At 41.5% G+C, this 72,089-nt stretch overlaps 1 protein-coding gene across 2 annotated transcripts; it reads right to left on the bottom strand.

The window, feature by feature from the left end:
- Positions 1 to 16,825: 16,825 nt before the first annotated feature.
- On the bottom strand, positions 16,826 to 70,866 carry slc38a4 (solute carrier family 38 member 4). Of its 2 annotated transcripts, XM_067999405.1 has the most exons (18): positions 70,784 to 70,866; positions 61,986 to 62,074; positions 50,359 to 50,472; positions 41,291 to 41,428; positions 39,226 to 39,319; positions 38,932 to 39,047; positions 35,919 to 35,992; positions 35,511 to 35,603; positions 35,000 to 35,081; positions 33,191 to 33,273; positions 32,416 to 32,474; positions 31,435 to 31,719; positions 31,269 to 31,348; positions 30,831 to 30,931; positions 30,451 to 30,575; positions 21,976 to 22,120; positions 21,775 to 21,872; positions 16,826 to 19,995 (listed from the first exon to the last, which is right to left on the bottom strand). In XM_067999405.1, exons 4-18 carry the CDS (start codon positions 41,407 to 41,409, stop codon positions 19,894 to 19,896), a joined length of 1,656 nt encoding a protein of 551 aa, XP_067855506.1. In that variant the 5' UTR covers positions 41,410 to 41,428; positions 50,359 to 50,472; positions 61,986 to 62,074; positions 70,784 to 70,866; the 3' UTR covers positions 16,826 to 19,893. The 2 variants fall into 2 exon arrangements, with proteins under 2 accessions (XP_067855506.1, XP_067855507.1); XM_067999406.1 differs by lacking the exon at positions 61,986 to 62,074 and having other exon boundaries at positions 70,784 to 70,833.
- Positions 70,867 to 72,089: the final 1,223 nt, after the last annotated feature.

The following is a 72,089-nucleotide window of genomic DNA, read 5'->3' as shown; positions in this document are numbered from 1 at the left end:
CCAGCACCACTAAAAATGGATTAACTGGTCCTTTACCTCATTGATGTTTATGGGATTTTGCTGTACGAAAAATTGGCTGCCACATTTCCCTATATTACAACAGTGACTACACTTCAAAGATACTTCATTGACTGTGAAGCACTTAGGGATGTCCTGAGGTCATGAAATGTGCTATATTAATGAAAGTTCTTTCATTAACTGCAGCCCTCAAAGGATTAAACATTGTAATCAGTTACAGCTATATATTCAGCTGTGGGATCACTATTTGTAGTTCACTGTTAAAGGTTATCTATCTAAATCTACCTGCATAGAAGTTATAACACGGAAACAAACCATTTGGCCCAACCAGTCCAAGTCTGCGCTTACCCTCCATGCGAGCAAATATTTCATATCGCATTTACCCACCCTATTCCCATATCCCTTTAACCCCTTTTCCATCACCCACCTATCTTGCATGTTGATATAGTTTCTACCTTAACCACTAACCCTAGAAGTGAATTCCACAGCCTCACAACTCCTTATGTGAAGAAGTTTCTCTTGCTCTCTGTTCTAAATGTCTTACATTTAATCTTGTATCTATGGCCCCTCGTTCTTATCCCCTCAAATACTGGAAACAGTTTGCTTCTGTCTAACCTGTCCCATCCATTCATAATTTCAAACATTCTGCATCATTGTTTTATTTTTAGTCAAGCTAGCACTCACTGACAGATGGTTCGTTTTCATGTCTATGATCTGACACAGCCAGTATTTGACTGTACAATGTACACCCTATACCAAACTTAATGCTTAGGCATCTGCAGAAATAAGATCACTGAATGCACCTCATTTAACCAATATTCTAAGACAAAAGGAAAGCAAAGGACATTGAATAATTTATTGAACTTATAATTCATGGTCACTTTTTAATAATAATCATGAAAATATGTATGTAAGCAACTGTGATTTTTTTTTTACAAAACTCTTTTCGAGAACTCCTTTCTCACAAAGCCATTGCTCCCTTTCTTGGCGTGACTTATCTCCCCTTAGTGTACAGACGCAATTGTAATTGGTACACAATGCAATTTTCAAACAAGATTATGTTTGTGCTGTGCCAGATTTTCCATTTGATAATTTTGTAATGTTAGTACACAAATTTTGAGCCAGTGATCCACATGACTACTAATACCAGACTTGCTGGAATTTCTCATCTCTGTGAAAGCTGAATCTGATCTGGATGTGGTTTAAGCAAGTACTTATTAGTTGATCTTTGTGCTGACTTTGCAGGAAAATTAGGATCTCTGCCCAGTATTCCCTTCTTGGTAGCCCTCAGCTTCTACAGGGAATTTTCTGGGTAATTCCTTCAGGATCATATTGCATAGGAAACTACTGAATTCAAAGTTGTTGGACTAGATGGCATTTTTGCAGCTAACTGAATTATTATCTTCAGTATTTTCCGATTTCTTTTTCTCATCCTCCTTCTCTTTCTGATAAGGGGGATAATTTTAACCCCCAAGAATGGGTGGGTTGGGGGCGGGTGGGAGGTTAAAGTAGCAGCGTTTTGGAGCGGGACCGCATCCTAACTCCAACGTGCCCACTTCTGGGCTTAACCCAGGCGCGTTTGGATGCATGCGCACAAGAGACACGAGGAAGTCCCTCCGCCTCTTAAAGCTGGTGGACCAATAGTTCAGGTAGTTGAAAAACTTTAGGTACTTAACTTTTTGTGGATTCTGCAACAGAAACGGATTTAACTACTCCTGAAGGTGTCTCCCGTGGCTTCTAAAACACGCCTTTGAAATGGAGGCGAGTTGCAGCCAAAGCTCATTTGGCCCTTTAAACCACTGATTGACACATTTCAATAAGAGGTGAGGTATTGCAGCTGGGCACTGAGTTCTCTCAGACAAACTTTTGGCTGGGAGTTCCTTGTGTTTAGACTGAGATTTCATTGTTGAGGCTGAGAATTCTTGCTTTCAGACAAATTTACCTACATTTTGGAGCCCCTCAAACTGACAAGATCAGGATTGGGGGGGTGGGGTGCGCAATGGATTTATTCCACAGTACATCTGAGGAGGAGGAGGAGGAGGAGAATGAAGACGGGGAACCCGTCGCCAGAGCAGCCTTGCACATTGCTGCCCGAGATGTCAGAGATTCCTTCATCTCTAACAGGTTCACATAATGAGATGTGCAAATTGAAGACTTTGAAATACTCAGGCCTCCTGGAACAAACTCCACCACCAACCTCCCCTCCCCTCCATTTGCAAAAAACAGCCCTTCAACCATGAATAGACCCATTGCACACGTGCTCAATGGATGGCATCATGTCTTGGCATTCATGATGAAGCACATGAAAGGGCGAATTCACAAAAGGGACTCAATAATGGCCAAGATTTGGCAGTGGTGGTGATAACGATTAAATTTAATGTGCCTTAACAAAAAAATATATAAATTAACAACATGAGAGACGCGGTCAGAGGCGAGTTAGCACACGGCCAGAGAGAGTGTGAGGATAACAGGCGCAGTCGGAGGCAAGTCAGCACACAGGCCGAGAGAGAGGGAGGATGAAAGGCCCAGTCGGAGGCGAGTCAGCATACGGCCCGAGAGAGCGGGAGGGTGAGAGGCGCAGCTGGAGGCAAGTCAGCACACAGGCTGAGAGAGTGGGAGGATAAGAGGCGCGGGTCGGAGGCGCGGGTCGGAGGCGCGGGTCGGAGGCGCGGTCCGAGGCGCGGTCCGGAGGCGCGGGTCGGAGGCGCGGGTCGGAGGCGCGGGTCGGAGGCGCGGGTCGGTGGCGCGGGTCGGTGGCGCGGGTCGGTGACGCGGGTCGGAGGCGCGGTCGGAGGCGCGGGTCGGTGGCGCGGGTCGGAGGCGCGGGTCGGAGGCGAGTCAACTTACCACAGGCAGAAATTGAAAAAGTGTCGTCGCACGTCAGCAGGTAGGTGATTGGTTGGTGAGTATCACTTTTTTTCTCTCTCCAGCTTAGAGCAGGGGTTTAACTAAGAGCTTAAAACAATAATTCAAACTAGATAAATTAATTAGTCAATAAAACTAAGAATAGCGCCTGATTTAAAAACTCAAATAAAGTAAACAAATAAATCCTTGGTAGACGAGGAATGGCAGGGCAGGTGTGGTGTGTTGTAACTGCAGCATGTGGGAGTTTGTGGAGAGCAGCGTGATCCCAGGCAACCACATCTGCAGTAAGTGTCTGCAGCTCAAGGAACTTTGGCTCAGAGTTGTTGAGCTGGTGTCCGAGCTGAAGACATTGCGATGCATTCAGGAGGAGGAGAGTTACCTGGACACTTTGATCCAGGAGGCAGTCACGCCCCTTAGATTAGGTAGTAGTTTAGATTCATTCAGTGGTCAGGGATAGGAGGGTATGACTGCAAGTCAGGCAGGTATGGGGACCCAGGATGAAGTGATGGAGGAGCCTCGGTCCTGGATCTTGTCCAACAGGTACGAGGTACTTGCTACCTGCATGGATGAGAACAAGGACTGCTGGTAGGATGGGTAAATTGACTGTGGCACTGTGGTACAGGAGGCCATTCAAGTGGAGGGAGTGAAAAGGAATGGGGTAGTGGTAGGAGACAGTATAGTCGGGGGATAGATACTGTTCTCTGCAGCCGTGACCGAGAGTCCCGAAGACTGTGTTGCCTGCCCAGTACCAGGGTTAAGGACATCTCCTTGTGGCTGGAAAAGAACTTGGAACATGAAGGGGAGGATCCAGTTGTCGTGGTCCATGTAGGGACCAATGACATAGGTAGCACTAAGAATGTGGTTCTGCTAAGACAGTTTGAGGAGCCAGGGTCTAAATTAATAAGCAGAACCTCAAAGGTAATAATCTCTGGATTGCTACCTGAGCCACGTGCAAACCGGCATAAGGACAAACAGATCAGAGAGTTAAATACGTGGCTCAAAGAATGGTGTGGGAGGAAGGGGTTCTGATTCATGGAACACTGCCACCAGTATTGGGGAAAGAGAGAGCTGTTCCGATGGGACAGGCTCCACTTAAACCGGGCTGGGATCAGCGTCCTGGCGAATCGAATAACGGGGACTGTCGATAGGGCTTTAAACTAAAAAGTGGGGGGGAGGGGTAAGGGGTCAGGTGAGGGGAAATTTAGAAATCTAATGCGAAAAGGTAAGACAATTGAACAGTGTAGTGACTTGGGCAATGATAAGCAGACTGTGGCAGGAAGGGACAGAGAGTTTTCCAATAATAGCGCAACAATAAGTATGGTGAAAGCAGGAAAAATGGTAAATAGTCAAAATGAAAGGCCCTTTATCTGAATGCACGGAGCATTCGTAACAAGATAGATGAATTAATTGCACAAATAGAGATAAATGGGTTTGATCTAATTTTTTTTTATTCGTTCATGGGATGTGGGCATCGCTGGCGAGGCCAGCATTTATTGCCTATCCCTAATTGCCCTCGAGAAGGTGGTGGTGAGCCGCCTTCTTAAACCGTTGCAGTCCGTGTGGTGAAGGTTCTCCCACAGTGCTGTTAGGTAGGGAGTTCCAGGATTTTGACCCAGCAACGATGAAGGAACAGCAATATATTTCCAAGTTGGGATGGTGTGTGACTTGGAGGGGAACGTGCAGGTGGTGTTGTTCCCATGTGCCTGCTGCTCTTGTCCTTCTAGGTGGTAGAGGTCGTGGGTTTGGGAGGTGCTGTCGAAGAAGCCTTGGCGAGTTGCTGCAGTGCATCCTGTGGATGGTGCACACTGCAGTCACAGTGCGCCGGTGGTGAAGGGAGTGAATGTTTAGGATGGTGGATGGGGTGCTAATCAAGCGGGCAGCTTTGTCCTGGATCGTGAGGAGCTTCTTGAGTGTTGTTGCAGCTGCACTCATCCAGGCAAGTGGAGAGTATTCCATCACACTCCTGACTTGTGCCTTGTAGATGGTGGAAAGGCTTTGGGGAGTCAGGAGGTGAGTCACTCGCCACAGAATACCCAGCCTCTGACCTGCTCTTGTAACCACAGTATTTATATGGCTGGTCCAGTTAAGTTGCTGGTCAATGGTGACCCCCAGAATGTTGATGGTGGGGGATTTGGCGATGGTAATGCCGTCGAATGTCAAAGGGGGATGGTTAGGCTCTCTCTTGTTGGAGATGGTCATTGCCTGGCACTTGTCTGGCACAAATGTTACTTGCCACTTATGAGCCCAAGCCTGCATGTTGTCCAGGTCTTGCTGCATGTGGGCTCGGACTGCTTCATTATTTGAGGGGTTGCGAATGGAACTGAATGCTATGCAATCATCAGCGAACATCCCCATTTCTGACCTTATGTTGGAGGGAAAGTCATTGATGAAGCAGCTGAAGATGGTTGGGCCTAGGACACTGCCCTGAGGAACTCCTGCATCAATGTCCTGGGGCTGAGATGATTGGCCTCCAACAACCACTATCATCTTCCTTTGTGCTAAGTATGACTCCAGCCACTGGAGAGTTTTCTCTAATAGCTATTACAGAGACGTGGTTGCAAAATGACCAAGGTTGGGAACTAAATATTCCAGGGTACATGACATTTAGAAAAGACTGACAGAATAGAAAAGGAAGGGGTGTAGCCCTAATGATAAATGATGACATAAGGACAGTAGTGAGAAAGGATCTTGGCTCAGAGGATCAGGAAGTAGAATCAGTATGGGTGGAAATAAGAAATTACAAGGGGCAGAAAACACTGGTGGGAGTAGGTTATAGGTCCCCTAATAGCTATACTGTTGGACAGTGTATTAATCATGAAATAATAGGAGCTTGTAACAAAGGTAATGCAGTAATCATGGGGGACTTTAATCTGCATGTAGACTGGGCAAATCAAATTGGCAAAGGCAGTTTGGAAGACGAGTTCATGGAATGTATTTAAGACAGTTTCCTTGAGCAATATGTCATGGAACCAACCAGGGAACAGGCTATTTTAGATCCTGTGTTGTGTAATGAGATAGGGTTAATTAGTAATCTCACAGTAAAAGAACCTCTGGGGAAGAGCGATCATAATATGATAGAATTTCACGTTGAATTTGAAAGTAACATACTTAAGTCAGTTACATAGGTATGAGGAGCGAGTTGTCAAAGGTAGATTGGGAAATTAAATTAAAGGGTTTGACAGTTGAAAAGCAATGACAACCATTTAAAGAAATATTTCAATATTCTCAACAAATACACATTCCATTGAGAAATAAAAACTCTACGGGAAGAGTGATCCACCCGTGACTAACTAACGAAGTTAAGGACGGTATTAGATTGAAAGAAGAGTAATAAGCCTGGGGATTGGGAGAGTTTTAGAAACCAACAAAGGATGACCAAAAAATTGATTTAAAAGGGAGGAAATAGGATATGAAAGTAAACTAGCAAGAAATATAAAAACAGCTTGTAAGAGCTTCTACAAGTATGTAAGAAGGAAGAGAGTAACAAAAGTAAATATTGGTCCCTTAGAGGCTGAGACAGGAGAAATTATAATAGGGAATCAGGAAATGGCAGCTGCGTTAAACAAATTTTGTGTATCTGTCTTCACAGTAGAAGACACAAAAAGCGTACCAAAAATAGTGGGGAACCGAGGGGTAAATGAGAGTGAGGAACTTAAAACAATTAATATCACCAGAGAAAAAATACTGGACAAACTAATGGGACAAAAGCTGACAAATCCCCTGGACCTGATGGCCTATGTCTGAGGGTTCCAAAAGAGGTGGCTGCAGAGATAGTGGATGCATTGGTTATGATCTTCCAAAATTCTCTCGATTCTGGAACGGTCCCAGTGGATTGGAAGGTAGCAAATATGACCCCGCTATTCAAAAAGGGAGGGAGAGAGAAAACAGGGAACTATGGGCCAGTTAGCCTGACCTCGGTCATTGGGAAAATGCTGGATTCCATTATTAAGGAAGTGGTAGCAGGGCACTTACAAAATCATATGATTAGGCATAGTCAACATGGTTTTATGAAAGGGAAATTGGGTTTGACAAATTTATTAGAGTTTTTTGAGGATGTAACTAGCAGGGTAGATAAAGGAGAACCAGTGGATGTAGTATATTTGGATTTTCAAAAGACATTCGATAAGGTGTCACATAAAAGGTTGTTACACAAAGTAAGGGCTTATGGGGTTGGGGATAATATATTAGCATTGATAGAGGATTGGTTAAATGACAGAAAACAGAAAGTAAGGATAAACGGGTCATTCTCAGGTTGACAGGCTGTAACTAGTGGGGTGCCGCAAGGATCGGTGCTTGGGCCTCAGCCATTTACAATTTATATTAATGACTTAGATGAAGGGACTGAGTGTAATGTATCCAAGTTTGCTGATGATACAAAGCTAGGTGGGAAAGTAAGCTGTGAGGAGAACACAAAGAGTCTGCAAAGGGATATAGACAGGTTAAGTGAGTGAGCAAGAAGGTGGCAGATGGAGTATAATTGGGGAAATGTGAGGTTATTCACTTTGGTAGGAAGAATAGAAAAACAGAATATTTTTTAAATGGTGAGAAACTATTAAATGTTGGTGTTCAGAGAGACTTGGGTGTCCTCGTACAAGAAACACAAAAAGTTAGTATGCAGGTACAGCAAACAATTAGGAAGGCAAATGGCATGTTGGCCTTTATTGCAAGGGGGTTGGAGTACAAGAGTAAGGAAGTCTTACTACAGTTGTACAGGGCATTGGTGAGACCTCACCTGGAGTATTGCGTACAGTTTTGGTCTCCTTATCTAAGGAAGGATATACTGGCCTTAGAGGCAGTGCAATGAAGGTTTACCAGATTAATTCCTGGGATGAGAGGGTTGTCCTATGAAGAAAGGTTGAGTAGAATGGGCCTATACTCTCTGGAGTTTCGAAGAATGAGAGGTGATCTCTTTGAAACATATAAGATTATGAGGGGGCTTGACTGGGTAGATGCTGAGAGATTGTTTCTCCTGGCTAGAGAGTGTAGAACTAGGGGGCATAATTGTAGGATACGTGGACGGCCATTCAAGACTGAGATGAGGAAGAATTTCTTCACGCAGTGGGTTATGAATCTTTAGAATTGTCCACCCCAAAGGCTGTGGATGCTGAGTCATTGAATATATTCAAGGCCGAGATGGTTAGATTTTTGGGCTATAGGAGAATCAAGGGATATGGGGATCGGGCGGGAAAGTGGAGTTGAGGTCAAAGATCAGCCATGATCTGATTGAATGGCGGAGCAGGTTTAAGGGGCTGTATGGCCTACTCCTCCTCCTATTTCTTATGTTCTTATGACAGCTCGTCAAACACCTTTGTGCATACCCTTGGTGAATTACAATTGCTTAGCCTTTCTCTTTCTACTGCTTCTACGTGGTACATCCCCTGTGGCTTCAGCAGATGGTGACTATCAGACATATAGATCACATTGCATCAGGACTGGGGTGAGTGGCAGTGGTGGGTGAATAAATGGACAGTTGAGGAAGTGCATAGAAAGTGAAGGATGGTTGCTGCTGCTGACACTTAAATGGGTGTGAGGAGTTATGTGATGGGGTAGGCGTGCCAACTCCAGAGTGATGGGGGGGAGGGGTGGTGTTGGGAGGGGTGGTGTTGAACAACACAGGATGTAGGTGAATCAGCAATTGTACTCACTTTTCCTGACCTGGTTAGGTAATTAAAACACTTCCTGCACTGAACCCAAGACCTGGGCACCGTGCTCCTGCTGCTCACCTCTTCTGCCACCGCCAGCCAAGCATTTTTGGTTACAGAGCCAGGTTTTTTCCTGCTATCCATTGGAAACATTACCTCCCGCCTGGATCTCACTGCAGCCAGCAGTGCATCCAGGGAAGCATCATTAAATCTAGTGGCAGCCTTTGCTTTCCTGGACTCCAGTTCTTCTTTCTCCTTCAAAATCCATTTTTGGACTGGCCCTTTAAATAATGTGCTTTAAATCGCGTCATTCGGCCCGCTGCGCAGCTTGGAGATGCGAAACCCGAAAGCAAAGACAATTGCCTACCATCACAGATTTAAATGCGCTCACTTTGCCTCCGGGCTCTCCATGCCCAAATCCACCCACTCGCTGACTTCCCACCGCCATGCTCAAATTATGGCCTTGGGTGTCAGCTGGGGCTCAGTGGTAGAACTCTCACCTCTGACCTTCTGAGTTAGAAGGTTGTGAGTTCAAGTCCCACTCCAGAGACTTGAGCACCTAATCCAGGCTGACACTTCAGTGCAGTGCTGAGGGCATGCTGCACTGTTGGAGGTGCCATCTTTTGGATGAAAAGTTAAACCGTCTGTCTTCTCAGGTGGACATAAACGATCCCATGACACTATTCGAAGAAGAGCAGGGCAGTTCTCACTGGTGTCCTGGCCAATATTTATCCCTCAACCAACATCACTAAAAAGAACAGGTTATCTGATCATTATCTCATTGCTGTTTGTGGGACCTTGCTGTGTGCAAACTGGCCGCAGTGTTTCCTACAATCTAAAAGTCCATGAACTTTCATTTTAGCCGTAAGTCTTAAGTGAGGAGTCTTATCAAATACTTTCCATAACATTTACAACACCTTACCCTTATCCATTAATATCTCTTCAGAATGCCAATTTGTTACTCAGTTCCTTCCTCTCATAAATCCACACTAATTTGTGTATATTGCCTTTATTTTCACTCGAAACTTTGGAATAGATTTCAATACTCTTCCCATTGTAAATGTCATGCCAACAGGCTTATCATTCCCAACAAGACACTTTTGATCTTTTTAATGGCTGCAATCATATTAGCTATCTTTCAGTTCTCTTGCGCCATCACTACCTCAGTTACCTTTGCAAAGTTATTGCCACAACAGCTCTTACTTAAACCCACATTTCTTTTAATTCTCTTGGAAGAATTCCACTGGATCTGATATGTTATGAATATTAAAGTGCTCCAGTTTCTTAATGATCATTTCATTGCTAATAACAATTTTTGTCATAAATTTAGACATGGTCCCAACCTAATTGACAATATCATCATTAATTATAGTTAACTTAAAAGCTCCTATATACTATCAGGCTCAGATTGCCTAGCAACTGTGTGATGGTATGCTGGGTGGAGTGTGTGCCGATGACGCTCTTTCTGAATCATTTAACATCTCCAATGGGGTAAAGCCTTATACTGGGCCACTTTGGTTTCTTATTTGCAGCAGTCATTGATGGTATCAATAAAGGATCTGAATGTAAGCAAGTGCATCAGATTTCATCTGTCTGGTAAGCTTTTCAACTTGAGCAGACACTGCATGTTCACCAAGGTCAGTGAGGAGCTAATGTATGAACTCCTGTTTGCTGGTGACTGTGCATTTCAAGCACATTCCCTGAAGGGCCTACATTGGCCAGATTTTCAGCAGTAGTGAAGAATTAATACGTACCATCAATCCTAATGTAAACAGTTGATGTATTAAGCTGCAACCAGTATACAGTACACCAGACCATTCACTGCCATTGAAGATACAATGGATACAATTACAATAGACTTCACCTACCAGGAAGGAAGCTATTGAACACTGCTGCTATTGATCTAGCAGTGATTGCTCACATTGGAAAGGCCAACCGGTCTTTTGGCAGACTGAAAGAGCAGGTCTTAGCTCAGCACAGTATCACGTTGCACGCTAAACTCCAAACTTTATCACGCTGTTCTGATCTTGACTGTCTTCTATGGTCGTGTGTCCATCACTGTCACATCAAAGACCTCAAAATATTTCACCTGCACCATGCCATATGCATTAGCCACAGATAATAATTTACTGTAACCATTTGCGTGGTGCTAAAACATTGTAAATCACACCGCACTGAGACACTGCTAATAAAATCACAGCTCTCTTGGTGGGATATATTGGTTCGGTGGATGATGATAGACTTCCCAAATGTGTGCTATGTACCTCAGATATGGCAATTGTTCACAGGGTGGGAAGAAAAAGTATTTTAAGAATGCAGTGAGATGCTGGCAATGTGGGATGTGTTTGTTAGCATTTGGGAGGGAGCGCGATGGCTTGACGCTTAGGGTGGGGACCCTCCATTGGAACACTATGGTTTTGGGGCAATCTGCACCATTGGTGTTGGCATTTCTTTTCCTTCCCATTGGTTCCTGGGCCATTGGAGCCTGTTCCGCTTTTCCTATTTCCATTTCTTCTTGTCTTACCCCCCCACTGCCACAGCTATTCATATATTCTCTGTGCCTCTAAAATGTTTGCTTTAATTTGTCTTATTACGATTCCTATTCTGTCATATTAATATCACTTCATCCATTTAACCGTCTCCTGTTTTCCATTTAAGCATCTTATAGGTTATTCTACTTCCATGCTCGTGTGTGTGTGTCTTTGTGTCTCTGTTTGTGCATGTGTGTGTGTGTTTGTATGTCTGTGTGTATGTGTATGTGTGTGTCTGTGTGGGTTTGTGTGTTTCTGCATGTATCTGTATGTCTGTATTTGTGTTTTTCCTCTCCCCTTTCCTTTGTTCTGTTCCTTTTTAAATGTTCATCTGTAATTTTAACTCGTCTGTTCTCTCCACATACAGATTGAAATCGCCTGTCCATATTTGGGCAGGCGTATTCACTGGCTGTTGTCATTTCCGGTAGAAAATCTTAAACGTGATGGTGATCAGCAGAGGGCAACCTGAAAGGTCACTTGATCGGCCAAATCTGCCTGGAGTCAAGAAAGAAAGAATTTACCTTTATATAGTACCTTTCACAACCTCAGGACGTCCTAAAGCGCTTTGCAACCAATGAAGTACTTCTGAAATGTAGTCACTGTTGTAATGGAGGGAAACTTGGCAGTCAGTTTGTGCAGAGCAATGTCCCACAAACGGCAATGAGATAATGATTTTTTTAAGTGATTTTGGTTGAGGGATATAGAACGGGGCCTCGGTTTAACATTTTTTTTTGTTTGTTCATGGGATGTGGGCTTCGCTGGCAAGGCCAGCATTTATTGCCCATCCCTAATTGCCCTTGAGAAGGTGGTGGTGAGCCGTCTTCTTGAACCGCTGCAGTCCGTGTGGTGAAGGTTCTCCCACAGTGCTTTTAGGTAGGGAGTTCCAGGATTTTGATCCAGCAACGATGAAGGAATGGCGATATATTTCCAAGTCGGGGTGGTGTGTGACTTGGAGGGGAACGTGCAGGTGGCATTGTTCCCATGTGCCTGCTGCCCTTGTCCTTCTAGATGGTAGGGGTCGTGGGTTTGGGAGGTGCTGTCGAAGAAGCCTTGGCGAATTGCTGCAGTGCATCCATCTCATCCAAAAGACAGTGCCGCACTCTCTCAGCACTGCACTGGAGTAACAGCCTGGTTTATGTGTTCTGGAGTGGGGCTTGAACCCGCCAACCTTCTGACTCAGGGCTACCACTGAGCCAAGGCTGGAACTCAAGTGGAAAGCCAATGGAAAATCAAGGCGAGTTTAGCTTTTGCATTGCACACTGAATAAAATGAACCTCACAACTTGAAAGGAGGATTTATCCTTAAGTACACCTAAAAAGTCCTCTTCTTTTTTGTCTCCCTATGCATTAAAGCAGCAGAGATCAGTGTTAGAATTTCTATGTACTTTCAGCAGGAATGTGAAGAATCCAGTAAGTTATTTAAAGTGAAATAGCATTGCTGCTTTAGACAGAAATAGCCTAGAAAAGCTGCACATGATTTATATCACAACCAAGCCACCTACAGAAACTAGTGGTGAACATTTGTTTATCGGACTGGAGGGAGGTGTACAGTGGTGTTCCCCAGGGGTTAGTGATGGGACCACTGCTTTTCTTGATATATATTCATGACTTGGACTTGGGTGTACAGGGCACAATTTCAAAATTTGCAGATGACAGAAAACTTGGAAGGGTAGTGAGGAGGATAGTGATAGACATCAAGAGGACATAGACAGGCTGGTGGCATGGGCGGACACATGGCAGATGCAATTTAGTGCAGAGAAGTGCAAAGTGATACATTTTGGCAGGAAGAATGAGGAGAGGCAATATAAACTAAATGGTACAATTTTAAAGGGGGTGCAGGAACAGAGAGACCTGGGGGTATATGTGCACAAATCTTTGAAGGTGGCAGGACAGGTTGAGAAAGCGGTTAAAAAAGCATATGGGATCCTGGGCTTTATAAATAGAGGCATAGAGTATAAAAGCAAGGAAGTTATGTTGAACCTTTATAAAACACTGGTTCGGCCACAACTGGAGTATTGTGTCCAATTCTGGGCACCGCACTTTAGGAAAGATGTGAAGGCCTTAGAGAGGGTGCAGAAGAGGTTTACTAGAATGATTCCAGGGATGAGGGACTTTAGTTACGTGGATAGACTGGAGAAGCTGGGGTTGTTCTCCTTGGAACAGAGACGGTTGTGAGGAGATTTGATGGAGGTATTCAAAATCATGAAGGGTCTAGACAGAGTAAATAGAGAGAAACTGTTCCCATTGGCGGAAGGGTCAAAAACCAGAGGACATAGATTTAAGGTGATTCGCAAAAGAACCAAAGGTGACATGAGGAAAAGCTTTTTTACACAGTGAGTGGTTAGGATCTGGAATGCACTGCCCGAGGGGGTGGTGGAAGCAGATTCAATCATGGCGTTCAAAAGGGAACTGGATAAGTACTTGAAAGGAAAATATTTGCAGAGCTACGGGGATAGGGTGGGGGAAGAGGGTCTAGCCTGATTGTTCTTGCATAGATCCGGCGTGAACTCGATGGGCCAAATGGTCTCCTTCCGTGCTGTAACCTTTCTATGATTCTAACAACATTTTTGAGATGCGAATCACATTGCCTCTGTGAACATTCCCCATATTGCTTTATATCGGCAACATTGTCCCTATCATAATTGAAACGTAACTTTTTCCTTATGCAGTCTCTAGAATGTGTAGCTATATCGCAGGGTTTGTATAAAGCCTCAATCCGACAGGAACTTTGACCTTATGATTGTCCTGCCATTGGCTGCACTTAAGTGGTTGGTTGGTTTTGAATTACTCTTCAGCTGTGACTGTGCGGCTTAAGTGTTGAAAATCACTGCAGACGTCACGACTAGCTGCAAAAGGTTACATTGAGTACTGTGTCTGCACTCTGTATAACGGAAACAAAAATAGACCCATTGGTACAAGTCATTGAATGTTGAAGAGGCTGCTCTGTATTATCACAAACAGACTGCACTGCAAGTATATGATTGATTATGTCAGGTGAATTCAGTGGGAACTGTAACTTTTGCTATAAAAACAGACTAGAACATAACATAATAAAGGTACTTTTTCCCTCTCCTATTCTTGACCACATAACTATAGGTTGTCAGAAATCAATGTCATTGACTAGTTTAGTTAGCTCTTGCAACATTTTCACTAATCAGTAACTCTGTTCAACTTTAGTCAGGCAAGGACCAGGGGGGTTATTTTAACTCCCAAGAACAGGTGGGTTGGGGGGCGGTTGGGAGGTTAAAGTAGCAGCTTTTTGGAGTGGGACCGCATCCTGGCTCCAACTTGCCCACTTCCGGGTTTAAGCTAGGCATGTTTATATGCACGCATGCAACAGAAACCTGGAAGACCCTTCCCCACTTAAAGCTGGCGGGCCAATATTTAAAGGGGCAACGTACCTCATTGCGATAGATTTGACTTAATTTTTTGTGTATTACAAATGTCAAATGAATTTTACTGTACCTGTTCAGGTTTCCTATTGCTTCTGATTCATGTCAGGTAAAAGCAGGTGAGAAGGGTCGGATCCATGAGGTGAGTGCCTTTATTGCACTGCTTGTGGGCCCGTGGAGCAGAAGAGCTTCATCCAGGCCCAACAAGCTCACCTGGACCCTTGTGATCGGCCTATTTCACCCCTCCCTCCCATTGGTCGATCCCCCTCCCACCGATGGTGGACCCCCACCCCCGATGGTAGACACCGCCCCCGATATTCTCCAAGGCCCAGCCGGTATTGTCCACGTCCCCCCACCTCTCCCTCACCCCGATTTCTTCGACGGCCCATGATCTCTCTCTCCCTCCCTTCCCCTTCTCCAAGTCGCGGACCCTTTCCCTTCCGACAGGCAGCCAGCCTGTCAATCTGGCTGCCTGGCGCGTGGGAAACCCGGAAGCACAAATACTTATCTTCAATTGAGTGGCAATCGCAGATTGCGAAGCATTCACTTGACTTCAGGGTTCCCCATGCAAACATCTACGCACGTGCTGGGTTCCCGGCTCCGAGCTAAACTCATGCCTCAGATCTCAGTTGAATCTAACTGAACGTAACCAGTTTGTCTAGGCTAGGTTTGAAAAATATTTTCTATTCGGTATTAAGTAAAAGAAACCCAAAGAGTATGCTCTTAATGGAAAGTAGGACTTTCCCAATACAAAAAAAAGGCTTTTATCAAGAATTACTCTCACCAGGAATTCTTGTATCCATTGCAGATATGTCCCGAGAAGGTCCATGTAGCATATGCGTTGAGGGCAATGGTGATCTTTACTGCTTCTGGTAATGCATGCCAGGTGGCTTGCTGTCCCACAGGTGTTTGTGAAGCAGGTGGCACACCTCAGTCACAGCATTCCTGGTAAGCTCGAGCCGTCTCATACATTGCTCTTCTGCCAGCTTCAGATAGCTGACTGCTGCTGTGGAGCGCTGCCTGGGATAGTGCCTGCTGTGAGTCATACACCTCCTATTCCCTCTCTCCTCCTCCTATCTCACCACCTTTTATCACGAGTGGCTGCTGCACTTTTGCTCTTGGGCAGAAAACCTCTCTATTATTCATTTCTGTGGCAGCACTTCGAAAAACCTTCCCCTTCATTTAGCTAACGGCAGGTGTGATACTTTTCAATGTGAATGCTCAGCTGTGGGGATAGGGGAGTGTCTGGATGTTCTTTATATGGACTTCCAGAAGGCATTTGATAGGGTTCCACACAAGAGATTATTAGCAACAATTAAATTGGCAAAAGAACCAGAGGGGAGACGAAGAGAATTTTTTTTTATGCAGTGAGTTGTTATGATCTGGAATGCACTGTCTGACGGGATGGTGGAAACAGATTCAATAGTAACTTTCAAAAGGGAATTGGATATATCATTAAAAAGGAAAAATTTGCAGGGCTATGGGGAAAGAGCAGGGGAGGGGGACTAATTGGATAGTATTTTCAAAGAATCAACACAGGCACGGTGGGCTGAATGGCCTCCTGTGCTGTAAGATTCTTTGCTCTTTAGGCCCATCTGCCAATTAAAGGAAGTTTTGTGCTATAGCCTCACACTCACTCGGAACTGGATTGAGACTACCCAAACTCATTACACATAAAAAGACATACATTTATATCGCGCCTTACACTCTGTCAGGACTTTCCAAAGCGCTTTACAACCAATGAAGTACTTTTTGAAGTGTAGTCACTGTTGTAATGTAGGAAACGCAGCAGCCAATTTGCACGCAGCAAGATCCCACAAACAGCAATGTGATAATGACCAGATAATCTGTTTTTAGTGATGTTGGTTGAGAGATAAATATTGGCCAGGACACCAGGAAGAGTTTCATGGGATCTTTTACATCCACCTGAGAGGGTTTAATGTCTCACCTGAAAGACGACACCTCCGAAGATTGCAGCACTCCCTCAGTACTGCACTGGGAGTGTCAGCCTAGATTATGTGCCCAGGTTTTTGGAGTGGGTTTTGAACCTTCAATTTCTGACTCAGAGGCGAGATGTAGGACCCTTACAGCCAATAGACAGAGGAGACTTTCAATGCATCAGACTCGATTGCATTTGAATCCAGGTCCCAGAATGAAAAGGCCAGTATCAAACTGACAGTATCTACCCACAGAAGCTTAGTCAGGATCTCTTGTTAAATGACTCAGAGCTGTCAAGATGAGCTGAGATATTGCATTTATTTCACCTAATGCCAGGCATACATCATTTTGTCAAGTTGCATTTTAATCCACCTCCAGTTTGTTATCCACAGATCAGAAAGATGGCTTGCACAAATTCAGTGTAACAAAATGAGAAAAAGTGTCTTTACACAGCTTTATTGAGCATTATACGCTTTTCCACAATATTTTCTGATACAAAAAAAGCCCGTCTTTCCAGTAATGGTAAGTCAGAAAGGTTATACCAATTTTATAAGTAAACTGGAACGCAATATGCAATTTGTATCTTGCTACAGCAGCTTCACCTGCCTATACATAAACATGAGTCACTTCATCAATACTGTGCATAATTTATATCACAAAACAAAACAAACAAAACAGAACTGATCACTGCTCCGAAAAAACACTAGTAAGGCATTTGAGAGGTCATGGACATTCAGGCTTAGCTTTATCGAAAAGGATAGGTGCTGAATTCTTTTTATAAAAAAGCACTTGAAAAAACACCACCAACAAAAAAATGGTTAGTTGTCTTTTTGTGGCAAATTTACTAACGCTGAATGGAAGAATATCCTTAAAAAATCTTCAGGGTAAATTGCTCATCAGGCTTTCAAACTCTGCTTGAAATACTACTGGGCCTCTTATGCATGGACATGCCACTGCCTCAAGTATTTACTGTCCAAGCATGCTATGGCATACCATCTGATTTCCCTAGGACCCTCCACAAGGACCCATCAAGAGAAAATCCAAACGGTGGTAGGCCATCCTACAGGACAGGATTCATCATAGGAGTGAGTCTTAGTCAGTGTCAGGTGACTCAGTGCCACCGAGCCCTCGTTTTTCTAAAATACTCGCACTCTAGAGGTCTGATCTCTCATGGGTTTGAAAAAGCACCATTTGGGCTAAGAGCCCCCCCCAACACTGGTGGAGCGAAGCAGTTTGTCTGAGGTGACACTGTCCTGAGGACCATCTCAATGTATCTGGCTCCAAGCATAATAGACCTACTGTGCCCATGGGGACCTCTATGTCTTAATAGGAATATGCTGGCTTCTCCCCTTTACAAGTCCTTCTACCAGTGGAATTTTCTCCCTTGACACCAGCTGAATCAACTCTGAAGTCATCAGAAACCAAATGACTAAAAGTTTGTGCAAAAAAATCTCTCACATTGTAGAGATCAACTGTAGCGTTTCACCAGACAACAAAACTTACACAAGTTTACCATGGGGATCCCTATTTACAATACATAAAATACTCAAGTGAAGACACCATTTGAGTAATCAAAAACATGCACACAAGAATAAGTCACTTCATTTGAAATATTCACTTGTCACGCATACTTAGATCCACAAAAGATCTATAAATAAAGTTCCATTTTGACTAGTTAAATAAAAATACCTCTGCTGGGCACCTCTTGTCCATCATAATGGCCACAGACCTTTGCCATGATACAAACTTGCTAGTAAAGTAATGCAGAAAAATGATTGATATGTAAACTAGGAAGAGAAACAAACTATGGTGGTTTTGAAGTTCCATGGTATCAAAAAGCCTTAAAAATCTGTTGGGACATCAAAACGTCAGAGCACTATCACTAAACTAGGGAAGTAGAATTTACTTTATGTTACGTTTTAAAAATATTATTTTAAAAACACGTTGTTGATCACTAAATGTTAAAAACCTGGTAAACCAGAGTAACCTCCAAGCAGCTAATTCAAATGTGAAAGTATACTGTGCAACTGAATAAAGGTTCATATTGACATGCAGCTCACGGCTAAGCTAGGTTACAAGCCAACAATTAAAACAACAAATGTTGGAAGACCGAGCAAAGACTAGTTTAAAAATAAATCTGAATTATTTATCTAGCTAGAGATTTAAAAAAAATAACTGAACAGAAAAAAAGTACTATACATTTTAATTCCAAAAAATATCAACTCATAAAAAAATGTGAATTATATATACATTGATGAAATCATAGTTGCCTGCAGCAAAACATTCTTGACAGCTTGCACTGGTTTAACTAAACAAAGTGATTTGTTACTAGAACACTTTGCCCTTTAACACCTTTCTGTTTATGTATAGGAGACAAGACTGTTAATTAAACCGACACTTGTTCTGTGACTTTGAAATAAAAGTAGTTGCAAAGCACCATTCAGAAGAGAGATTTTCTCTAGCTGTAAAACAGTAATATATACATATACACTATTGCCAGAGAAAGGAGCTATAACTTATCTACCTGAATGGATCTTGTGAAATGGAAAAAAAAAGTTTCAGACTGAAATGAGCCTCTACCTTTCTAAGAAAGGTAATAAATAATGCAGAGATTACACTAATATTCTAGTGAAGTTAAAGATGCACTGCCAGACACATTTGTATATCTTTGCAGATTAAAGACTAGAATGAAATAAGCTTATTTTTCAAATCAGGTATCAGGAGAAGCATAATTGTGTACCCAATCGTATGATCCTTTCATTTGTGATAAGTGGAGTTGATCACTACTCTAGACTATTAGTTTCAGACTACTAATTGGTACAGAATGGAAAGGAGGGGGAGGGATGTCAAGATAATGATGACTTGTGATACAGGATCTTGATTTTAACTAGACATGGAAAAAGTTCTGCCAAATACATTGTATTCAATTATAATCTTTAACTGAAAAATAAAAAGCTCTAACAGGAGGGGCGTTGTCAATTTACTGACCCAGTAGGCTGCACCAGCTAAATGCACTTTCTATACCTTAAAAGACAAAGGGTAAATTCATTCAGACACATGACATGTCTTTTTAAGTTAGAAAATGCATGCTTGGTTTAATATTTGAAAACTATGTACACTCTGTCTCAACTTCAGAGATAAGATTTCCAGTATTCCAGCAGTAGGCACACATTTCCCTAAGTTAACTACATACAGCAGTTAATTTACACTACATCTGTAGTATTGCTCTATTGTGTGTTTGTTCACAGCACATGCTACCTTATCCTGAATCTGGATTATTTTTTTTGAAGTCCAAAAATTTTTAAGCATAACTAAAACAATCCCTTATAAGAACACATCTTCAGTTATCTACAGACAATGTCTAGTATTAACACTAGGTCTGCTCAAGTCTCTGGAATCTTGCTGTAAAGAAAAAATGAGGAATGGCATCTCACTCCCGCTGTCACTACATCAGGGCTGTTTAGAAGATGCAAACCGATGGTTCCATTCAGTAGCGTTGATCACCAAATTAGTGGCCACCTGAACCTGGAGGGTTGTGAATCCAGTCAATGATAATAAGTGCCATGCTTCCAATCATAAAAATGATTCCAATTACAAGGAAAATCGCAGCCTAGAAAACAAGAGGTACAAAAAAAATTAATGTTTCATAAATTTTACTACTTTTATCTAATAGACTATTCATCTTTTAGATAAAATTGTACATTTCAATACGGAATTAGAAATGATCATGGGACTCCTAACCAACTAAAAGTTTCAGGTACTGGTGCAAGACTTGGAAACAACACAAGGAATGTGCAACCTCCATGATATTAGTGGCTTAATTACTTAGCAGCACACCAGGAACAAAATGGAGGGTCTGTTTTCAGATCATGCTAGACTTAGGGAGCTAGTGGATTTAGTGGTCAGGTTAAAACTGTGGAGAGGGAAAGCTAGGAATTGGAGAAGTTGTTACTGTTAATGACTTACAAGAAAATACAGGCTGAAGAATGGAGAACAAGAGATAAAATTTGAGTTGTTTAGTTGGAAGATCAAAGTAATTATTACAGGAACAGGCTCAGGAACCTGAACAGTGAATGATAAATTGAGTGTAGCAACTGGTCAGGGTTTCGCTTATTACAGATTATGCTCTGATTTTGAGTCCTTTGGCTTCTTTGTTCTATACAATGCTTGATTTTATGATTTGCCTACATAATGACAGTGACTGTGCTTTAAAAGTAATTGAGGCAATTTGACATAAAAGGTGCTATATAAGTGCAAAAGTTTTTCATGTTTATTCTACAGGCGTTAATAGTATCAAAAACTCATTAGTGTTTCTGAATAAACAATGTAAAGTCAATTCATATTTTTTCATGCCCATTTTCATTTACAGTAGTAAAGTTTTTGGATTAATGGAACACAAACTGGCCAATTTGTCATCTTACTGGCCAATTTTGCTTATGATGCCCACTCACTTAGACAGACTAAGTGAGTGGGCAAAACTATGGCAGATGGAGTTCAATGTGGGGAAGTGTGAGGTTATCCACTATGGATCTGAGAAAAATAAATCAGAATATTTCCTTAATGGTGAGAGACTAGGAGGTGTGGAGGAGCACTAATCACTAAAAGCTAGCGCACAGGTACAAAAAGAAATCAAAAAGGCTAATGGAATGTTGGATTTTATCTCAAGAAGATTAGAATTCAAAAGTGAGGAAGTGATGCTTCAGTTGTACAGAGCCTTGGTCAGACTTCATCTGGAGTACTGTGTTCAGTTTTGGGCATTGCACCTCAGCAAGAATAGCTTGGCCCTGGAAGAGGTACAGTGCAAATTCACCAGAATGATAACAGGGCTTAAAGGGCTAAATTATGAGGACTGGTTGCATAAACTTGGCTTGTATTCCCTTGATTTAGAAGGTTGAGGGATAATCTAATTGAGGTATTTTAAATAATTAAGGGATTCGATATGGTAGATACAGAGAAACTACTTCCTCTGGTGGGAGAATCCAGAACAAGAGGGCACTTCTTCGCACATGGGGTAGCGGAAATCTGGAACTCACTCCCCATAAAGGCTGTGGATGATGGGTCAATTGAAAACTTCAAGACTGACATAGGTAGATTTTTGTTTGGTAAGGGTATCAAGGGATATGGAACAAAGACAGTTGAAGCACAGATCAGCCATGATCTAATTGAATAGCGAAACAGGCATGAGGGGCTGAATGGCCTACTGCTGTTACTGTACGTTACATTATATTGGTAATTTCACAAAATTGTGCTCCCAAGCACACAGCCTTCGAAATTCAGGTGCACACAACCCATGATTTTCTGTTCAGAGTGGGAGTTCAGCTTCGTAAAGTTACCCTTACAAGTAGCATGAACTACTTTTGTGCGTTTTGCTACAACATCATTTACTGACCCCGATCTTTTGCATGGATCTCATTGATTCTTTCTTCACGAGTCTGATGTAACATGCTGAGGGAAGTATGAAGATAAGCATTGTAGCAGCAGATGCACCTATATTACAAAAAAAGCACAAAACAAAATGGAATTAACGTTTCACACCTGACTAATAATAATATACATGGTGTCGGTCACACAATGGTACCTGTGAGCTTACCTATAAAGCCGAAAATATCTCTAATGTTTGGAACGAATATCACAAGAAGGTTGTTTAAAATCAGCAGGATCCCTGCAATTCCAATATGTCGTATCCAGTTGAATGACCTTCTTGGAAATATCAGTTCCTGAATCGATGCTCGGATCTGTAGAGATGAAATATTATTGGAAAATGTTTCAAAAATTTTGCAATGTTATTTTTTCCCCCAAAGCTAAAAGTAAAATTTCATTACAAATATTTCCAGGGACTGCCCTGTCAAAGGAACATTAGAAACTCTTACAGCAAACCATTTCTGGCCTATACAGGCTTATTTTCAGTGTCAAAACCACACGATGCAAAATTCCCTGATCTTAATATTTCAAACTGTCAAAAGGGAAGGTTTTGCTAAAGGTTCAGATCTGCTGAAATGAATGGAAAGTTGACCTGATGCTTTTCAGCTGATGTGGGTCATTAGAATATGATATTGCAGCATCAACTGCAATCTGACAAAAGTCACATTCAACACCTATTATAAAAAGAACATCATATTGGTGAAAGTACAAGGAAATATAGTTAATCCATTTAGCATGGCAGACACAGTCTGCAATAAAAATGAATACCTGTAAAACAAGTTCTCTTTCATAGTTTATTCAAGTGCTATTTGAAATTGATACTTGGTTTTGAACTTTTCTTTCTAATAAACGTTTGAATGTTATTGAATATTATGAAATTCTGCGGGGGCACTCCTGCTCTCCCGCCAGAGTTACAGCAGGAGAATGGGAGAACACCAGTGAAATTTCAGGGCCTACATTTGAGAGACAATGGTTTACTTTGAAGGTGCTAAACACCATTGTTCAAAGGGTTCACTGCTCCTAAATGTTTAATGAGCTAGAAAGGGATTCGAAGAGAATTTAACAAAATGTATGCCTGTACGTTTGCAAAAAATAGCGAGTAAAAATTGTGTGCGATATTCTTCTTCAATGGATGTATTTATGTAGATAAAAGGTTAAAGTTGCTTATTGGGTGCAGTAGATAAATCCCACTGCACTTTATTCGAACTGGTTAATAGGAATATCAAGGTGAAGTCTTGAGCAGCGAATCAGTTGTAATGAATACATGGAAATACGTGCCTCAAAAGTTCAAGCACAACAATAGATGAGGTGTAAAGGAAAATATTTCAATGCAGGCAGATGGACTTTTTTGTCTGTTGTAGGCAGTGGTGGTAAAACTAAACCATCTTCTCTTTGAAAATGAAGCCTCTACAAGATTCCTTTTTCTGTACACTTCACAGCTCAAAAAAGTGGTTTAAAAACATTTTGGATTCCTACCAGGAGAGGCTGTGCAGTATACACTATCTCTTGCTTAAAACTAATAGGCTGTGAAATTAAATTATGCAAATATTAATGTGAATGCTTAACACCACTGTAAGATATTCCTCTGACTGCTAACAGATGTGCTAACCTGCTTATTGTAAGCGAATTAACTCCCCTGTTAAAGTAGCACACAATGGAACTTAATTCAAATGCATTGAGCTGTTATATACTAATATGTACTTATTATAATTTCATCACAATTGTATTATAGCTACAAACAAAAAAAATTGTCCATCTTATTTAAATACAATCAAGTTAGAAAAATGGTATAAGGTTGAAAATTATGGAAGAATGTGTGAAAAAAAGAAAAAGCTGCAATAGATTAAAATCCTCCCTTTTTTCTCCAATGTCCTCAAATGCATCACCAACTCCCAGTTACATGCTCATCACTCCCACAATTTCCTGTATGAATCCCTTCAATCCATAGCATCAAGACAGCTGTGGGCAAAGTTACCACAACATCCTTTGTGACTGCAATCACATTTCCATACCACTCCTTGACCTCTCTAAACGTTTAACTACTCCATCCTCCTTCATCGCCTCTCCTCCATAGTCCATCTTTGTAGGTCTTCTTTTAGTTCTGCTCCTCCTATCCCATTGCAGCCAGTGCAGCACCAGCAACTGCTCCCCAACTGACCTCTGGAGTGCCCCAAAGTTCTGTCCTTGGCCCCTTCCATTTCCTCATTTACATATTGCTCTTTGATGGTATTATTCATAGCCATGGGGCCAGTTTCCATATATCTGCTGGTGACATCCAGCTTGTCCTCTCTACCACCTCCCTCAACTCCACCAGCATCTCTGTTCTGTCTGTGCAACATCAATTTGTGGATGGGATAGAATGTCCTTCAAATGACTGCCACTCTGCAGCAGCAGTCACAAAGGATGAGAAGACTGAAGACACTTGATTCAGCCCCTGCCAAAAACTCTGTACCTTTGCCACTGACCCCGACTCCCCTCCATAGCTCCTTACCCAAGCCAAACTAGATGTGCAACTTCAATCCACAGCTGAGTTCCAAATCCCATATCCTATCCATTAGACTGCTTATTTCCACCTCTGCAACATCACCCTTGTCTTTTTTTTTTTTACCTTACTTCCACTTTCATCATCCTTATCCATGCTTTCATCATCTCTAGACTCAACTTCTCCAATGATCTGCTCGTCAGCCTTCTAAGCTCCACCCTTCACAAGCACCAATTTGTCCAAAACTCTGTTACCCACATCCAGTTCAACTCACCCATCACCACCATCCTTCATTAGCTCCCTGTTCCCCACTGCATCATATTTTAAATTTGTGTCCTTTATAAAACTCTCCATGGCTTCACTCCATCCAAACTCTGAAATCTCCTCCAGCCTTACATCCTGTCCTGTGCCCTCCACTCTAACTCTAACTCCTAACTATCCCACTGCTGCTTGGGATCCTTTTGGGCACTTGGTACAAATTACTTTGTTATATAAATAAATTAATTGGAAAAGGTATTAGTTTAACTTGGGTGGGGGGTTGCCTTATGAAGTCTGTATTTGTTCTTGATTAAATTCAAGTGAACAGTCTTTCAAACTTGGTTACTCTGGTAAATCATGTGATACGATTTAGGGACATAGCACTTCAGGCAATGGAGAACTGAAGGAAAACTTCAAGTCAATTTTCCCTGCAATATTATACGCTTATTCTTACTTAAAAGTGTTGCATTAAGTTATTGCAATATTGCAACTTTTAACCTTTTATTTAACAGACAGCAGGCCACAAAATACCACATAAGCAGTTTGTCAAGTCTTATATTTTAAAATCCTTATACAGTGTTTCGATCACTATAGCACATAGTAGGTTACTAGGTCAGTATAATGCTCTCTGAAGAAACATCTCATGAAATTGTAACTTTCAGCATGCAAGGCGTAGTTCTAAACTCTTTCACTTATAGGAGAGAATATTCTAAAGATAATCTTCAAAGTCTTGTATTAAAGTATAGTAAGCAATAATAGTGTGTCACCTTTATTCTTTGCATGCAGCAAACATGCCTTTAGGTATTAGTCACAGTAATGAGGACTGAGCATGACAGATATCCCACTACCTATTCTTGAATGAATGAATAGCAATTTTGCAGATTAAGAGAAAAAATGAGTCACAGGTTATCTGCATGCACATTTTTTCACTAAAGTATCCTTTTTTAATGCAATGAAATGCACTTTTTGTGAAGATTTTGTGTTCAGTAAGGCGAGAAATGGAATATTTTCCATTTCAGGCACCTGATGTCAGCATCGAGCACTCCCAGGTCAGGTGTTCTTGGTTAGATGCAGAATAAAGCTCTTTTAACTCTGCCCAACAACGTGCTTCATCCCTAACTTCAGAAGAGGGCCTCCTGCTGCACCAACAGAACATTTTTCCATATCTGACATTAGCCATCTGTGTCCTGATTGAGATAGCCAATTTAGTGCCAAATTAGGGGTTGTCTTGTGCTGTAGACTCTTGCAAATAAGAAACTCAGTTAAGATCGCCCAAATTTATTTCATATCGGACACAGCAGATGAACTAAACTCTACAGCCACAGGACAAGAACGTTGGTCAAAATCAAAGTTTGCATTTGAAACAGCACCTTACAGATCTCTCGGTTAAAGATCTCCAGATCAGTACTATTGTACAGCTTCAGGTGTGACCTCTTCTACCATCTCCCATTTCATTTATATGGAATAAGCTGAGGTGGCAATCAATCCAGAGAGAACTTGGAAAAATCTAAATCTGCCTTAGCTCAATTTGGATCAATCGGCACTCAAAGGCAACACTTAGTCCTAGGCCTCGGGACTTTCATAAACACAAACAGCGAACAAGCTCTATATGCATCACATTGCAGATAATTTTTGTAATGCAGACAAAGTAACAGGGGGGAATCTCTAAAAGGAACATTTAACTGTGGCCTTAATTACAATTAAAAAGCAATTGCAGGAAGCCATATAATGTGAAACAAGTGCTTCAATGCAGTACCATGCAGCCAGATCAAATGCTTGTTTGTAGCATTTGCTAAATGCTGGAAAGATTGTGTAATCAAAATGAGACAAGCAAAGATCAGACAAAAATTAGTCATTGCAAGATAACCCAAAATATCACTAATGTGTTCCTAGGCTACATTTCAATGATTAGGGCACTCGATACCACCTTAAAAGGTAATTGTTTTTTGTGATAGAACCGTAAAAGTTCTGAGATACATTACACTTAAACTCACCCCAGAGTCTGCCTTATATGCCTCCACTGGAAGTGCCGCCTCTCACTAATAAAATGATCAGATCCTATGGTGAAAAGAACTACAGCATTGTCTTTGCAAATAACGTGACAGTTGATAATGAAGGAGCTTTCTGATATTGTAACAATTAAGCTCTGCATGACAAAACCATTCTGCTATAGTCCAGATTCTTCAAAAGCTTGACCTTGTGGTAGTAGTCATACAAAACTGGTTCACACTGGATTACATTCATTTTTAAATCTTAAACTATGCCCGCGACAAGACGCTAATCAAGTACTCTTGCATATGCTAGTCTTTCCCTATTTCAAATGAACTCAAAGCAGGTTGATTTTGTTCATGCAACATTGATAATTAAAGACACCAATCTCATTTTAATTTGTTTCATTAAAGGTCATTCAAGAATTAAGATTAGAAAGTTTATCCAGATGTCTTTCCCATTAGGCTGAACACATTTATTTCTAGGATTATAAATTAATTCAATAAGTAAATTAAAACAAATTATTAATGAAGGTTAATTAATCAAAAACACTTTTATTTTAATTTTTGTGCTTATCAAGGAAAAGAATGTCAGTAGTGAGAAAATTGAATATTTTTCTCTGTTGGGCACCTCAAGCACTCCCGGGTTATGTACAGCACAGCTGTGTAATCCTTCCGCTAAATTCAAGATCAGAAGAGCACCCACTACTTGTACCAGTATGAAAGTCTCCATTTCCCACAGTAGCCATCCTTATGTCCTCAGAGTGAGATTACAGTTTAGTGCCAATTTGTACAAAACCACAACCTAAGATGGCTCAAACCTATTTCATATGGGAACCTCTTAGCTACCCAGGGTGACTTCCATCCCATCAGTCTAGGCAAGATTTGAATCCAGGATTCAGAACAATGTGCTACTTTTGCCCAGTCTCCAAATAAACACAATTTTAAATATATTGCGTCATTGCCATGCTCATTCCTCCCTCTCCTCACATATATTAATTTAGTTCACTCTGAGGCAAGTAACTAAGAAAGAACATTGCAAATGACTGCACAGTTAGCAGATGTCCTCTGAAAAAGTGCTTTGTTTTATGAAACCAAATAGGGGAAGACTTCCCAAGAACTCTCCAAATAGCATGGCTTTTAGACACCTCTGAAAAGTAATGGTTTATGTATAATGAACTACCTAATTCTACCTGAATATACAGAATGCATTTTCTAATAAAATCACCACACATCACTTATCCTTGAAATATAATTCCTGCATTCAAAGGCTTTTCCTCCTCAGCAAGCCTAAATGAATCATTTAGAACTTTTTTCTAAGCCTTATTCATATTGCTACATATGAGTGCCATATTTAACTCCCTACCTAACCTACATAACAACAGTGACTACACTTCAAAAGTAATCCATTGATTGTAAAACACTTTGGGACATCCTGATGATGTGATAAGACACTATAAAAATGCAAGTTCTTTCTTTATAATAAACTCTTATCCTAACAAACTTACAATGACAGAATTTATTTGCATGTCAAGAGCCAAGTCAAAAGTTAGAGATCCTGAAGTCAAATATGTTCAGCCTAACCAAGAGTTGTATCAATAGGAATTTCATTATGCTGTAGTTTAGCAGCTTTGACATACATTTAAAGTAAGATATACTGTAGTAAATTATAAAAAAGTTCAATTTATTTTATCAAGATGGAGTGAGCAGTAAAATAGTCTTGTCACCTTTATGAAAACCTGGATTGTTAGAACTAGGGATATTGTGCTGCCTGATTTGGCTTACCCGAAATTCCCAAGCTGAAGTGAGCTGGCCTGCAGGCCTAAGCAGAAAGTTGAAGCTGCCAGTGTGCAAAACACGAGCCACCACTGTGGCTGATCTGGCAAGAAGGGCAAGAAAGAGATTTGAAGAGTCATTGCTCTTCACACCTGTTGGATCAAACCAGAGTGAAAACTCACATAAACACCTGTCAGGAAGGGCCCAAAAACTCAGATTCATTTGGAAATAAATCAATATAAAGAGCTTCCTTGACACCGTTTTCTTTTCCTTTTCTTTAATCACCTCCCAATGATTTCTGTTTATAAAATGAATGGTACAGTTGTACCCAATTTATCTGCTTTAACATGAAAGAAGATATTGTTCAATGTAGCTCCTCATTACCTGTTTAATAAAGATTACAAAAATATGCTTGATGATATTTTAAAAACACCAAATTTATGATATGCAGAGCAACCCACCAGGCTGGATCTCCTTGTGTTCTGGCCACTTTGGTGACATTGTTGAAGGGAGGGGACAATGTGACTCGGAGCAGCTCCATTCATTACAAGGGCAGCTGCAACTTTGGACCATGTGATTGAGGTCTGATCCAACACTGCTTGACCCTAGGAAAACATACTGCTGGTGAAGTATGTAGCACTAGTGAGTTTTTCAAGGGTTGGCCAGCTCTGGATCACCTCCCAGGATGGACTTCATTGAATGGAGCTGTTCTAGAATGCACGGGGCTCCTCCTAGTCACCAGAAAGAGCTAGAGGCAAGGAAACCCAACAGTAATCTGACTTTAAAAAAAAGGCAAGTCATTTTTTTAAAGTAAACAATGGGAGAATACTTTGAAAAGGATTCCGCCTCCTAAACTTTCCTTCACCTTTAAACATCAGTTTATTTCCAGCAACAAATGCCTGAACTCTCTTATTATCATTTAAGGAAACATTTCCACTGAGAATTTTAGAATGTTTATTTTACTTCATCCCTATAAAGTGAACAGTCAGTACTGCACAACTTTAGATAGCAGGGCCTTCAATGATTTTTGTTTATACAACACAACTTACTGAACACATGCCAGTTATTTTCTAGTAGTGCTAACTATAACGGTTTATACTAGTGCATCCAACTAATTATTGCCACTTGCAAATTCAGACTTATTGGATCTTTTGGGTAAGGGGTACGTTTTAGGGTGTTCTTTTCTTATTAAAATTTTGTTCCAGAATTATAATCAAGGTGATGATATTAGTGCCAATATGAAAATGATTCCACTCCAAGACATTGAGCGGTCGATTTTAACTCCAGGGCGGAAACGTAGCCTCGAGAGAGGCTGGCTGGACAGAACGGTAGCAGGGAGGCTCGGCCGATTTTAATGGCCGGGCCTGATCAGCATGCCGCTTGCAGATCTCCCAATGAAAACAAGTGGGAAGTCCATGGGAAGCAGCTGCCTGGCTGTTAAAATCGGGTGGCTTGGAGGATGCTGGAGAACTAGGGGTTGGTCCCCAGCACAAGGATAAGTGGATTGCTCCATTTTAACTGCCCCCCACCCCCTGCTGGTTTCTGCTGAGCAGGGTGGGGGCGGGGGGGGAATTCTCCTCCAGGTGTCAGCATTAGGCACTCCAAGGTCAGGGATAGACGACTGATTGCAGAGTTCAGCTCCCTTTACTCTGAAGAGTGCCAATGTGAATTTTCCATTTTTCCAATCCAGCTGTCTATTTATCCTCATTATGGGGTATATTGTACTGTGCACTGCAACTACAGGGTTGCGATTGCCCAAATTTGTTTCTGGATCCTTACAGCTGAGAGAAACGTTTACCCTACCAATCTGGGTTAGATTTGAACTCGGGTCTCACTGACGATGTTCTTGCCATCATACTGCAGCCCAAGTTCACATTTTTATAAGCACAAGTACTGCTTTGATGGACACTTTGTATGAATCTGTCAACTCCAACTTCACTCACAATCATATCTCAGTGTAAAAGAACACCTGAATTACAATTGTGACAAACTAGACTAGATCTGGGCACCATGCTGTTGTGGTTACGAAGCTTTATTGATTTTCCATCAGTATTAAACATGGAAAATCTTCAAAAGTAACAAAAAAGTAACCATTTGTGTTTGAAAATTTGGGGTCATCATGAGCCACGTTCCTACTTACCGGGAAAAGCACAATGGGCACAGTCAGTGTGACGGCCACCAGCACAGCCAGACGAACACTCAACAGTAGAGTGTCAAATGTGTACACTTTTGTAAAGGTATGAAGCAATTCTGTTTCAACTTGTCCTATGTGGGGAAAGAAAAAGCACAACCATAATTAGCCTTGTCTGGAAGCAAAAAGATAAACTGAGCAGCAAACGTTAGCACTTTATTATACTTTCACTTGACATTTTGGGAGTTACATTAATTGTAATACTGAAACAAAAACCCTCACCACTGATGGTGCACTTTGTGGCATGTGATTCTAAGAGAAACAAATGTTTGGATTATCAAACTGAGTACGGCGGATTATTTCTCATCATTTCTTGCATTCTGACTCACCGTAAAAGGTCAGGTAGCCAAAAAGAGCAGCCAGCAGGTACATGACGAGCATTGCAGTAATCGAGACATTAGAGACGTGCTGCATTTTCCTTCGAGATCGGCTAAAAAGTTAACAGAATTTTTTAATTCTCTGCACGATACCTCGCTTACACAATGAAAGATCTTTTTTTCGTTCTAGGACCCACACTCGGCTACCTACATAACATACGTTAGCGGAACCCCAGATGAAGGCCTGAATTGACAGCTCTCCATAGGAAGTGAAAAAAGTTGACAATAAGAGGAAAAAACTTCTTCAATTTTGTTTTTTTTTTAAATAGAACGTGGGGGAATACTCCTCTTAGACTTTAATCCTCCTTTAATACTTTAGTGCATTTTTACATGGAATGTTTAGAAAAGCAACATGCTGCAACACTAAAAGGTTACGTAGGAAGTTCTTACTCTTTAAGTTCGCTGTATATTGGGAGTACTTCAGGATGACACACAAACGCAAAGGCCAAAATTGGAATGGTGTAGGCTGTCTGAAAAAGAGAAAAAAAGAACATGAAATACTGAGCTAGCCTGTACAAGGGAATTGTTTCCTAAATTCATTTAAAGTCTGGCATACCTGCGAGTTGAACACAAAGTATTTTGGTTTGCACATGTCGTCTTCATGATGGGCTTCATAACTGACACCGTTAATGTGGATGTGGGAATCATCTTCTTCATGTGTCACGGTGTGACTATTAACATAGGGCATCATGAGGTTCACATCATGATCAGTGGTTTTGTTGCGTACCATTGGATACATTGTTGCCACGTGCCCTGTCGTGTTTGCCAGTGCTGTCAGATTTCCTGAATAATGACCAAATGCAGGCAACGGGCAGGGGATCTGAAATTTCTTATATATTACCTGGAAGAATATTTTAGTAGGTTTACTTTAAAATATGAATGTTTTGTGCAAAATATACAGTGCAAATATAGCTAAGGTGCAGGGCAATCCTCCATACTACAAAAGAAGATTTTTTATATGAGGGGGAAGCAACTTATTCAAACAGACTGAATGTATATTATACAGAATTGGTAGATAGAACAACAACTTTCATTTATGTAGCATCTTTAACCTGACAGGGCAGGCCAGCAATGTGCTTTCTGAAGATACCCTCCATGGGTGGGTGTCACAAGGTTTCATCCAGGCAGAAGATCCCAATCAAATTATCCCTCCCCTCGACGAAGACTTCTGCCTAACAGCTCCCTGCTTGGCATGGTTCAGACTATGAGCTGAGCAGCGGATAAAATTGAACCTATGCCGTCATGCTGAGGTTGGGAGTGTTACTGCTCTAATACTACTACACAAAGAGTAAATGGGTTCTTATGGTCACTGTTCATGGGAGCACTTACATTTCTCTGCCATTGATGCTCAGATGTGATTATAAATTCCTGCTATTATATCATATATACTATCTTAATGGGCAAGTTCTCTTCTGAAGCAAGGATCTTAAACTGATATAAACTGATGGATCTATTGCCAGTCTGCATTCCAGCACAGAATCTGCCCATTCCAACACTAGCCCTGCTTTACTGTTTAATGTAGTCTGGCCATACTTACAACGCCAAGAAAGAAGACCATACAAGAAAGAGAAAATCCACTTGTGTAACCAAGGTAACCTGCATAGGGCGAAAGAAAATATTAGTGATTTAACTTATATATTTTTTGCTTCTATGACAATAATAACCACATATTCTTTGAACAAAATATCTGCATATGTGGTCAGTAAACAATTATGATTATTATACTAACATCATAATAGACGATCAGTTGTTTCTGAGTGATTTCAATGGGTCACATTACCTATGCTGGTGATAATTACTGCGGTTTTATGAAAATTGACCTCGAAACAAAATATGTATTTTGATACTCCATTTCAATTGGGTCAAAACGTCGTTACTGAAAGAGTGCAATTTCTGCACTTTTGTTTTGTAAAACCATTCCATTACCAGTTTGTTAAGGCTTTATCAAAAGCAAGGTACCAATGAGATATCCTGAGTAAGATACCCTGAGGCACATGTTAACTTTATAACAAGTATTTACAGCTGTGAAGCAGTATTTTTGGAGTCCTGTGATAGGGAAAGAGTACCCCTCTAAATTGTAAGAGGCCAGTCCTTTCTGATGGTCCTGTTTAATTATACCAGAAAAACACTTGAATTAGTTTTTGATAACAGCTGGCAACCTTAAACTCCATTTCACATGGTGCTTATAATTCAATTTTAACACTGCAGCACTCAGGACTCCATTTAGTGTTGCAATACTGCTGGCACAAGCAGCAGAAATAAAATCTTGCTCCTAGACTACAGAAGTATTATGTATAAGAGAAACAGCTTACCTAAATTCTTCAGAAAAGTCAGAGGCAGGATTATACACAGCGACACAATTACAACAAGGTAGTTGCCATTCATGTACCATTCACTGAAAGAGAAATTTACATTTCATTATAAATTTCCAGCAAAGCTGCAAATAAAATAACTTTTGCATCTTTCAAACTCAAATTGCTTTATATCTTTCCACCAGGAATGTGGTTCAAAGGTGAACATAATAAATCTCCCCAGATCCCTTGAAAATAAATATTCAGATAACTACCAGGTACAAGTTTAGAAACTTAGGTCAGTGTGTGTGGGTTGAAAATGGTTGTCGTCTCTTACACAAGTCATTGTGGTGCATGGAACTGTATCTCACTCTGGGCTGCACACTCCCCTGCTCCTAGCCTGATCCCACTGTTCTTCTAGCTATTCTGGACAACGTGCTCATATCTCTCCAGCTTCCCGTTTCCCAATCTCCAGCTCTCCACCCTTACAAAGCATTGGAAGTGTATGGAAATACGGAACAGTCAACATGCATTACAATGGAATTTCCCGCTTTCCACACATGCCATGACGCAGGTTGTAGGTTTTTTGAATTGGAGAGTAGGCAATCGTCTTATAAAAATGGAAATACAGTAGTCTATTGAAACTTTACTCATTGAATTTTTATGATTTATCAAGTACTTTGCTTAGAAAATTAAGCAGGACTTAGCATCGTGTTTGTGAAAGTGGACAGTATTTTAACTTGTACTGAATCAATACATGTTTTGCAATAATCAATCTTCCACAATACTTATCATAAAGAATTTTTATTTTGTAATGATTACATTGTTGCAAATATCTATCTCATATTAGCCTAAAAACATTTGATTCATATTGCAATACGTGTCCCCCACAGCATGCTTTGTTTCATGGCCTGGACCATATTTTTTTTTATTCGTTCACGGGATGTGGGCGTCGCTGGCGAGGCCAGCATTTATTGCCCATCCCTAATTGCCCTCGAGAAGGTGGTGGTGAGCCGCCTTCTTGAACCGCTGCAGTATATCTTGAATATACACTGTTTTCTTTCCACCATGGATGCAGATTTATTAATGTAAAATAGGCCAGGATTGTCAGTCCTAATAGCTTTTATGACCCCTTCTGAAAAGTGTGCGGGTGCGGATGTCAGTTGAGGTTTGGCTGTGAAGCCCTCCCATCAGTGACCAGCTTGCTGACACTCACTGTTTCGGGCTCACAAATAAAGAATGGCCAATGGGTAAGGTATTAGAGGATAAAGTACCGGAAACTTAAGATACTAGTGGGGTTATGGGTCATCATCTTCATGAGAGGAGAGAAAAACGAATAAATTGGCATATATGTTTGAAAAGTTCATTAACTGTGATATCACAGAAATAAAAGTGAAAAATAATTTTAAAAATAAAATTATAATAGATCGGATTTATTTGGAGGACTGCTGCTTTGGTCTCCACACTCTGGAGGGCACTGTTCGACTGATTCCAGCTATGGGATTATCATTGAATGACTCTCCGGATCAGCCGGCATAACTATGGATTTCTGCCGACCTTCCACTGAAGTTACGTCAGGAGAACCGCTGAAAAAATTCCCGGCGGAAGTGTCAATCAGAAGGCAGCTGAGCTGAGAAACTTCATTTATGACCAAGAACCGGGAAGGGACTTTCCTCATTTTAGAAAGAAAATAGCTAGTTTTTGAAACCGAAACTCAGATGGTGAGGAAGGGACCTTTAGTCACTCTCAATACAACTATTGCTTTATTCATTAGTAATGAGCTGCGAAATACAGTTATAAAAAGGTTACTTTTAAAACCAAGATACATACCCATTGACCTCTTCAATTCCCATAAATGTTCGAATTACTTCTGGTAGTTCGTATTTGACTATAAATAGGTAACTTGACATAGCTGCAACAGGAATAGTTTTATTAGAATGCAATGCTGTTATAAATTTCATTCAATTCAGTTTTAGCAAAACTTAGGGTTAAGGAACTTGAGAATGACAGGAGAATATTGCTTTATTTTTTGGGGGGCGGGGGAGTGATTTTGCATGTGAATAGTGTACTCGCAAACAAAACCCTCCAACCAGCATATACTGTTGCGCTGTGGAAAAATTCAGCTTGCATCACAGTATTTTTTCCAACATGGTGGGGGTAAGCTACTGGAGGCTGACCAGCATTTCATCATCCCACACCCCAGCAAAAAGGCAACTCCTTCAGGAGACGAGAGAGTGGATAAAATCGGTAAGAAAAAGAAAAAGAAAAAGAAAAGTTATACAGGGGAGCTCCAGAGCACCGGGTAATTATAAATATATATATATATAAAACAATTCATTACCTCCAATATTTTGCATTGTAATAGAGCAAAAAGCTGCAATTTTCCCCGGCCAGCCAAATGCTCGCTCTCCTAATTTCTCGTAAATCAAAGAACCTGATTTTAAAAAAAACAAAGACTTCAGTTAAACAAATTGATGACATTACGAGCATGGGTATTATGGGGTAGAAATCCGTCTTGGGCGGTAATGCAAAACATACGGGATTGAATCAGTCGCCCGTTTATACTCTCCGCCCAAAACTCAGTTTCACCGACTTCAATAGAACTGACTATCAAGCAGGGAGTATAATGGGCGGATGATGTGCCACCACCTGTTTAGCCCTACCACCCATGATGGATTTCTACCTCTGTGTCTCAACATATGCTGCTAAACAGTATCTGCAATATCTCAAGAAACACTATTGGCCATACCTCCTTCCTTTGCTGTCTTTAGTAAGAGGTGAACAGAATACAAGGATAATATTGCCACTGCAAATAACAGGATCCTGTAAGCGAACAAAAGGTGATTTACCAAAAGGATTGAAAAATAACTATGCATATCTCTTGAGTGTAAACAGCAGGCATAGTATTTGTTTGTATCAAGTAACTCTTTATGAAGTTTTTAACATTTGACGGAAGTCCTCGGTTTAATGCTTCAATTTATTCACTGTTGTTACCCCTTTGGTTTTGAGTACAAAACATCAGTTTAGTTATTTGTGAACTCTACCGTGGCCAGTTCTAACTAGTTAGACAAAAAGCAAAAAAAAATGCAGATGCTGAAATCTGAACCAAAAACAGAAAATGCTGGAAACACTCAGCAGTCAGTCAGCATCTGTGGAGAGAAGAGACAAATTTCAACTACAGAATCTCCTTCTCTCCATAGGTGCTGACTGAACTTCTGAGTGCTTCCAACATTTTCTGTTTTAGATTTTAACCTAGATAGACTTAGTTAAAAGTTTATAATATGCTCATTTCCCTCAGACTTTCCTTCAAAAGTACCAGAAACGTAACATGAATAATAAAAGTGAAAAGAGGAAGAGTCATTATGGATGTGTTCTAGTTTTAAAACAAAGTAGCACAGTGTTACTGTAGGAAGAAATGATCTTTTCAATTGGATACAACCTTTTTAATGCAGGGATCAGTTAAAAGCTACATTAAATGTTATGTATCCTTTTCATTTTTTTATTATTTGGAATTCTGCAAAAAATAAGCTTGTTCTCCCCAGTCTAATATTCTTAAATAATGTCCTGGCTCATGATACCTACATTATGATATATAATTACAGATATAATTTTTGCATTTACAATAGATTAAGTGAAAAACACAATATTCTAATCATACTCTGTGAAAAACTCGATGGTTCTCAGACTGTGTGATGAAGCAAACAGAAGGCTTGTATTTCAACCAATCGTGCACTCAAAGCATTGATTGAGAACAAGGCAGCACCCTTCACATCAGACTCATTATACAAATACGAATTTAATGGTGGCAATTGTTTTAACATTCTCTTATAATATGAGCTCTTTTTTCTACAACCAACTATTGTCATAGTATTAAAGTTCTTTAGAGCAAATTTTTATTTTAAACAGACTGTAGACTCTGATCAATTTTATATAGTTCTAAAGCTATGTTCATAAATCATGAGAACTATTGGCCTTCCAACAAGTTTATGAAGACTAGACATTGGTTTGAAAACAAACAAAAATAATCTAAGACTAGATAAGTTTTGGGGGACAGTTGTTATAAAATAGACCCAAAATAGTTAGTTGAGAACATACTAATTTTGTACCAAAGCATTAGACTATATACTCTGCTTAAAGTTTTGTACTTAATGATTGCATATCAAATCAATAATATTTGCCCTTTAGCTATAAAATCTAAATTAAATGTTGTGTGTGCCAATGTACACTGATCACTGATAATATTGTGGATACAGTTACAGCAATGTTTCATATTACTTTCACATATATTTACAAATTCTGGCCAATCAGATATTGACTGATCCTGGAGCTCTCTGTTACATAGTAATGTAATCGTGGGTCTCTTTACAGAAATAACCGACAGCTGCCACTGCTCGTCAAGAGTTGTTATCCTATATAGTACAGGATTGCCTACTGTGCCATTCCTCTGTTTCCTTCCTTACTTCTCCAGCTTAACATTTGCTCACCATTTTTCAAAAGGAGGAGACTCGCCCTTAATAACTCTTAATAACAATTGTAGCCAAGAAGTACAAACTTCACTCTACAGTAATTCAGTCTACCCTATTTAATGTTAGTTTTAAGTTTCAAGTGGCATTGTGCTGATGTGAACTTTTTCTCCAGTGCTAGTGTAACTTTTTTTTAAAAAAGCATTTTTAGCAATGACTTTATATGTTAGAAATAAAAAGCTGTAAACACACAATAGGTCAATCAGCATCTGTGGAGAGAACAGTCGGGTGCACACCCTTCAGGATAACCAGAAAAATAGGAGTTGGATAGGCATTTTAAAACAAACATATAGAGGTCCATCAGTGGAATGATGTAACAGATCATCTCAGTCAAGTAATAGAAAGTAGCATTGAAGAAATAAAAGACATTAAAGAACCACAGGACATGTGAATAGCTAAGGCAGTGAGAGGCATAAGGAGAATGTGAGATGAGAGAGATGGAAAACCTGAGGGTCAGGCATGGAAATAAAACAGGTTTGAAAATGAAATAGAAGGTGCTGGGAAAGCACAGAGTGTCCACCAACTCCAAAAAGACAACAGGTCAACAGGGAATGTGTTTGATCTGTTTAGATGATTTATGTGAACTGTCTCCTTATCTATAGTTAAATTAATTTGAAATGTTGATGTGCATACCCTGTTACGGTACATTTAATCAGAAACATTTTCCCTTGAAACAGTTTTCACTGTGGGTATGTCTACATTCCATTTGACTTAGGTGGGATGACTCAGAGATTCTGCTGATACACATTAGAAAAAAAATGTAATGTACCTTTTGCAGGGCCGGGGGAATGCTGTATGATTCTAATAATACCTCTGCCCTTTAAGGAAAAATGGCCCTTTCGTCTATTGTAAAGGGCTGAAACTGTGAGGCTCCACTGCCAGAGAGGGAGTGGAGCCTCATTGGTGATGAGTACAGGTCAGAGAATTGGGGCTATTGTATCAGTTTTATCTTCAACCCAGGATCGCATGGAGAAAGGCTATAACGCTGTGAGTGGATCATTGCAATTTCAGCCCTTAGATGCAATCTCATAAATGCCCTTTTGTTGTGTTCACTTTTGTTGTAGAAAACACCCATATTGAAAAAATGGCACGATTGGTCAGGCAGCACAGATCTGCAACTGGACAACTGCAGCTCATGCAGTTTTACGAGTTCTCTCCGCTTCGCTATTATTTTAGATTTCAGTCAGTAATATCTTATTGCCATTATACTTATGAGGTAAATAATTTTTCAATACTCACACAAATAGTACGATTCCAGTATTGGCCATGGCATAGGACAGGCCAAGAATGCCACTGCCCATGATAGCATTACTGAGGTTAAATGCTGACATTCCAAACGATGTCATTCCAGGATGCTGCACAAAATCGAATACGCAAGTCAGTACAATTCCATATTATCCACTACATTTACTATTAATTTTACATTAAGCATAAAACTAAGAATATTTTACACTACTTATAGGAAGAAATCAAAAAAAAACTGACAAAATGGAAAACGATGGAAATTTATGACTGACAGGATTGATTACTTACATATTCTTCTTGGTATTCTTCATATTTTGTTTTCCCTAAAAATCCATTTGTTAAAAACTTCTGACTTTCAGCATCATCTTCATCAACAAATTGACTAGGGAAAGAAAGCAAATTAAAGTAAGGCAAATGTTTGCTGGAATTTCAGCCACAAGCCAGGGCACAAAACTGATTTTCGTCTCCTTAAATGTAGCACGTTAACCTCTCCAGATAAATATGGATGAAGATGGACGTTTGGCCCATTTTGTTCATTCAATCAGAAAAACATTACCATCTCTTCATCATTACATCTTAAATTATTCCTTTTTCTTCACTAGTCTACCTAGAAGTCCCTTCTACAAGTTGATCACTTTATGTGAAGGGAAACTTTCCAACATCAGCCCTAAGTGTTCCCTTTACTAGTTTGAACCTGTGACCACTTATTCTACTCTCAAGGTTTAGTTTAATTTCCTGTGTCTACTTTTTCCTCACTGTTCTTCTCAGAATTGCCTCCAGGGCTTGAATGTCACAGATGCATTATGCTGTGTTCACTTTCAGGACTGCAGGAAACATTAGATCTGGATTCAGTACTCAAGGTGTGGTTTGACCAGGGCACTATACAGTTTGAGCATAACTTCCTCCAATTTCTATTCTACTGCTTTGACTATGTAGTTCAGCATTCTATTTGCTTTGTTAATTTCTGCTCCATATTGGTTGTTCATGTTCGGGGTGATTTTAAACCCTTAGAACGGGTGGGTTGGGGGTGGGTGGGAGTTGAAAATAGTTGTTTTTCTTGGTCGCAACCGCAAAATTTTCAGACTTTGCATTCCCAGTGGGAAGCCTGTACTTTTATGCGCCGCGTTAAACCTGGAAATAAAACCGAGTTGCGGTCGCGACCCAAAAAACAATTATTCTCAACTCCCACCCGCCCCCAACCCACTCGTTCTTGGGGTTTAAAATCACCCCCCGATGACTCTATTAAGATCCCTTGATTTCTTTCAAGTTCATCATTAGCTATTTCAACACCACTCATAGAGCAGTTATTTTATCCGCAATACTTTACGTTTTTCCATATTAAATTACACTTGTCATTGTTCCACCAACTTACATATTTTGTCTGACTTCTTTTGTAGTTCCAGAGCTGCCAACTCATAATTAACTGCATTCCTCCCCCAAAGATAGTATCAGCTGCTAATTTGTCCAATTTCCATACAGTAACTGAATCCAAGCCATTCATGCAAATTAGAAAAGTAGCAACATTGATCCCTGGGGAACCCCAACCAGTAAATCTCCCACCCCAACATAACACCTCGAAGAACTACCTGATGCTTTCCACCCAGTTTTCATGGAATCCTTCACAATGACCACCAATGCCTCACAAATCTCCTCCCTTGTCTCTCTTAGTACTTTGTAATAAATACCTTCCATTCCTGAAGCATTGTTTGTTTTGAACCCTTCTGGCCTGTATAAGATTTTTATCCTATTTATATCCCAGTCTTTACTGCTATTGTCACATTTAAACCCTGTTTATAGTTCTGCTAAATTATTGCTAAGTAATGGTGTCTGCAAAGTAGTTCTTTTCAGTTGGTGTTACATCCTACAATTAACATCTTGATATAAAAGACAAGAACCATACCACTAAACACTTGTAAGAAATATTATTACCGATCTAGTTAAGAAGTCAGCATGGTGGATAATTTACTCAACAATTTAATGGTAAATGATGAAAATTTCTATGTCTTTCCAAATCGCTTTAATTTGATTGGTTATAAGTTCCATGTTTTTGCTGCTGGGCTGTGTATTTCACTGTAGCGTGAACATACGCAAAAGAAGTTGTGCTTTTATTTTAGGCAGTTAATATCAAATCAAAATGAGTCTCATTCGTGTGTTGTGTTAATTTTTGAAACATCAACTTCTCTCCCACAGTAACAGTTAAAAAGTGAAAGCTTCAGGTGAAACATCAAATTACAGAGCTGAAGTCATTTTTTAAATAAAACATATTTATTTAAACTTTCTTCTGTTATTGAAGTGAATACACTTGTAAAATATTGATTTTAATAGTCTTTTAGCCTAGCGGTTTCACGTTTACCTGCTGATGGTAACTTTTTCTGAATCCGTCATTTTAGTATAGCTGTCATCCATACTGTCTCCACTGTTACTCTCATCATCAGCCTCAGTACTAACTTTCTTAAGCTCCATGCGATCCATTTCTTTTGTCAAGGCAAAGCTAGTAGGAAAAGAAAACAGACAATCGTTCAAATCTTTTAGGATGCTTGATATTTCTCTTCAACTTCTGTATTGATCTCCTGGACAAAGTGTTCTGTTTAATAAAAGTAAGAAAACAAATTACATTGAGTCAACACGCTCTGCGTAATAGCTAGCACACCTATTCCATGCATTAGCCTTTTCATATTTACTCTTCTGTAAAATATTAAAAGAGGGGCTGTCATATATTTGTCAGGGCACTTGTTCCCTCCATTGACGTCAACAGTTTCATTATGTAACCAAGTTAGAAAGTAGGCTACACAGGTGATGTAGCGAGACTATCATGCCATTAAAACAATAAAAAAAAGAAAATTTTAAACAGTTAATGAGCACATAAATAAAATATACATCTCCAAGGGCAAATTAGGAGAATTTTTTTTCCACAAAGAGCATTATTAAAACAAGGAATGCTTTACCACAAGTGGCTGTTGCAGCACATACTATAACATCATTTAAATGGGTAAGAATTTGAAAAGAAAGAATATTAAAGGGATATAGGGAAAGGGCAGAGAGATGGTATTAAGAGTGGTTAGCTCCATCCGAAAGGCCAGTATTGGCAGGATGGGCCAAATGACCTCCTTCTGTGTTGGAAAACTGGGGATAAGGGACTTCAGTTATGTGGAGAGATTTAGAGAAGCTGGGATTGTTCTCCTTAGAGCTGAGAATGTTAAGGGGAGATTTAATAGAGGTGTTCAAAATTATAATGAGTTTTGATAGAGTGGGGGTGTACGTACACAAATCTTTGATGGTGGCAGGACAAGCTGGGAAGGCTGTTAAAAAGGCATACGGAATCCTTGGCTTTATAAACAGATGCATAGAGTAAAAAAGCAAGGAAGTTATGCTAAACCTTTATAAAACACTGGTTAGGCTCCAGCTGGAGTACTGTGGCCAATTCCAGGCACCACACTTTGGGAAGGATGCCAAGGCCTTGGACAGGCTGCAGAGGAGATTAATTAGAATGGTACCAGGAATGCGGGACTTCAGTTATGTGGGGAGACTAGAGAAGCTTGGATTGTTCTCCTTAGAGCTGAGAAGGTTAAGGGGCAAATTGATAGAGGTGTTCAAAATCATGAAGGGTTTTGATAGAGTAAATAAGGAGAAACTGTTTCCAGTGGCAGAAGGGTTAGTAACCAGAGGACACAGATTTAAGGTAATTGGCAAAAGAACCAGAGCTGACATGAGGAAAAAAAAAATTTACGCAACGAATTGCTATGATCAAGAATGCACTGCCTGAAAGGGTGGTGGAAGCAGATTCAATAGTAACTTTCAAAAAGGAATTGGATAAATACTTGAAGGGGAAAAAGTTGCAGGCCTGTGGAGAATGAGCAGGGGAGTGAGACTAATTGGATAGCTTTTTCAAAGAGCCAGCACAGGCACAATGGGCTGAATGCCTCCTTCTGTGCTGTTTCATTCTATGATTCTAAGATAGGGAAAAACTGTTTCCACTGGCAGGGTTGGTAAGATTTAAGACAATTAGCAAAAAGAACCAGGGGGGAGATGAGGAGAATTTTTTTACGCAGCGAGTTGTTATGATCTGAAATGCACTGCCTGAAAGGGTGGTGGAAGCAGATCCAATAGTAACTTTCAAAAGGAAATTGGATATATACTTGAAAAGCAAAAATATGCAGGGCCTCCTTCTGTGTTGTAAGATTCTATGATTCCATGAAATGTTATGATCTTATGTTTCTACATGTGTTAAAAAGAATATGGATTGCACTATGAAAATAAAATCACAGCAAATAAATTGAACTTTCTGAGGTACTTAAAATAAGTAGCTCAATACTTAATTTAGTCATTTAAAAATCTTCAGTTTATGTTCACAAACAGTGGTGTTATTTTTACTCCCCTGCTCAGAGATCAAACCAACAGCTAGCCAGTTAGGTGGCCTACCCCCCCTCCCAGTTACTGATTATTACTCACATTTACCTGAGGAAGGAGGAAGCCTCCGAAAGCTTGTGAATTTAAAATAAAATTGCTGGACTATAACTTGGTGTGGTAAAATTGTTTACAATTGTCAACCCCAGTCCATCACCGGCATCTCCACATCATGATTATTAGGAGATTCAGGATGATATTCTTGATACCCTGCACCCCCTCCACCCCCGTGTTATCTCTGATGAGATCCAGAACTCACTGTGTGTGGAATTGTAGAGTCGAACTATAAACGCCATAACGAATCCTACCTCCCTGTACATGATGCCACACTTTGGTTTAGAGTGCTTTTGAATAAATAGGGCTTCTAGCGGTGGTGATCGGCCACCAGTTATACCCCCCACGCTCCCCGATTTTCCTTTCCATGGAAGGAAAATTGTGCCGGGTGCATAACAGGCAACCGATCTGCTACCGTCCATTTTCCACCACTGCCGAGAGTTAAAACCGGCCCTAATACATGTTTTTCTCTGCAGCGCTGAATTAGCCCTGTCCCAACTACATGCTCCAGTTCCCAGAACATACAGCACATGAGTGCACGGTACAGCACATTATTCATATCAATAAGTAAAAACTCAGCAAATATTTACCTTTAACCAGTAGAAACAACTTTTGTAACAAGCTGAAGCCCATATAATAGCTGCATTAGGACTTGTGCAATGAGGAGATAAGGGTAAGCAGAAACCTCGCTGATAATCACACTGCATGTGGATGACGTGGCTTTGATACAACAATTACACTCCTAATGGTAGGTTTTGAGATGGCTCTAGGCCAGAAGTGGTGCCTGGCTGAGGGCGAGAATGAATTAAAAATCAGGCCAGAGCCTGGCTGTGTGCTCCAGGAGAGGAAATTATTCAAATAAGGGGAGGGGGTGTAACTAGATTTTCCATGTTTTCAGGGTCCTCAGCAGCTGGGCATTGAGCACATGAAATCCACACGTGGGTAAATCTGGGACCTGCCCTGCTCAAGTAGACTTCCGAAATAGAGATTATTGTTCCACAGTTGTTGTTAATTTTTATTTTTGCATTTGCAATTACAGTTTGCACAATTAGTTCTGGTTGCTGGGTATCCTGTCATTTTTGTACTTTTTTGTCAGCCTTGGCTCAGTGGTAGCTCTCTCGCCTCTGAGTCAGAAGGTTGTGGGTTCAAATCCCACTCCAGATACTTGAACACATAATCCAGGCTGTCACTTCAGTGCAGTACTGAGGGAGTGTTGCACTGTCGGAGGAGCCATCTTTTGGATGAGACGATAAACCGAGGCCCTATCTGCCCTCCTAGGTGGATGTAAAAGATGCCATGGCACTATTTTGAAGAAGAGCAGGGGAGTTCTCCATGATGTCCTGGCAAATATTTATCCCTCAACCGACATCACTAAAATAGATTATCTGATCATTATCACCTTGCTGTTTGTGGGACCTTGCTTGTGTGCAAATTGGCTGCTGCGTTTCCTACATTACAACAATGACTACATCTCAAAAGTATTTCATTGGCTATAATGTGCTTTGGGACATCCTGAGGCCGTAAAAGGCGCTATTTAAATGTAAGTTCTTTCTTCTTTTTGAGTATTTTCCTGCCAATGTCTTCCTTGGTTGATCTCGGTTGCTATTGCCATATTGAGTTAGATCACAGATCAACCATGATCTTATCAAATGGTGGAGCAGGCACGAGGGGCTGAATGGCCTACACCTGTTCCTATGAAAAGCACCGTAGAAAGTGTTAATAATGCACCTGTGTTTTCAGTGGAGGGGGATCTTACAGCCCTAAATAAGAGCACCCTCCTTTGGTGTGCCTCCTGCAGTAGGACCTCCAATTTTTCAGCATCAAAGGGGACATGTCGCCCATCTGTCTCTGTTTTGCTGCAGTCAAACCAATTAGTCCATATTTCTGCTATCCTTCCTTTGTAATGGCGAACTGCTGCCCTTTCAGAGACGGCTCCCTCTCCTAATTTTACACACCCCCAGACAAGACAACTGTAGGCCAATCTCTCTGGGCAAGCTTTTCATTTGCCGGTATCCTATTCAAAGGGGAGGGACTTGCGTCTCAAAATTAAGTTCCCATCCACCATATTTGCTCAGGAAAGCTGGTGTGCTGGCCTGCCCAACCCCATACCTACTGTTCTTGCAAAATCAGGATTCTTATCATTAAAGCCCGATTCCCTCCCTAACACTACAGGGGTTTGATCAAGTTAGTAGTAACTTGTCAATCAAAATATTGGCAAACACATTAAAAAACTAGTATCAGTACTGGTGGCCATGAAACTACCGGATTGTCGTAAAAACCCACCTGGTTCACTAATGTCCTTTGGGGAAGGAAACCTACCGTCCTCACCCGGTCTGGCCTATATGTGACTCCAGACCCACAGCAATGTGATTGATTCTTAATTGCCCTCTGAAATGGCCTTGCAAGCCATTCAGTTGTACAATCTCGCCAAAAAAAGTCATAAGAAGAATAAAACTGGACAGACCATCCGGCATCAGACCACTAGGCACCGGACACGACAAAGGCAAACCAAGCCCAGTCGACCCTGCAAAGTCCTCCTCGCTAACATCTGGGAACTTGTGCCAAAATTGGGAGAGCTGTCCCACAGACTAGTCAAGCAACAGCCTGACATAGCCATACTCACAGAATCATACCTTTCAGCCAAATTCACAGACTCTTCCATCACCATCCTTGGGTATGTCCTGTCCCACCGGCAGGACAGACCGACCAGAGGTGGTGGTACAGTGATATACAGTCAGGAGGAAGTGGCCCTGGGAGTCCTCAGCATTGACTCCGGACCCCATGAAATCTCATGGCATCAGGTCAAACATGGGCAAGGAAACCTCCAGCTGATTACCACCTACCGTCCTCCCTCAGCTGATGAATCAGTCCTCCTCCATGTTGAACACCACTTGGAGGAAGCACTGAGGGTAGCAAGGGCACAGAATGTACTCTGGGTGGGGGACTTCAATGTCTATCATTGGCGGCAGGTGGTGAGCGAACCAACACGAGGGAAAAACTTACTTGACTTCATCCTCACCAATCTACCTGTCACAGATGCATCTGTCCATGACAGTATTGGTAGGAGTGACCACCGCACAATCCTCGTGGAGACGAAGTCCCATCTTCGCACTGAGGACACCATCCAATGTGTTGTGTGGCACTAACACCGTGCAAATGGGATAGATTCAGAACAGATGTAGCAGCTCAAAATTGGGCATCCATGAGGCGCTGTGGGCCATCAGCAGCAGCAGAATTGTATTCCAGCACAATCTGTAACCTCATGGCCCGGCATATTCCTCACTCTACCATTACCAACAAGCCAGGGGATCAACCCTGGTTCAATGAGGAGTGTAAAAGAGCATGCCAGGAGCAGCACCAGGTCTACCTAAAAATGAGGTGCCAACCTGGTGAAGCTACAACTCATGACTACATGCATGCTAAACAGCGGAAGCAACATGCTATAGAAAGAGCAAAGCGATTCCACAATCAACGGATCAGATCAAAGCTCTGCAGTCCTGCCACATCCAGTCGTGAATGGTGGTGGACAATTAAACAACTAACGGGGAGAGGAGGCTCTGTAAACATCCCCATCCTCAATGATGGCAGAGTCCAGCACATGAGTGCAAAAGACAAGGCTGAAGCGTTTGCAACCATCTTCAGCCAGAATTGCCAAGTGGATGATCCATCTCGGCCTCCTCCCGATATCCCCACCATCACAGAACCCAGTCTTCAGCCAATTCGATTCACTTCACGTGATATCAAGAAACGGCTGGGTGCACTGGATACAGCAAAGGCTATGGACCCTGACAACATCCCAGCTGTAGTGCTGAAGACTTGTGCTCCAGAACTAGCCACGCCTCTAGCCAAGCTGTTCCAGTGCAGCTACAACACTGGCATCTACCCGACAATGTGGAAAATTGCCCAGGTATGTCCTGTCCACAAAAAGCAGGACAAATCCAATCCGGCCAATTACCACCCCATCAGTCTACGATATGTCAGCAAAGTGATGGAAGGTGTCGTCGACAGTGTTATCAAGCGGCACTTACCAATAACCTGCTCACCGATGCTCAGTTTAGGTTCCGCCAGGACCACTCGGCTCCAGACCTCATTACAGCCTTGGTCCAAACATGGACAAAAGAGCTGAATTCCAGAGGTGAGGTGAGAGTGATTGCCCTTGACATCAAGGCAGCATTTGACTGAGTGTGGCACCAAGGAGCCCTAATAAAATTGAAGTCAATGGGAATCAGGGGGAAAACTCTCCAGTGGCTGGAGTCATACCCAGCACAAAGAAAGATGGTAGTGGTTGTTGGAGGCCAATCATCTCAGCCCCATGACATTGCTGCAGGAGTTCCTCAGGGCAGTGTCCTAGGCCCAACCATCTTCAGCTGCTTCATCAATGACTTTCCCTCCATAATAAGGTCAGAAATGGGGATGTTCGCTGAAGATTGCACAGTGTTCAGTTCCATTCCCAATCCCTCAGATAATGAAGCAGTCCGAGCCCGCATGCAGCAAGACCTGGACAACATCCAGGCTTGGGCTGATAAGTGGCAAGTAACATTCGCGCCAGACAAGTGCCAGTCAATGACCATCTCCAACAAGAGAGAGTCTAACCACCTCCCCTTGACATTCAACGGCATTATCATCGCCGAATCCACCACTATCAACATCCTGGAGGTCACCATTGACCAGAAACTTAACTGGACCAGCCACATAAATACTGTGGCTACAAGAGCAGGTCAGAGGCTGGGTATTCTGCGGTGAGTGACTCACCTCCTGACTCCCCAAAGCCTTTCCACCATCTACAAGGCACAATTCAGGAGTGTGATGGAATACTTTCTACTTGCCTGGATGAGTGCAGCTCCAACAACACTCAAGAAGCTCACCACCATCCAGGACAAAGCAGCCCACTCGATTGGCACCCCTTCCACCACCCTAAACATTCACTCCCTTCACCACCGGCGCACTGTGGCTGCAGTGTGTACCAGTCACAGGATGCACTGCAGCAACTCGCCAAGGCTTCTTCGACAGCACCTCCCAAACCCGCGACCTCTACCACCTAGAAGGACAAGGGCAGCAGGCACATGGGAACAACACCACCTGCACGTTCCCTTCCAAGTCACAAACCATCCTGACATGGAAATATATCGCCGTTCCTTCATCGTCGCTGGGTCAAAATCCTGGAACTCCCTTCCTAACAGCACTGTGGGAGAACCTTCACCACACGGACTGCAGCAGTTCAAGAAGGCGGCTCACCACCACCTTCTCAAGGGCAATTAGGGATGGGCAATAAATGCTGGCCTTGCCAGCGACGCCCACATCCCATGAACGAATAAAAAAAAATTATCTTGTAACCAGTATCATGTAAAAGAGCAAAATCTCTTTAATGTAGAATAATGTGCTCAGATACAGTAGATTACGGCTATTTTTTTAAAAAATCACTTGTGTTGAAAATATTTACACAGCTGAGCTAAGCTGAGTACAGATCTTAAATAAATCAAAATAATGAAGGATGCATTGAATGCATGAATGGTATGAAAAACATTCCTCTGGCATCAAAAATATGTTATCATATTCTGTAGCTATAGACAATGAGTTTTAAATGAGACACCTTGTCATGCACAGCATTATGGCTACAGCGTGCAAACAAAAAGACACTATTTTAGAACAGGGGCTGATACTGGACTACTCTGCTTTAATAAATATGACAGAGTTAACCCAAGCTTGTTGACTGCATCATAGGAATAGCTACTGATAAATAATGGTACAGCACTAGCTTTTAAATGAAGTTCTTAAATGCAGGATTCTTACTAGGTTTAATGACACACCAGTCTGTGTTATTAAAATTACATATCCTCTAATCTCATTAAATTATTTCCTAGGCAATAATACCGTACTACAAATCACAAATGACAACTAAGTAATAAAATTAAAACCCAAATAAAAACAGCTAAAATATATTTGAGAAAATAATTTCCTGCTTCATTTTATGTTTGCTAATACGTGATTACATCCCTTGCTTAGGTTATAGCTGATATAGTGTAGAAAAAACTTGTATATAAACAGTTTCTAAGTGAGGTTAAGATGCCAATTTTAAAGTCTTTTGTCATTTCCAGTGACGCAGGGAAAGAATACAACAGTGCCTCTTTCTTCCTCAATTCCCTATATGGTGAGTTCGCGAAACCAGAGGAAGGCAGGGATTGGAAACAAGGATTGTCATCCCAGGGAGGAATAATAGCCATTTTGGGATAATGCTAGTGGGCTGGCTACAGAGCAGTTTTGTCAAAGGCTTGAGAACAACATGGATGCCTGCCCTCTCTAGATAGCATGGGGGAACGTAAAGAAGGAATAAAAAATATCAGCATAACTCACGATATTGAAACAAAATCCGTCCCCACAGACATAAGCCGAGCTGAAATAATATTACATGAATTTCTCCGTTTGACAGTATAAATGAAATTCTGATGCAAATTAATAAATAGTTTTTTTAAAAAATGCAAAAATATAAAAGTATTAAGTAAAAGTAATGTTATGTTAATAGTAAAGGTTTTTATTAACGGAAGGAGGGGGAAGAGAGAGGGAGAAATTAAATTTAGTTTTAGTTGTGATTAAACATTTTTTTCTGCTTCCTAATCGAAGCGGTCTCTCCCTTTCATTAAATCGAGAGATCATGGTGCTCCCTTGTTCACAGTGGGAACAATCTTTAGAAGCTATTAGTCATGCTGAGGCTAAAGTGTGAAGCAGAAACTTTATTTATTCACTATGTGATGGTGCTTCACCCACAGGTATACATAAAATAAGCATTACACAATAATTCAATATAATGAAGCATTTTGTACATATGGATAAAACTTGACCTTAACCTGATATCATTAGATTAGGACATATTAAACTGAAATCACTCTGGATTGAATTTGTATTAAAACACTGCATTATCTGCAACATTACAATAAAATAGTTTAAGAACAAATCAGGTGTACCTACCCCAAATAATCAAGTTCCTTCAAGTGAATCTTAATGGAACACTGCTGCTTCTTTAACTTTTTTTGATTTAGTCTTAATAATTCTGAAATTAATCTTTCTTGGGAATTTTGTAACCTGTTGCAAACAAAAAATAAAATCACAAATTAGGCAATATGAATTACCAGTTAGAATACATGGGCCAATTAAAAAAAAAATCTAAACTAGGCTAAGGTCTCCAATTAACTCAGAATCTTTACTGAATTTTATCTGAATTTGCAGAGACAATCTCTTGCATACATAGATATTCCTGTAGTAGATGCTTAAAAGGTCTATTAGTCTTAATTTAAAGCTGATTAATTTCAATTATTTGTTTATTTTAATTCAAATTGTGCAAAAAATAAAATCCTCCTGTGCTACTTTATTAAAATTGTTTAATTCATACTATTGGATAATTTGATTAAAAAATTTCTTTCAACTAACAGGCTTTCCTTGGGGTGTCAGCCTCGGCTCAATGGTAGCTCTCTCACCTCTGCGAGAATATTGTGAGTTCAAGTCCCACTCCAGGACTTGAGCACATAATCTCAGCTGACATTCCAGTGCAATGCTGCAATATCGGAGATGCCACCTTTCAGATGAGATGTTAATCAGAGCTCCTGTCCCCCCTCTCAAGTGGACGTAAAAGATCCCACGGCATTATTTCGAAGATGAGCAGGAGAGTTCTCCCAGTGTCCTGACCAACATTTATCCTTCATTAAACGCCACCAAAATAGTTTAATTGGTCATTTATCTCATTGCCGTTTGTGAGACCTTGCTGTGTGCAAATTGGCTGCCACGTTTCCCTACATGACAACAGCGACTACACTTCAAAAGTAATTCACTGGCTGTGAAACGCTTTGGGATGCCCTGAGGTTGTGAAAGGTGCTATATAAATGAAAGTTCTTTCCTCCCCCTTTGCTCACTTCTATTCTGAAAGCTTTGACTCTTGTCAGGGTATAATTTCACAGGCATTGGTAGCTCTCTTGTGCCCTGCTCAATTGGCTTCACATGAAGCATGTTGTTCTGTTTACAGCAAATACTGTAAAAGTAAGGATACCACAGTTGTTTCATTACAAAATCTAATGTCTGAGTGGAAAAAAATAACCAACATACACATGAAGTTCAAATAACTAGAGTCCGCCTTTATAAATCTGTGGCCACTCAAGGGATCTTCACAGGCTCCAAATTTCATGTATCACATGTATAGAATCGTAGAACCTTACAGCACAGACGGAGGCCATTCAGCCCATCATGCCTGTGCCGGCTCTTTGAAAGAACGAACCAACTAGTCCCACTCCCCTGCTCTTTCCCCATAGCCCTGCAATTTTCTCCCCTTCAAATATTTATCCAATTCTCTTTTGAAAGTTACTACTGAATCTGCAACCCTTTCAGGCAGTGCATTCCAGATCATAATATAGAATCATAGAAAGGTTACAGCATGGAAGGAGGCCATTCGGCCCGTCGAGTTTGTGCCGGCTCTATGCAAGAGCAATCCAGCTCGTCCCACTCCCCTGCCCTATCCCTGTAGCCCTGCAAATTTTTTCCTTTCAAGTACTTATACCATTTCCTTTTGAAGGTCATGATTGAATCTGCCTCCACACCCCCTCTGGCAGTGCATTCCAGATCCTAACCACTCGCTACATATCTACTATAAAGAGCTGCGACTGCTATTTCCTAGTGTAAAATAGTACCAGTGATTGTCCTTTTAAAACTATTTGATTGCAAAAACTATCTTTGTTTATGTTTTTGAAAAAAACTCATATTTCTCAATATATAATGCTTCAAAGACCATTACAATGTACATGTTTTCGGTATCCATTTTAACATAAATTACAATGATAGCAACAATATTCTAAATCAGTGTATTCACTTCCACCATTTCCACTCTTTACCCCTTTTATTTAACAATAAAGAAAAGCAAATTACCTGGTAACATTTCCGAGCTTATGTTTGTTTGATACTAACAGCCAGAGGGCTGCTGTGCGAAAACAACCAAAACTATAAACATGGTAAGGAAAACATAAACCAAAAGAACTTGGTACCTTAAAATAATATTATGCAGCAAAACTTAAGTAATAGCTGACAGAACATTCCTTTCTAAAATTACCACATTACAAGAAAACAAGTTATAGTTTTCCAAAATGTACCATCAGAAATAAATTGATTAACATTTAATTTCATTTGATAAAGATGGATTTAACAATGCTTCTAATTATAATATTGATTAAGTGTATCCCACTGCTACAGATGAAATAATTGTAAAAACAAGAAAATGTAACAGTTAACATTCATTAAAATATGTAAGCAAACCAAAGTATAATCATTACACTCATTCATTCAGTTATAAAGACCAATATTACCTTAATACATCATTAAAAATTCTTTCTCAAACTGTTGCTTGAGTTAACTCTGAAAAGCAACTTTTGTACTGTTGCACATATGACCTTGGGCTGATTGCATCATATAGACAGATGAACAGATGACTAAAGAGGAGGGGAGTACACTATGAGAGCCAATCATCAAATGCATCAAACCCAACACCTCCATTTAAAAATTGCTTACGACATCAATACGAAAGAAAGCCCAATATCTTATCCAAGATCAAGACTAAACCAGTCTCTGTTTATCTTATCAATATGCCATGAAAGCAGAATTCTACAACTGACATATCGTTCAGGAGAAGGTCTGATTAAAAAAAAGCATCTTCTGGATACTAATGCAACCTAACGATCAGAAATTATCTCATTGTCGTTTGCAAATTTTTATTCCTAGCACAAATTCTGTTTTTACATGTTTTTACCAAAATGTTCCCAGATAAGTTATATTGTATTTTACTGACAAATCCTCATGGAAAGGCCAAGGCCCATAACACAGGATACCACCTGGCTTGAAAGCAGCAAAAAGATGAGGTAAATCAGGAAGTAGTGATTAATTGAAAACAAGCTTGGGTTTTAAACACCGGAGATTGTAGGAAAAAGAAGAGTTCCACAGATTTATGGTCCTTGGACGAAATGAGTTAAGAGTGAGAGACAGTGCTATAAGTTTTGATTTCAATGCATTGGAAATATAGAGAAGAGCATATACTACAACACTGTGAGAAGGAACAAGAGAAGAGAATGCTAATCATAGTAGTATCAATAAAATAATGACAGGTTAGAAAGAAAAAGTAGAGATTGGAGATCAGAGAACTGAGAGCGCTCCCCTATCATACAACGAGTTTATTCTTGTATCCTGTGAGAGATACAGTTAAATCCAAATTATTTCACTCAGATTGCTGTTAATATATAAACTGATGCATGTGAAGCTTTTATAATCACTCATGCCAGTAACCCATAGCTACGAGTGCAATGCCAAGTCTTGCTAATATTTGCAGTTACTCAGCACCTTTTAAACGTTCCTTATATATAATTTAGAGTATGTATGAGAAAGCATGTTTTAAAATTTACTTTGTATACCTAGCTTCACCCAGGATATTATGGCTGCACAAAGGAATTAATCTCCCATTCAATTTTTGAGGGACAAAGTACACAGCCCATATTTACCACTAATCCAATGGTACTTTTCAGGCATTCAGCGGTACCTGATCTTTTTCTCTCAGAGTTCCACAGTGTTTGCAAATATGAGGCTCCAGCTTTTTATGTCAACCTCTGGACATGATTGTCTGTGATGCAGCACAACTGAATGGGGAGTCAGACCAAGACGCATTAGAGTGGGTGGCAGTCAGCCAGAGAGGAAACATACTGGTGCAGGAGCTAAGCCAGGAAGCTGCAAATGGCATAGGGAGTCAGACCGAGAGGCTGCACAATGTGGTGGGGGATTGTGTGTTACAAATCTCCTTCCACATATGCCCAGCATTTCAAATCAGTGAGAACTGAGAAATACATGCCACTTTTATATTGTACTATGGTTGTCAGATTCAAAAGCTGGTTGCTAGGAAGACACAATAAAAACTGGACCTTCTCAGCGGTCTCCTTTAGCAAACTGGGCAAGTGGTGTTGCCATCATCTGTATGGGAATTGCTTGCTGGGAGCCAGCAGCACCAGCATGATATAAAAGTGGCTCAGGGAACAAGGTTCCCTTTAGGACTCTGCTCTAGAAATTGGATCGCACCCGAATCGGGATGCGATCCGGGTACAGCGCACGCTGCATGTGCCTTAAGAGGCCCGTGGCAGGACCACAACATATTGGTCCGCTGGCCTCAATTGTTTATTCCTGGTGAGCTGCAGGCACCAGTCGCGGCCCCAGAGGCAGCTCGCTGGTTGTGGCGGAGGGGCGCAAGATCGGCTGGTTGGGACACCGGACAAGGTTGTTAGGACTGTCCGGGGTGGGCGCAAATCATAGCCGGCAGCAGCCCGCGGTTTTAATGTGCGGCCACATTCAGGTAAGTTTTTTTTTAAACTTGCCATTTTGCTGACGGTCCCTATAAGGACTGCTAGTTAGGCCGCATACAGATCTGGTAATCCTGAACACAGCAGGCCCAATGCCTGTTTCATCCAATGTAAACCAATTTCCGGTTTGCGTCCGTATTAGCATATTCAAGGGGGCCTATAACGCCTGATTTAGGTGGCCACTAGAGATGCCTCTACTGCGCCCAATCCAATATGGTGTCAGATATGTTTCAGGCGTGGGAGGTTGGCCCCCTAAATTGGACCTCTTTTTCCAGGCGTAGCACGTTCCAATTTTCAGGCCTCTGAGTCTTGAAGCTAAATATGGCAAGTTGGTATTTCTATGCTTGCACTAAAATAATGAAGGAATAAAACAAGCTTAAAAAGGAATTTCCTTTAGCTGCCTGGTTTAATTTTTTTTAAAAGCAAACTGGCTAAAAATATACGGGTGCAATCTTAATACTACTTTCCCCACAGTATTTTGAAAAATATATGGACTGACAAGCGTGTACGATAGGAAGTTCAAATTAGTGTCGTCTTCTCAAAGAAAGTAAATTCAGACACTGTAATCTTTACTGTTGCAAGCAAAGCCCACCCAAGATATGACTTTGAACTATGTGCTTAAGTTTACTACTGATCCAGCATTACATGTGGGTGTGAATTATAAATGTGCCACTGGTCAAGTCAGCTGCTGGCTCCTGCAGGTCAGAATTTACAAGCTTTTGTTTTTGTCTATACATCACTTAAATAGACTTAATATTAATTGTGGTACAATGAATCCCAATTGCAATGATGGGTTTAAGGCTCTGCAACAATGTGGCAGATTCTCTATTTATATAGCATAATTAGCAAGTAAAATATTAGGTACCATAAAAGCAAATAAAAGAGCTCAAGAAATGCAATTTATTCCCCATTTAAGCTGCATTTATCTTAAATGTCACCCTGGATAGTTCAAGATGCCCCTAAAGAAGTAATTTCTACCAGTGCCTCCAGAAGTAGCATCTCCAAACCACTGCTGCTGGAGGCAAAGGCTGTCACTTTTTTCTGGCTACCTGTAGCCTTGAGTGCCTTGGTGTCCCTGAACTTGGGAGAGAGGAAGAATCAGCCTGGGCTCCCACTCTTGATCAGTATGCAGTAAATCCATCTCGAAATTGTGTACATCATGTGAGGACAGCATTGGACTAGGCTGTGATGGCTTTTTCCTGCTTAAACAGCCTGCCAACATTCACTGTCTATGTTGACGCATGAAGAATGACCACGTGGGAGAGGTATCGAAGGGCTTCCAGTGTTCATGGCATCATACTCCAGGAGCACGAACCAATGCCTTCAGGAGAGGAGGGGGAAAACTGAAAGGAAAAATTCTCCCCCTCCTCCTGAAAGGTTTTTTTTTAGTAAAATGCTTGAATTTTACAAACTGGGAAACAATGCTTGCAGAAATCATTCCAAGAAAAATATTAAAGAAAGAAAACATTTGCATTTATATAGCAACTTTCACATCCTGAGGATGCCCCAAAGTGCTCCACAGCCGATGAATTTTATTGAAGTTGTTGTTATGTAAGCAAATATGGAAATCAATTTTTTTGCACAGCAAAGTTCCACAAATAGCAATGAGATAAATGACCAATTAATCTGTTTTGCTGGTGCTGGTTGAGAGATAAATGCCAAGCAGTTCTCCAGGAGAACGAGGGGTAGAAATTTGTCTTGGCCAGTCGTACAGAATGGATGGTATCGCATTGAGCGCCTGTTATAGGCCCCGCCCGATATCCGGTTCCGTTAAAGTCAATTGAATCGAATATCGGGCGGGGCGTAGACTGGGCCAGGCGTATAACGGGCCGGGCGTATAACAGCCGGCTGATGCGATACTGCGCGTTCTGCACTACTGGCCAAGACGAATTTCTACCTCCTGCAGTTTAACATCTCATCCAAAAGACAGCACTTCCAACAATGCAGCATCCCTTCAATACTGGACTGAAGTGTCAGCTTAGGTTATGTGCTCATGATCCTGGGGTGAGGTTTGAACCTCTTACTTTCTGACTCTGAGGCAAAAGTGCCACATCTGAGCCAAGCTGATAGAGATAGATTTGGCCATCATTCAATTGTCCAAATACGATGGCCAGAAATTTTTAAAAATAATATATTCTTCTGCAGTGCTATTATTGCTGGCAATTGCTTTGTGCCTCATAATTTTCAATGATATTTCTGATATCAGAAGGTTAACAACCGCTGTGCAGATAAGTAATTAATATTAATCCACAGGTTAATTAATAACCATTGTGGCAATTAAAAATAAAAAAGTCACATCACCAGGTTTGACATTTAATAACTGGAAATGTTTGCACATCAAATATTTTCATGACTTTTGTGGTTGTTACTTGCTACAGGCCAACAGCAGTGTTTCTCAAGACGGAAAAATACACCTTCAAGGGCTGTTATCTAGACAGATGTCAACTTACTTTTCAACATAATTTACAATTCACCTCCCATGTGTTCCTTTCAAATGAAAACTGAACAGGGTGGAACAGAATCTTTACATCTTTCATTTAAAGCAAACTGCAAATCATTATTTACCTGGGATAACACATTTATTGTGACGGGGTCGAATTAGTAGGAATGCAAATGGAAATATCTCAAATTGATAAAAAAAATCATGTTCCTTTCAAATGAACAGGGTGGAACAGAATCTTTACATCTTTCATTTAAAGCAAACTGCAAATCATTACGTACCTGGGATAACATATTTATTGTGAAGGGGTCAAATTAGTAAGAATTCAAGGTGAAAGTGCCTCAGCTTGATAAAAAAAACGAAAGTGGGAAACCTGATTAACCCTGTAGGTTCTACCCTCCCCTCCAAAAGTTAGTCTCCTACACGTACATTATCCTCCTCGGTTGGAAGGAAAGAAAGACTCAGCCCACACACCTCTCTTTGGCTGACTGTGCCATTTTTTAGTCAACATGTCATGGCTGCTTTAGCAGTGTGAGAAGTGATATCTTATTTCTGGACAGACATCCAAAACTCAGCTTCTAGAGAAGATGCAACTGTGATACCAGCCATGACAATGATTCAAGTCCTGAGTCCATTACTAGTGTTGTAGATAATGGGCCATTGGAACACCAAATTACTATTGCAGAGGAATTTTTTCATAATCTTATCAAATTGTCTGAACATATCATTTCTATTACAGTTCGGTATGACAAGAATAAAGTAGCAGAAACAAATGGGTTTATGAGCAACATTCACACATGAGCCCATTTTTGTTACAGAAATATCAATAACAACTTTCATTTATATAGCCGATAATGTAATAAAACGCCGTAGAGCGATTGACAGGATCGTAAATCAGACGAAAATTGACACTGAGCCAAAGAAGAAGACATCAGGACAGATGATCAAATGCTTGGCCAAACGTTTAAGCAGCGTCTTAAAGGAGGTAGGTCAGCCAGCACAAGGGTGATGGGTGAATGGGACTTGGTGCGAGGTAGGATATGGGCACATCTGCGAACAACTTATGGCAAAGAACAGTCATGATACAGTATCTTAGAACACTACTGAGATGAAAACACAAGAGGCTTTAGCGTGTTAAAACACTTTTCCTGTGCCTTATGGGGACCTCACTTCATTTGGATTCCTCAATACTTCAAGTCCTTAGTCAATGTAAATTTGCTGATGTCAGAACAGCTGGAAATCCATCTAGCTCTCTTGTTGAAAAATGATACTGCATTTCTAATACTCATTGAGGACTGTGGCATGAAAAGGTGCAAGTAAGGAAGATCAAATAACTAAATGTTAGTACATTTATTTTTGGTTGGAGTGACACAGTCAAAGGAAATGAATTTAGTTCACTCCGGTTTCATTTTGAAGTTAAGTTAGCCATACGTATACGTGTGGTCAATAACTGGTGATATTATATACAATATGAAAACAGTCCCGTGGCCCTTCAAGTTGCAGCTCAATTAACTTATTTATTGGATACCTAACAGTCTATTGCTTTGGCCCCCATACCTCATTGAATCATAGAATGATATAGCACAGAAGGAGGCCATTCAGCCCATCATGCCTGTGCCGGTTCTTTGGAAGAGCTATCCAATTAGTCCAAACTCCCCTGCTTTTTCCCCTTAGCCCTGCAAATTTTCCCCTTCAAGTATTTATCCAATTCACTTTTGAAAGTTATTATTGAATTTGCTTCCACCATACTTTCAAGTAATGCTGTCCAGATCATACCAACTCGTACGTAAATTAAGTGAACCTCTATGACATTTGTTCCTTGCTTTGAATATAATGTCCATATTTTTCCAAGCACCATAAAGATGATTTTATTTGCTTAAGTGTATATTGGGTTGTTATAGGTTTTGTATGTTTACTTGTCATGCAAGCAGATCTCACACAATATTGTTCATGGGTAGTCTAGTGTCTGGATCACAGCTGTGAGGTTCAGCTGCTAACCTGACCTGTTGCCTTAAGGCCATCGTTCAAGTATTTCTTGTGGGAAGGTGGTGAAAATGGGCAAATTCTGGTAATTGTAATTGTTTTATAAACTGATCAGGTTAACCAGAAGGCAGTTGTTAGCTCTTTGTACATTTCAAGCTCCAGGTAAATGACTGTTTTGCATCTGTAACATGTCACCTTGAAGTGTGATATGCAATGGACATATGCTAGATGCAACTTTTACATACATATGTATTACAAATGCCTGCAATTATATTGTGTCTTTGACGTACGAAAATGTCTCAAGGTGCTTCACAGAGACATTAGGAAAAGAAATTGATGGTGAGCTAAAGAAGGAGATATTAGGAGGGATGACCAAAAGTTTGTTCAAAGAGGTGGGTTTTAAAGACGGTCTTAAAGGGATGTGGAGAGACAGATCAGTTTCAGGAGAGAATACCAGAGCTTGGGGCCAAAGCAGATGAAGGCACGGCCGCCAGTAGTGTGGCGGAGAAGGGGGGGGAGCGTAAGAGGCCAGAGTCAGAGGAATCGAGAATTTGGGAGGTGGGTGTTACAGAGATAGGGAGGGGTGAGGCCATGGAGATTTAGACATGAGGATGAGAATTTTACATTTGAGGTGCTGGGGGACTTGGAGCTAGTCTAGGTGAGGACAGGATGATGGGCAAGTGGGTCTTGTTGTGGGATAGAATACGATCAACAGAATTATGGATGAGTTGAAGTTTACAGAGCGGAGAATGGGACGCCTGCCAGTAAATAGTTGAGTCTGGAGGTGACAAACGCATGGATGAGGGATTCAGCAGCAGACAAACTGCGGAAGGGTCTGAGGCTGAAAATGTTATGGAGGGTGAAAGTTGGCAGTCTTTGTAATGGAGAGGTCAGAAGCTCAGCTCAGGGTTGAATAGGATGCCGAGGTTCAACCTGACACAATAGCTGGGTAGGGGGATAGCATCAGTGGCGGGTGTATGGAGAGTCTAATGGGGACCAAAATATGTATTATTTGTGGATGAATCGCGTTACATCCAGTCTACACCACAGAAACAGGCTATTCGGCTCAACTGGTCTATGCCGCCGCTTATGCTCTGCACGAGCCTCCTCCGTCCCTACTTCATTTAACCCTATCAGCATATCCTTCTATTCTTTTCTCCCTCATGTACTTATTTATGGCCCCGATATTAGTGGGGAGGTGGCAGTGCGGCAAACCCGCATGAACCAAGCTTACCGTTTCCGACGCGATCGCATGTTGATTGATCGTGGTTAATGTCCTCTCTGGGTTTCGCGCCTGGCAGTTAGCCTGATTGACAGGCTAGCTGCCCCATCAGGAGCTGCAATGCCAGGGGGGGAGGCGGGAAAGAGAGAGAGCGAGACGTCATCCAGTGCTGGACTGGAAGACTGCTGGGGGGGAGGAGAGGGGAAGACCTGGGGGGGGGGGGGAGGGAGGAGAGGGGAAGACTGGTGGGGGGGGGGGGGAGGGGAAGACTGGTGGGGGGGGGGAGGGGAAGACTGGTGGGGGGGGAGGAGAGGGGAAGACCGGGGAGGGAGGGAGGAGAGGGGAAGACTGGGGAGGGAGGGAGGAGAGGGGAAGACCGGTGGGGGGGTGGGAGGGGAAGACCGGGGTGGGGGAGCAGAGGGGAAGATGGGGGGGAGAGGGGAAGATCGGGGAGGGGGAGAGGGGAAGATCAGAGGGGAAGGGGAAGATCGGGAGGGAGAGGGGTAGATCGGGGGTGAAGGGGAAGATCGGGGGGGAGATCGCGGGGACATCGGGAGAGTGAAGAGGGGTTTCACCAAGCGTGAATCAGAAGCGGTGGGCAAGCCGCCCAGGTAAGTTAAAAATCTTTCTAATCATTTACTCTGTCACAGGTAAAGTGCCTTAAGTACCTCAATGAGGTACATTTGGTTCTTTAACTGTCATTCCGCCAGACTTACGGTTTCGGGTCGCCCGCGCGCACACAGGTGGGTCCCTGGGAAACTCGGAAGCCGGTGGGTTGGAGCCGGCTTACAAACCCGAACGGCATTTGTGCGATTTTCGGAACCCCCCGCCCCCAACGTACCCACATTTGCCTCCTAAAATCACCCCCTACATCTCCAGAGGTAGCATCCAATAAACAGGTCAATGTAAAAAAATGTCGACACATGTAAATAGAGAGCTAGATTGCAGAGGTTTAACTGATCACTGACTGGTGATCTGAGGCAGTGTTTGCTTACATAAGAACATGAATTGATCAACATCTAACTTTGTCACGTTTCACACACTAAGGTATAGTGCCTGGCAGGAGAAGACGCATGCAGGGTACAGAACAAAGTACAAAATAGCCTACAGACTGTTCAGTGTTCCAGACTGGGTCCTTCATTGATTCCTCTTCTACTATTAATTCTCACTAAGGCATGGTTACTGTGAAATTATCATTAATCCTATAGATCATTACACTGTAATGAAATGGCAGTGCTCATATTTAATAGTTTAATTATTTTTAAAAATGTGGGGGCGTGAGATAAAAGTACAGATCTGATTGAAAATTCAGATAATGTTTACAAACCACTTAGTTTTCATGAATGTATCTGAATTCCTGCCCAGTGCTACTGCCCAACTACTGCCTCTTATCACTAGATTAGATACTCTAGAAATATTTTAATCCGTCTGTGCCGCAGTCTCCTGTTCATCCTACACTTACAATGAAAGTATGACAGCTCACTGTGCCACCTTCAAACTTATGTTCTCTCAGAATATGGGCATTTCCTGGTGCCCATTGACCAAGCATCAGAAAACAGAAAAATGCCTCGCATCCTACCTGCTAGCCACAGATTCCGCAATACTTTAAAAATGCACCATCATTCTTACTCAGTCTCTTGCAGGTTTATACGGTAACCTAAAACGTCTCTGTTGAAATAGCAGAGAGAAGAATTTGATACAAAGGTGTTAAGCGTCCGGATTATTTCAAGGCTCTAATCTAAAGTAGCGCACAATGAATTCGATGACTGTTAATTATCTTATTATAGGTACATATATGGTTGGTTTGGTGAGGTAGACACAGGCATTTTCTCCAAGTACTCTGTGAAATACAATTGGAAAATGCTTAATATTATGATATTGTCGTGAACACCAACCAGACAATGAAATCTAAGTGGTTTGTAAACATTATCTGAATTTTCAATCAGATCTGTACTTTTATCTCACACCCCCATATTTTTTTCTTAAGTTAAAATAATTAAACTAATAAATACAAGCACCGCCATTTCATTACATCATGAGTGTAATTATCTATAGGATTTAGTTTGCTGAGCCAATTACATTTGTACAACTTGAAAACTGAACTGCAGTTTTCTTAGAACGTCTGATTAATTGCATGTTCGAGCCCTGAGCCAGTAATATGCTGATAGCACATTGAATGAGTCCCTGCTCTGAATAGTAGTTTTACTAATATTCTTTGGCAAAAAATATTGGTAAAGCTGCATTTGTAACAAAGTAATAAAACAGCACCTCGATTTGACAAATTTATATAGTCTCTTTCGAATTCTTTCGTTGAATAGCATGTATGTTAACAGTTCCTCTCATTTTTTAGGATCAGCACACAAAGTAGATCCATTTCAAACATAAAATATGAACAGTAAGTTCGTATCAGGAAGACGTGTTAGCGTAGTTTAATTTACAAATAGGCTAGGATTCTCAACAACCAGCTGAAAATATGTCTTTTTATTCCAGCATCTTTAACGTAGTAAAACGACCCAAGGCGGCTCACAGGAGTGTAATCAAACAAAATTTGACACCAAGCCACATAAGGAGATATTAGGACAGCTGACCAAAAGCTAGGTCAAAGAGGTAGGTTTTAAGGACCATCTTAAAGGAGGAGAGGTAGAGAGGCAGAGAGGTATAAGGAGGGAATTCCAGAGCTTAGGGCCTAGGCAGCAGAAAGCATGGCCGCCAATGGTGGAGTGATTAAAATCGGGGATGCGCAAGAGGCAAGAATTGGAGGAGCACGGAGATCTCAGAGGGTTGTAGGGCTAGAGGAGATTACAGAGTTGGGGAGGGGTGAGGCCATGGAGGGATTTGAAAACAAGAAAAATCACTAAAGGTCCTGAAGAAGGGTCTTAGACCTGAAATGTTGACTGACTGACTTCTGTTTCTCCGCAGGTGCTGCCTGACTTGCTGGGTATTTCCAGTTTGTTCTGTTTTTTGTTTTTAGTTGACAAGCTACTTTGCTAACCATATTTTCCTTTGTTAAAAAATGTAAAACTCAGGACTTAAGTAGTGCCTCACAACTAAATTGCCACCAAGGGAAAAGGACTACGTGAATCTGGTTGTCAACAGGTTTTACTCTGCTTGGTTTATATCTTCAGTGGTGCATTTTACAAAAGCATGAGGATGAGTTTTATACCTCAAATCTTAAAAAGGTAATGACTTCCGAGCCTTTTGAAAAGCCTTGAGACTCGACTCTTTGTGTTCAAATAGCAATTTGATCCCACCCCTCCCCCCAAAAGAGATCAAACAGGACCACAGGCTGGGTGGCAAAAAAAGTTGTCAAAAGGTAGTAGAAAAGAGATGAGCAAAAGTGGCCCTGATTATGTGGTAACAATAGAGTCTCCGATTACAAAGATTCTCCATGTCCATTAAAAGAAGCTGCTAGGGAAAAGGGGGAGCTCGTTTATGAAGGGAAGAAAGTCTATTTTTCACCAGATTTTTCTAAAGCATTCAATTTGAAAAAGAACAGTTATAACTGGCTGACCTGCACGTCTATTGGATCCAATCTCACATCTTCAGCTATCTATGAAAGACTATGGCTATTGCTAATAAACCATTCGTGAATGCTGGAGAAGATGAAGAAACATAGACACTGATATGAGACTGGGGTTACTTTCTGTCTATTAGTGCAGTTGAGGCAGTACTGCAGGCTAACCTGATTCTCTCTTCTAGCCTAAAGATTTGCTGAAGGTGTCTGCTTACCAGCTTAATGCATGAGGAATGGCATCTGGGTGGGAATATAAGACACACAGCTGTCTATACTTGCTCTCAAATATTTACTCGTATAGCAAGGGGCTATATGAGCCCAGAAAGTTCTGTTTATTTCTTGGTATCCGAACATAGTATTAAGGGTGTTCCTGAATTAGAGCATTATCCATAAAACAGGAGGAGTTGCATTTAGTCCAAGCTGGGGATGTTCTTGATGCCATAACTTATCCTTTACAAAGTCTTTGGTGGCAAATTGAATCTTCTTGATTTTCTTGCTCCTTTTGCAATTTCACAAGATGCTGGGGCTACTGGTTTGGGACTTTTGGCTCTCCCTTTAGCCAATGTTTGCTGTTTGACTTTATACTTAACACATATATGTATTTTATATTTACATGTGAGCTGATTTTTTTTAAACATTATTTGTAGTTCTGCTAAATAAGGGAAAATAGGAAAGATGAAACAAACTCTGGAAACTCCTGAGAGTGTGAGGGGGGACTGAAGGAAAGGGTGGCAATTCTTAACACATTTGCAGTGCATTAGGTTCAGAAGTGACAGATATCCTCTGCGTGCAGAGATATTAGAACAGGAGATCATTGTATCTTTTAAGGGTGACGTGGATAAACATTTGAAGCAGAGGGAGATACAGGGACATGGAGGGGGTGCAGGGCAGTGAAATTAGTTTTGGATTGCTCTAGCATAGAGCTGGCATAGACACAATGGTCTAAATGGCTTCCTTCTGTGCTATTTAATGATATATCCCGCCTCCATCAATCTGGGTGTTTACATAGAATTATATTACATAGAATGTACAGCAAGAAACAGGCCATTCAGCCCAACTGGTCCATGCCGGTGTTTATGCTCCACACACGCCTCCTCCTACCCCTCTTCAACTAACCCTATCAGCATAACCTTCTATTCTTCTCTCACTCATGTGTATCTAGGTTCTCCTTATTATATTATATTAGTATATTAACATTCAGATTCTCCTGGAATAGTACAGCAGCCCCCTAATCCTTTACGTTTTGAAATTATGCTTTGAAGACACTGGCGTAAATGGGTTAATGCCTTGGTTAAAATAGCAAAAGATATTTCATATGACCACATATGCCTCAGTGTTACGAAATATCGAATATCACCTTCACCCAGTCATGTCTGAATTTAGCAGTTTTCGTGCACCCATAAGCACAAAACCAACTCTATTTAAAAAATGTTAAAGGAGATCTTCCTCTTTGTTAATCAGTTGAGTCCTGTAAAGTTCTAGGAAACGAGCCACACAGGCCTTCTAGTCATTTAGCTAGACATCTGCACACAGAGGATATCTGTCACTTCTGAACCTAATGCACTGCAAATGTGTCAAGAATCACCACCCTTTCCTTCAGCGCCCCCCCCACCCCGCTCCAAACAACTCTGAGTAAAGAAATTTCTCCTAACCTCTCCTCACTCTCAGCTACAACTATAAATTGATGAATCCTTATTATATAAATTATACTGTTGCTCTGCAAATAACATCTGCTGACAGCTACATGCATAATACTTAAACTGATTTTTGCCCATATTTTTTATTTCACTGAGTAATTTGGTGCCTACCAAGTAGTTCAATGATGTGAATTTGACGAGGGCAATTAGATTAACATCTGGATAGTTTGTCGCTTGGGTGCCACCCCTGTTAAAATCATGAAAGCTGAAGAGACGGGACTGATATTTATTTAGCAGTTCCTAAACCTTAAGCAACAAAACTACTTATTCTTCTTGCTGGTACACTTATCACACTTCCATATTGACTTTGTGGTGAGGACAGCCATTGAGCCCATTTCAATAACTAAACATGCAGTCATTGTAGAGGAAGTTCAAACTGGTCCTCTTAGTGGAAATTTAATTCCTCTCCTTTGTTGGAGTAATAGTTCTGGGATTCTCTTATGGGCAAGTTCAAAGGGTTCTACAAGCTGAACCGAGACTCAGTAGATCAGAACAACTACTTTATGGAATGGTGGGTACAATATTAGCAACAATGTGCATTTATATAGCACCTTTAACGTAGTAAAACATCTCAAGGTGCCTCACAGGAGCCTTTTCAGACAAAATTTGACACTGAGCCACATAAGATATTAGGACAGGTGACCTCGGTCAAAGAGATAGGATTTAAGAAGTGTCTTAAAGGAGGAGAGAGACGTAGAGAGGTGGAAAGGTTTAGGAAGGGAATTCCAGAGCTTAGGGTCTAGGCAGCTGAAGGCATGGCCGCCAATGCTGGGCTGAAGGTAATCGGAGATGCGCAAGAGCCCAGAATTGAAGGAACACAGAGTTCTCGCAGGGTTGTAGGACTGGAGGAGATTACAGAGATAGGGAGGGACGAGGAAATTAATAGATTTGAACACAAGGATAAGAATTTAAAATTTTACGGCGCTGGGGGACCAGGAACCAATATAGGTCAGCGAGCACAGGGATATTTGGTGAGCGGGACATGCTGCCGGTTAAGATACGAGCAGCAGGGTTTTCGATGAGCTCAAGTTTTTGGAGGGTGAAGAGTGGGAGGCCGACCGGCCAAGAGAGCATTGCAATAGTCATGTCTGGAGGTGACAAAAGCATCGATGAGGATTTCCACAGCAAATGGGTGAGGCAGGAGCAGAGATGAGTGATGTTAGAACGGGCTTTGTGATGAAGAGGATATGGGGTTGAATGTTCAGTTCCGAGTCAAATAGGACGCCGAGGTTGCGAACTGACAGGTTCAGCCTAAGACAGTGGCCAGTGTTTAACTGGAGGAAAGTCTGGGTCATGTCCAACAAGCAGGCTGACAACACAGAACTCACAATGTGCCAGACTCTCATGTCTAACGATTCAGTGGTGCAGCACGCCGGAGAATCAATATGCTGCATCGCTGAAAAAACATGTTCATATTGCATAAAGGGTAACACCTTAACTACAAATGTCGCAGTATTGTTTACAGCAATTACAAGTGTAGACAACGGCAGCAACTTCCATTTAGAAAGTGCCTTTAATTGAAAACAAATGTCCCACGGCACTTCACAGGGAAGTGAAGAGAATGGATGTCCAGCCAAAGGAGAGATTAGGAAGTTCAATAAACCAAATGACCAAACACTTTAGTCAAAGTGGTGGGTTTTAAGGAGGGTCTTAAAGGAGAAGGAGATGGTAAGGTGGAGTGGTTTAGGGGGAGAATTTCAGAAAGTGGGACTTACACAGGCTAAATAATGATGTCAAAGGTGGGGTGAAGGAAGGGGCTGGAGGTTACAGAGAAAGGGAGAAGCAAGGCCATAACAAATTTAACAAAGGCAATAATTTTAAATTTGAAGAACGGGAGCCAATGTAGGTCAGTGAGGATGGGGGTTGATAGGTGAACAGGACTTGGTGTGGGATAGTTTGCGAGCAGCAGAGTTTTCAATGAACTGGAGTTTATGGAAAATATAGGATGGACGGCCATCAAGGAGAGCACTGAAGTAATTGAGTCTGTGGGAGACGGACTGAGTTGAGGCAGAGCCGGGTGATGTTACGGAGGTGAAAGTTGGCAGTTTGTGTGATGGAAAGGATATAGTTACACTTCAATAGCATTTCACACGTGCCTATTTTAATCCTACATTTGACTTATTGTACCCAGATAACTGTACCCACACAAGGAGATACCGTCATGAGTGCAGAGCTCCAAGATAGACTGGTCTAAACAAAAACATTTGGTATCCGTTATTTTCATTTACAGTTAAATTGAAATACAATTCAAACTATTATTTCACCTTTCCACTGCTCCCCCCCCCACAAAAGACACTGAATCTTATTGCGTCATGGTTCCACAGACACAACAGTATCTTGCCCAAGTGGCCAGCCTTCATTTTGAGCCTATACAGTGTATACGATACAATTCTCACCTATTCGAGAGGATTCCAGATCATTGGTGCCAATCACAAGCCTGATGTTTGTGAGCATACACGCTGTTCTATTGCCACATTTCGAGTGGTGAGGTAGGGGAAGGGACAGTGGGGGTTGCTTGCAGTATCAGAGGTCCTTGCCAGGGCAGCTGATGCAGGGTCTTCCTGGGAGACTTATATTGAGTCTATCAGGCAGTGTCAACAAGCTGCTCAATGTGAGGGTGAGGAGAAGGGGTGGGGGTGGAGGGGGTGGAGTTCACAGCCAAACCTGAACTGTTCTCATCCAACGTCCACTTTGCAGCAGAATGAAGTTGCATTTATATAGCACTGTTCAAGTTCTAAGGATGCCCCAAATCACTTCACAGCCAATTAATTATTTTTGAAGTGTAATGACTCATTAGGCAAATGTGGCAGCCAATTTTCACACAGCAAGGTCGTACAAACAGCAATAAGATAAATGACCAATTTAATCTATTTTAGTTGGGAGATAAATGTTGGCCAGGAAACATTTCGCCTGGTCTTATATGAACGGTGCCTTGGGATCTTTTACATCCACCTGAACAAGATCTTGATGGCCTGTCTGGTCTGGAAGACAGCACCAGCAACAATGCAGCACTTCTCCATTAATATACCTGCGTGTCAGCCTGAATTATGTGCTCAAATCCTGGAGTGGGGGAAAGTCACTGGATAGGAATGGGAAACCTGCCTGATTCTTCCTCTTCCCTAAATTTATCAAACCTTGGGTTTAAACCTATAACCTGGTTCAATGTGTAATCATTCTGTCAGTAAGAAAACACAGCTTAAAGCATGAAAAGGGGGACAAAATATCCTGTCGGTAAAATGTAACGGACGGTCTGAATTTACACCGCAGTGCCCGGTGAACGGACAATGGGCACCTGCCGTCTGACAATGGGTCGGATGTTAAACAAGGGAAACGGGGACATAAGTCTGGTGTCTCACCTGGCCGCAGGTGGGGGGGGGGGGATTCCATTTAAAAGGAGGGAGCATGAAGTAGGGGACAGGGCGATGGGGAAGCAGGGACAGGGCAATGGGGAAGCAGGGGGACAGGGCGATGGGGAAGCAGGGACAGGGCGATGGGGAAGCAGGGGGACAGGGCGATGGGGAAGCAGGGACAGGGCGATGGGGAAGCAGGGACAGGGCGATGGGGAAGCAGGGGGACAGGGCGATGGGGAAGCAGGGGGACAGGGCGATGGGGAAGCAGGGGGACAGGGCGATGGGGAAGCAGGGGGACAGGGCGATGGGGAAGCAGGGGGACAGGGCGATGGGGAAGCAGGGGGACAGGGCGATGGGGAAGCAGGGACAGGGCGATGGGGAAGCAGGGACAGGGCGATGGGGAAGCAGGGACAGGGCGATGGGGAAGCAGGGACAGGGCGATGGGGAAGCAGGGACAGGGCGATGGGGAAGCAGGGACAGGGCGATGGGAAAGCAGGGACAGGGCGATGGGGAAAGCAGGGACAGGGCGATGGGAAAGCAGGGACAGGGCGATGGGAAAGCAGGGCGAGGTCCCAGACACTCCCCCCAACCCCCGGGGGAGCGGTTTACCCGCAGCGTCTCCTTCTGCTTCCCACCCACCTACTCCCTGTGGCGAGGCGGCGGCGCCCACACCCTCCCCTCAACTCAACCCAGCTTCATCTGCCCTCGGAGGGGCAGCACTACCGACCGTGAGGGTCGGAGTTAGGGGGACGGACTCAATCCTCCCCGCCCGGGAGAGTGGGCTTTACCGTCGCTGAGCCCAGGCTGACCCTGAAGGGGGTCCTGAAGCTCTTGGCAGCTGCAGCTCCGACTACCAAGGCAGAGGGAGAGGTTCCCCGCCCTCACCCCAATGTAATCGGACCACCAACTCAATTAACCTGCCGTTTAAAGCGCGGGTTGGTGCCGCCCGGGGTCGCCGCTTCGCCCAGTAATCTGCAGGTTGTTTGGTGGCAAATGAGTAACATTAATCCGGGAAGCACCGGCAAAATGACTAAAAGATCACATCGCACCGCCCTGCAAGTTACAGCATCTAAAGTCAGTGCAGATACATTCGCTTAATACGTATGCAATATGCAAAACCACAATCCAGTTATTTTCCAGTCTATGACATCCCTCTGCAGTTTTTATCCACAATTCACAGCCCTCTGATACAACAATAAACAATTCTCACTTGACATGCGGCCAGCAAATTAGAACAGGCTCAACCATCGTGCAGCTAAAACGGAAATATTGTTAGTACAATTACAGTAAAGCAACATTTTTTTTGCAAATAAAACTGCTTTGGCGGAAATCAATACAAAAGGCTTCTCCTTGCACGGTTAAAAAATCCACAATTTAGTCGCACTTCACACGCACGTCGAATAAAATAGAATCTGTAAAAAGTGAATGAACTTTTAAAGCTGTCTGATTGTACAAATATCATTTCCCATTGCCCCCTACCTTCCTACGAGGTTATGTTCAACGCAAATACATTGTTGACTTAATTTTGCTCACGTACATATTCACGCATTTAAGTTTACCATGATTCCAACCACTTATATTTCCAGATATTTGCAATCGTTCTTAAGTATACATTTTTATACATTTTTACTACGATAAGAACCTTACTTCCTATTCGCTAAATCAAGCATTTAAAAACAAAAGGCCAAACCCATCTGCCGCTTAATATATAAAATTCAGCTTGAAACCATTTAGGTTCCATTACAATACATTGGCAAAAGCAATTTAAATGTTATTTACTTTTTATTAACAAGCGTTTTTCTCTGACGAAACCCACCTTTAAATTGCAACGTGAATCAAGTAACAAAGCGGGAGCAACAGTGAATTGTAATTTCAGAGGGGAGATCCTCTGCATTTAACAGTACAGGGGAGATAGTGGAAATTTCCACCATGTGAACGAAGCCTGCAAACAGTTTCATGTTTCATGAATGACAAGGCACGCCCTGCACTCGGGAAGCCGCCAATCAAGAAGTACCTGTCCAACGCAAACTATACACAAAGGACTGAGCACACTTCAAATACAATCTTAACTGGTGTGACATTCTTAAAGGAGTACTGTCGGCCCTGAAGTGTTTTTGGCAAACCTTTTCATTCGTGTTAAAGATGTAATCCGTGTCTTTGAGGATATATAAAAATACATCAGATTTCCAGACATGTCTAGGCACACAATATGCACATACATCATAGGTATGGTATTGACTCCTATCTCCCTCCTAATCTTTACCTTTGAAACTTCTTCCCATATTCCTTTCTTGTCTGTCTCAATCTCATTGCTCTGAAAAGATCATAGCTTCCCTTCCTCCTGACAGCCAGAGAGAGCAGGCACTTTCACATTTGTGCTATCACTTCATTTTGTTTTGGGAGAGCAACTTCTTTGTGATTTTCTGCTTTTAAGCTTAGACTGGGGAGCTGTTCTCAGCTCTGCTTTTATACGGACGCCCATAAATAGCAAATGTGCAAACCTGAGTTCCCCTTATACATAACTAAAATCAGTTTTAATATACACCCATCAATCTAATTGGTCTACGATGCTGTTGAACCTGGACATAATAGGGTGCAGCTTACCTTCCTAAAGATTGAGTAGGATAAGAAAACCAAATGCACTCTTCCGGGCCCCCAGAAAAATAATCTGGACCATTGCCGTCCTGGGCTCAACCCCCCTCCATGATTCCGACAGTCCCCAGACTTACCTTGCTGCCAGGCCCGGTCTGAATCCGGCCAGCTGCAGCAGGATGTCTATTTGGCACCCGCAGCTCGCCGGTTCCATTGAAATTAGGCCAGGGCCTCAAAATGGCACCAGGCTCTTATTCCCTGGAACGGGCAGGCTGTCGGCTTGCTCCTCCAGTCGGTTGACAAAAAGTTAAAATCAACTCCAAGGAGTTTAAAATGAGGGTCCGTAGGTACAAGATTAAAAGCAAGAGATTTAGAACAGAGCGCAAGACAATCTTCTTTAAACAAAGACTTGTGAGGCTGTGGAATTCACTTCCAGAGTTATTGGCTGAGGCAGCAACTATGTCAACATTCAAGATTTGATTGGATAGGTTGATGAAAGAAAAGGGGTCAGGGAAATAGGAACGGGAAGG

The sequence above is a fragment of the Heptranchias perlo genome, chromosome 18 (assembly GCF_035084215.1).
Source record: "Heptranchias perlo isolate sHepPer1 chromosome 18, sHepPer1.hap1, whole genome shotgun sequence".
In the NCBI taxonomy this organism is placed as follows: domain Eukaryota; kingdom Metazoa; phylum Chordata; class Chondrichthyes; order Hexanchiformes; family Hexanchidae; genus Heptranchias; species Heptranchias perlo.
The sequence above is the reverse complement of the archived record's forward strand: the minus strand, read 5'-3'. Positions and strand labels throughout refer to the sequence as shown.

Bases quoted from the DNA above. Each gene is read 5' to 3' on its own strand.
- slc38a4 (XM_067999405.1), bottom strand. From the start codon at position 41,409: ATGGATCGCATGGAGCTTAAGAAAGTTAGTACTGAGGCTGATGATGAG. The intron at 32,475-33,190 runs GTAAGCTGTTTC...CGCCCTATGCAG, and splicing joins GACTTTTCTGAAGAATTTAG to GTTACCTTGGTTACACAAGT. The intron at 31,349-31,434 runs GTATGCCAGACT...TCTCTTTTTCAG, and splicing joins ACTTTGTGTTCAACTCGCAG to ACAGCCTACACCATTCCAAT.